A 72,089-nucleotide genomic window follows, 5' to 3' on the forward strand; every position below is an offset into this window, starting at 1 on the left:
ATTATTATTATTGTTGTTGTTGTTGTTAGTTTAGAAAACTTATTATTATTAATACAAGTATTACTATAAAGATTACCATTTATGATTATAATTACTAACATGATTATTATTACTATTATTGCTATTACTTATATTATTATCATCATTAATATTAATATTAAGATTATTATTACTACTATTATAAGTATTACGAATATGAATTGGTTACGAATATAATTAAAACTATGTGTCATGTTATAAAAGATTATAAAATGTGTAAGATTTAGAATATGAATGTAAAGTCAATAGATATGTTACGAAGATTATTTTCATAAAAAGATGATCAATAATCATAGGTTATAATTTGAACTTGAACATAAAAATAATTATGATATAAGAATAATCATGGTTATGAACTCTTAAACGAAGTATTATTATTATTATTATTATTATCATTATAACTAAAATATATAGATATATTACAATTACTATCATAATTATAATTATTATTATTATCATAACTATGAGTAACAGAAAAATTGATATTTTTACAATTATTATTATTAATATCATTGTTATTATCACTAATAGAGTTATTATTAACATAAGTATATTATTAATGTTGTTATCATTATTTTTACTAATATTAACTTAGTATAATATGAACTACTGTTTTGAAAAACAAATGAAATACATAAATCTATATATCTAACACATATAACATAACAAAATATTTTATTATATAAAAAGAATATATGAAATATAAATATATTATTAATATAAAATAATATCATTAATAGGTTATATATATAAACTTATTCGATTACGATTATGTGTATTAATATATATACACAAATGATATAGGTTCGTGAATCCGAGGCCAACCCTACACTTGTTCAATGTCGTCATATGTATTTTTACTACAAAAATACAGTATGGTGAGTTTCATTTGCTCCCTTTTTAAATGCTTTTACAATATATTTTTGGGACTGAGAATATATGCGCAACTTTTATAAATGTTTGACGAAATAGACACAAGTACTTAAAAATATTCTACGAATGAGTTATGAGTACACCGGATATCACCCCTTTATAGTCTGGGAATCTAAGAATTAGGAAACCGAGCTCCTAATTGACGCGAATCCTAAAGATAGATCTATGGGCACTAACGAACCCCAGTCAAAGAATTTGAACTGCTTTAGTACTTCGAAATAGGTATACAACCTCCAGCTTTAAAAGATATGATCTGTTTGTGAGGTGTACACAACCATCATATTTAAAAGAGTGGCCTGTTTGTATGCTTTAGCATGACCGTGCGGAATGCCGGTATGCGAGGGATATTCTATATGCATCTTGTTAAGGTCGATTACCAGATGTTTATATATCGTATGAATGATTTTACAGCAGTGAGCAGAACTGCACAGATTGTTTTCGAAATATGAGTATCTTGTGATCTATTATATTATTGGAAATGATTGTTTATGATAAACTAATGAACTTACCAACCTTTTGGTTGACACTTTAAATCATGTTTATTCTCAGGTATGAAAGAAATCTTCCGCTGTGCATATGCTCATTTTAGAGATATTACTTGGAGTCATTCATGACATATTTCAAAAGACGTTGCATTCGAGTCGTTGAGTTCATCAAGATTATTATTAAATCAATTATAGTTGGATATATTATGAAATGGTATGCATGCCGTCAACTGTCGATGAAATGAAAGATTGTCTTTTAAAAATGAATGCAATGTTTGTAAAATGTATCATATAGAGGTCAAGTACCTCGCGATGTAATCAACTATTATGAATCGTTTATAATCGGTATGAACGGGGCATTTCAGTTTGCCTCAAATAATTATCATGACTTGTATCCAAAAATGTTAGACTTACCACTTTGAACATGACAAGTCATTATCAAGGCAATACATCCAAGGTAAATGAACACTTAATGCATATAGTACTTGTATACGATGTTGGGTATCTTTTGCAAATATTAAATGAAGTAAAGAGTCCAAAGATTTAAGTTAAATACTGATTCAAACGGTTATACAACGGATAAGTGTTTTGGACTGTACCGCGTGCGGTCGACCTGAGCTGCAGCAACGACTATTTTTTTTATCTCTCCATATAAATTGTAGAACTTTGAAGACTTGACCCTCTTGCATGCTTCAACTCAAATTCACCAGAATCATAATACCATAACTCATGTACATGTGTTTGTGATTAGCAGGAGAAGTTCTATAATCTCATAGATTGTAGAAGGGGGTTGTAAACTTACTATCAAATTACTATCTTTGTGAGTTTACTTAGTGTTGTATTAATCCTTTGAATTGTCATTACTAGAAAGGGTGAGTCTTGTACATTGTAATTAGAATCATAAGCTAGCTTAGTTATCTTCTTCCTTAAAGGGAACTAGAAAGTTGATTAAATCCATTGGGGATTAATACTTGTCCAAGGTGAAGACATTTTGATCTAAGTTAGAGGTAATCTTTCGACGGGATAGAATGATTAGATTTGTTGTCTACAAAGAATTACAAGGGCTTGTAAATCGGATCCCTACCGGATTTGGAGAAAGAGGCTTAGTGAAGCAAAACTCCCGCCCTCTAGTTACTTACATTCAGAATACCACAGAATCAACTTACGGAGTTTGTGACTAATATGTAAGTTATTTTGCGCACGGTTTGTATAAAGGAGCGGCTCCTATTTCAATATTAGGCCCTACGATTTATTACCTTTTACCTATAAGAATCATGAGGGGTCATGTATTTTATTTTATTTTTTTAAACGGCGATATCGACATCGAATGCTCTCATTTGTCACCCACACACGCGTTAGGAGAAAACCCAGTTCGCGACGATGTTGACAGTACCATCGAAGGTTCCCCCAAGACCTTTTCAAATCACATTGATGTTGGCAGTACAATTGGAAATTTCCTGCATAGAGTGAGAATCGAACCTGGGCTGGCAGTACTCAAGTTATATCTCACCCCATTCATCGGATTGGAGCTAAAAATAGTGCCTTTCCATAATTTTTTTTTACTGTATATGGCTGCTCCTTTTTTTTTTCTCCGTCGTGTTAGGTGTTCCTAGCGAAGTGGTTTTACAATGTTAGTATCTATATTTTTGTTTGAATGGCGAAAAGTTTATTAAAAAACGAAGCCCTCTAGCAAGTAGCTAAAAAAGTAATTACAAAGGCTTTAGGATCATAAGATCCAATTAGAAACTATGTTACTCCTATTTTTGAGCCAAAAAAAAAAAAAAAAAATACAATTTAACAAAATCAAATATAGTACTCTTTCAAATTGACGTATCATTGAAGACAACACAATTCCGGAACCGCCAAATCATCCAAAGGATCGAAGCCACGATCACCCGAATCTTCTTCTTGTCATCCTTCGTAGTATTCCATCATTTCCATGATCCCATCCAAAGCAAGTAGCTCGACCAACTTGAGAGAATTGGAAAATCACAATCCAGCCAAAGTAGAACTAATTTCCATAATTCATTAGCCATTGAGCACCAAAAAAAATATGATCTATATCTTCAACTCCACAACCACATACCGGGAAACAAATAGTATTAATTCTCATACCTCTTAAAGAAATATTAAGTCTATGTGGAAGCTTGTCCAAACGAAACTGCCACATAAAAATGTTAATCTTACGAGGGAGATCCGTGTTCCAAAAAGTTGAAAATGAACTCGAAGGTAGTACTCGATCATCTATCTGAATACGGGCCGATGCCACTAAAAAAATACCATTAGAATTGAGATTCCAATACCATTTATCTTTTTTTTTGAACGGCAAGTTAGTTTTCATCGCACGGTTAGTGGTTAGATCGCATTGCATCGCACGTTCCAGGAGGAAACCGCCACCATCCAAACGGGCAGGTGGGGAAAACCCCCTGGTGAGACTCGAACCCGGGTCTCCTCGAAACCATGCAAGCATGGTTACCAATGAGGCAAAGCCCCATTGGCTCCAATACCATTTATCTTGATTATCAACTAACTGCAATGTACTGATTTCATTCATAGCATCGATAACCCTTCATCATTTCTACTTCCCAAATTTTCTCTACTCCAATGCCACTCCCAACGTCCATTAATCAACCGATTAGATACTTTTACATCCTTAACAGTTTCAAGATGGAAAAGATGGGGGTACCTGGATGCTAGAGTAGAATCACCACACCGAAAAACGTGTATAATTCTCATCCCCGATTTGACGTCGAAATGCGGTATCCACCCATTAACAGTGGCTGCATTACATGGTGCCACAATACTAGAGCATGCTCCATTAGTGTAGCAAACATCAAAAACAGAACCATGAATTGCTAAAACCACTTTACACCATAACGAGTCTTCATTATTTAGATACCTCCATTTCTATTTGTGAAGAAGAGCAATATTAAAAGTCTTGAGACTCCCAGCATTAAACCCCCTTTATCAAATAAATTTAAAATTAACATCCATTTGATCCAAGCAGTTTTCCTTTTGGTCTCGGTTCCTCCCAAAAAAAAAACGAGAACGTTCAATAATATTTAGAATAGGTTCCGGGCACCTATAAATGGACATTAAATAAATACCAATACTACCCATGATCGACTTTATAAAAGTCAACCTATTTGGAGAGTAAACTACTATTCCAAGACGAAAGTCTCATGCGGTATTTATCAATTAGACCTTGCTAATTACTCATCAACTTCATATTAGCACCAATCAAAATACTAAGATATAAAGTAGGAAACGTACCAATACTACATCCTGACTCCGCAACCAGTTAGTATCTATTCCAAGATTCTTCATTTAATAACAAACATTTCTTTATTAGAATGTAACATGCGTTTATTATGTTTGTAGTACATAGATAATAAAGTACTTTTTGTTAATTTTATGACTCGATATATTACAAAATTATTTTGTAGCACTAATGATATTAAACTAGCAATAGACCGGACCGCGCGCTGCTGCGGTTCCGTTCCATTTGCTTTTTATGTTCTCTTTTGATGTTCTCAATACACCGGTTATTTAGTTGTTTGTACACACCTAAATTTACTTCATTACAATACTGAAGTCGTTAGTTAAGTCACTGCATCCTCCGCCTTAAGTGTTTTGTCTATTGTTTTGCTCATAGGTATAATATTCTACTCACCACATTTTACTCCAACATATTACATGAACTAAAATTACAACATATTAACACAATATTACCAATTCGAAAGGCCATCAAATAAATTGTTGGTTATGTTGACTTGAGGGTGCGATAAAAACCTACAAACAATCAACGTAATTGAAACAATACATGAAGCCCTCACCACCATAACCAACAACAGAACAACAACCTTTATCCAAAGTTTTCTTTTGTGTTCTCTTGCTAGCCATTATTTCAAATGACAATATTGAACAAATGCTACCTGGAGAACAAATTTCAAAAGAACATAAGAAGAACACAAACAAAAATTAAAAATTAAAAATTAAAGGACCAATACCTATGTGTTCCAGCAGCAAAATATGAACAACCTAATCAAAAACCAATAAAAAAGCTCAATTTTAGTATATCAGATTGAGGAGAAAATGTTGTGATTAAGAGAGGATCGCCTGGACGTTGGTAGACACAAATTTGAGAGAAAATAACTCTATTACTCACAAGAATAGATTACACGAGTATTACAAAACTTAAAAACAAAAACTCTCAAACTAACACACTAGGAATTCTCACCACTCTCTAGAGATGTATTCACTCTTGGTTACGATTACACATATCTCACACACACTAACTAGGTTGTGATTACACTTTTTCTGAATGATTTACAAAGGAGGTTTGCACCCCTATTTATAAGGAAAATTTGAGAAGGTGGAATGGTGTAAACGCGTGTGTGAACGGACATTGGTGGCTAGCCGTAATAGTTTTCAATTTTGCTACCTCCATATCTATAGTCAAAATCGTCAACTTTGAATATCTAGTATCATCTAGATTGCGGCTAGAATGGGGACATTTAGCGGCATCTAGAAGATACTAGATTACGACTGGAAGTTATCAATTCTCCCCCTCCAGCCGTATACAGGGAAAACACATCGCGGTTATGTCTCTGCATAACTTTAGCTTCTCTCGAGTCACCACCTTTGTCAACATATCCACATGATTCTCCTTTGTATGGATCTTCACTAGTCTCAACAGTTGTCGATCAATTACCCGGCGTATCCAATGATAGCGAATATCAATATGTTTTGTACGGGAATGGTACATGGAGTTCTTGCTCAAATCTAGAGCACTCTGACTGTCACAATATACCTTGTACTCCTTTTGCTTGATTCCAAATTCTTGGAGATACCGCTTTAACCACAACATTTCTTTTCCAGCTTCTGCAGCAGCAATATACTCTGCTTCAGTTGTGGATAATGCAACACACTTCTGTAGTCTTGGTTGCCATGAAACAGCTCCCCCTGCAAAAGTGTAAATGAATCCTGAAGTAGATTTCCTACTATCAGGATCTTTAGCCATATCAGCATTTGTATAGCCTTCCAAGATTGGATCAGCTCCCTCGTAAAAAAGACATATCTTCATTGTACCTTTAAGATATCTGAGAATCCATTTTACCGCATTCCAATGTTCTTTCCCGGGGTTGTAGAGAAAACGACTCACCGTTCCCACTGCGTGAGCAATATCGGGCCTCGTACACACCATTGCATACATGAAACTTCCAATAGCTGAAGAATATGGTACTGACAACATCTCCCTGATCTCTTCCATGGATGAGGGACATGAACTCTTACTTAACTTGAAATGGTTGGCTAATGGAATGCTAACAGGTTTGGCATTGTTCATATTGAACCGTACAAGTACTCGTTCAATATACTTCTCATGAGATAGCCATAATCTTCTATTCTTCCTGTCTCGGGTAATCTGCATTCCCAAAATTTATTGAGCCTGTCCTAAGTCTTTCATGTCAAAAGACTTAGAGAGTTCCTTCTTCAGCTGGTTGATCTTCGTTGCGTCTTTCCTTACGATCAAAATATCGTCTACATATAGTAGAAGAGCAACGAAATCTCCTTTAGAAAATTTCTGAATGTAGACACACTCATCTGCTGCAGTTTTCTTGTACCCTTGACTCACCATGCACGAGACAAACTTTTTGTACCACTGCCTAGGTGCCTGCTTTAAACCGTACAAACTTTTCTTCAGCTTGCATACGAAGTTATCACCAGAAACCTCAAAACCTTCTGGCTGATCCATGTAAATTTCTTCTTATAAACCTCCATGAAGAAAAGCTGTCTTTACATCCATCTGTTCAAGCTCCAAGTTCATACTTGCGACCAATCCAAGTATGACTCTGATTGAAGTCATCTTGACTACTGGTGAAAATATCTCGTCAAAATCAATTCCTTTCTTCTGTTGGAATCCTTTGACTACAAGTCATGCTTTGTATTTCACCACTTTTCCACTGCCATTCTTTTGCAGGTTGAACACCCATTTGTTTTTCAGTGCCTTCTTCCCGCGTGGAAGTTCTACAATCTTATAAGTTTCATTTTTCTGCAGAGAATCCATCTCAACCTGCATTATGAACAACCATTTTTCTTTATCGTTATGAGTTACTGCTTCATGAAAACTCTCTGGTTCTCCATCTTCAGTAAGTAGAAGGTATTCGGATTCTGGATATCTACTGGATGGAATCTGGCTTCATTCAAATCTACGAACTTCTGGAATATTCTGAGGAGATCCACCATCATCTTGGCCTTGTGATGGTTCCAGAACATCTGGCAGATGGGGTTGTGACTCCCCCTGCTCAACACCGTCATTTTCCTCATTATCTTCTACTTCTGGTATTTCTTCTTGCACTGAAAATTCATTTCTCATGAATGATTCCGTTGTTGCCTCTGGCACCTGAGCAACAACATTTGTCTTTTGAGATATTGTGGGCTTTTCAGTATCTTCTATTATCTGGCTTTCATGGAACACCACGTCCTTACTTCTGATCACCTTTTTCTCTTTTGGATCCCATAATCTGTATCCAAATTCTTCATCTCCATAGCCTATGAATATGCATGGAGTAGTCTTTACATCCAGCTTCTGTCTGAGCTCGTTGGATACATGTGCGTACGCCAAACATCCAAATACTCTTAAGTGAGAGTATGATGGATCCTTTCCAAACCAAAGTTTCTCCCGAACTTTAAAATTTAGTGGTACTGATGGAGATCGGTTGATCAAGTAACATGCGACTCTGACTGCTTCTCCCGAGAATAGCTTTGGCAGCTTAGCCATACTGAGCATGCTCCGAACACGTTCCATGATTGTCCGGTTCATTCTTTCTGCTATACCATTGTGTTGAGGGGTACGTGGAACTGTCTTCTCATGTCGGATGTCATATGATCTGCAATAGGCATCGAACTCCCTGGAAGAGTATTCACCGCCGTTGTCAGCTCGAAGACACTTTAACTTCTTTCCTGTCTCACGTTCTACCATGACATGGAGCTGTTTGAAGTAATCGAAAACCTTGGTCCTTCGTCAGCAAGAAATATACCCACACCTTTCGAGAAGCATCATCGATAAACGTTAGAAATTATCAATTTTCGCCAATTGATTCAACCTCCAAGGGACCGCAAACATCAGAGTGCATCAGATTGAGTAACTCCGATCTTCTCGTTGAAGAGGAATTAAACGAGACTCTATGCTGCTTACCAAATAGACAATGATTGCAAGGATCTAGTGCAGCATCCTTATCTACATTGATAAGCTCCTTCTTTATTAGGGTAGACAACCCTTTCTCACTCATGTGACCGAGTCTCTAGTGCCATAAATTTTGTGAAGCCTCCTGTTCTGCAACATTAAGTCTGTCTGTGCAGATCTTCACATGAGTTTTGTATAGTGTGCCACAAATGTGTCCTCGAGCGACTATCATAGCGCATCTTGACAATTTCCATGTGCCTTTACAGAAATGACTATCATAACTAGGGATGGCACCCGCGGGTCGTGGGCGCGGATTCACTAGATCCATCACCCATGCCCGAGAATTTTTTGTCAACCCGTTAACCCGTGGATCTTCCTTGACTGATTTATTTTCAGATCCATGCCCGTACCCGCGGATATCCGCGGGTAACGGGTTTACCCACAGATCTTATATTATTCAATAACTTAATGAAATGAGATAAATTTTATGGTCAAAAAATGATAAATATATATTAAAAAGATAAAAAAAACATCAACTGAAATGTAGCAGGAAGTTACACAAATGTATGTAAAAATTAGTATTTGTTGACTTTTTGTATGAGTTCGAAACCTAGTATGCCACGGGAAGTTTCAATCCTTTAACAATTTGACTATTCAAGTTGGGAAATGAATACGGAAAGAAAGTTGGGAAATTAATGACTATTTATTCGAGTAAAAGCTCAGGTTTTAAAACTAATTTTTAGTCAAAGGAGTTTTCGATGTTGCCATTAAAGTTGTATTGCAACCTCCAAGTTCTAAGAAAAAGAAAGGGAAGGGTCAAAAGGGCTGCTCTATTTTGTAATCAAACTCGAATGAATCTAGTTCCTACTTTGCTTGTATAGGAACTCGTCAAGAATAACCAGTAAAAAGCGTCCACGTTTGGCTTATCGTGTGTCTCTTTCGTTTTTAACTGTTTAGACTTTAGCAGTCACAAATTGTTGTTTGGCCTTCCAGGTTCCCCCTCCCCGGTTTTTGGTTTGTTCTTAAACGTATTAGTTTTACAGGAGATCAACTTTGAGGAAAAAACAAAACGAGAAAAAAAAAAAAAGTCTTGGATTCTTTTTTTATATATTTATTCATTAATTTGTACTTCATTGTTAAATACTTTCCCCAGAGATTTGGTTATCACTATTGCATTAATTTCTTTAGTTGACTAAAATTTAGGAACCTGATGCAGAATTATAAGATTACTTGTATTGCTCATAATGTCACATGACAACCTCAATGTTCAGTTCTCAGTGATCTTTAGCTTTCGTCAATTGCATAGGTTATGTGTTATAAGAGTAAATTATTAGTCGCATAGAAAATATGAGTATAAAAATTTTTAATTGACGGATATATCCGCGGATTGCTCAAGCGGTTTTTATGGATTTACGGATCGGATTTTCTCCTCAACGGATCAAGTACATCCATCGCCCGCCCGTGACCCGTCAACGGGTACAAAATTTTACCCGTCACGTACCCGCGGGTGAAGTTTTCTAAAATTACCCGCCCATCACGGGCGCGGGTACCCGCGGATCACAGGTTTTTTTAGATCCATTGCCATCCCTAATCATAACCTTGTTTCTCTAGAGCTATTCCAGAAAGTAGATTCAGCCTAAGATCTGGCACATGGCGAACATCCATCAGAGTGATTGTGCTCCCGGAACTTGTCTTTATCTTAACATCACCAATTCCGACAATCTCAGCGGAACTGGAATTTTCCATCTTCACAGCTCCAAAGTCACCAGCTTTGTATGTTGTGAAGTATTCCTTGTATGGAGTCACGTGGTAGGAAGCTGCAATATCTACCATCCATTTCGTATGTCTCATCATGGGTTGAACAATAAGCTACCTCACCAGAGATAGTCACTAATGTTTCTCCACCCTTATTCTTCGGCTGTGAACTGCTCTGATCTTGTACCTCTTTCAATCTGTAGCAGTTCTTCTTCATATGTCCCTCTAATCCACAATGATAGCATATATATATTGGTTTTCTGCTTTCAGCGGACCTGCCCCTGCTCTTTCTTCTGCCTCTCCATTTGTTTTTGCTACTCATTCGTTGTCTCCCCCGATTCTCTGTGACAAAGGCATGGGTCTGATCTGTATCCATGTTCTTTCTCCTTACCTCTTCACTGAATAGGGTATCCTTGACCATTGACATGGTAAGTTTGCCATTCGGGGCTGAGTTGTTGAGTGTTACGACCAGCGTCTCCCAACTATCAGAAAGAGAACTAAGTAGCAGTAACAGCTGAACTTCATCGCCAAGAGGCATCTCTACAGACGATAACTGGTTGACCAAGCTCTGGAACTAACTGGTATGCTCGGTAACTGAAGTTCCACTTTTAAGCTTCATGTTGACTAAACGCCTCATCAACAGGGCTTTATTCCGAGCAGTCTTGGCCTGGTACATGTCCTTCAACTTTTTCTATAGGACATATGCTTCTGTCTCTTGTGCAACATGATGGAAGACACTATGATCAATCCATTGACGGATCTGACCAATATTTTTTCAGTTTAACTTCTTCCACTCTTTCTCTTTGGCAGAATCAGGATTTGTACCCTTTAATTCAATAGGGTCAAACAAATCCTTACAGCTGAGGAGATCTTCCATCCGAGGTTTCCACAGCGTGTAGTTGGTGGCAGTGAGCATAATCATGGCTCCGGAAGATGATCCTGACTCTTCAGTGGACATTATCACCTTACAAATAATTTTTCAACACAAACGGGGTTGAAAACTTCAGAAAACTCAAACACTCGACCAACGCCTCTAACCAGGCTCTGATACCACTTGCTGTGATTAAGAGAGGATCGCCTGGACGTTGGTAGACACAAATTTGAGAGAAAATAACTCTATTACTCACAAGAATAGATTACACGATTATTACAAAACTCAAAAACAAAAAATCTCAAACTAACACACTAGGAATTCTCACCACTCTCTAGAGATGTATTCACTCTTGGTTAGGATTACACATATCTCACACACACTAACTAGATTGTGATTACACTTTTTCTGAATGATTTACAAAGGAGGTTTGCACCCCTATTTATAAGGAAAATTTGAGGAGGTGGAATGGTGTGAACGCGTGTGTGAACGGACAATGGTGGCTAGCCGTAATAGTTTTCAATTTTGCTACCTCCATATCTATAGTTAAAATCGTCAACTATGAATATCTAGTACCATCTAGATTGCTGCTAGAATGGGGACATTTAGCGGCATCTAGAAGATACTAGATTACGGCTGGAAGTTATCAGAAAAAACAGACAAAGTAAATAGAAGAAGAAACATATAAACATTACCTACACAATGACCAATATAAGATAACGATGGTCGATTGTAGAGAGCGCCAAAAGTTTTTGTTATATGACTGCATCCTCCACCTTAAAGGTTGGTAGCTGCCACCACTGCTTCATGATGAGATTGTTCCTGAACCAAAGTACATCATTTGGTTACAAAATCATTTTGTGTTAATTGTGTTAAGTAGTACAACAATAAAAAGCTTTTATTTTTATAATAAAACGTGATGTTAAGTAGTACAATTAGTGATGTTTAAATAAAACGTGATGTTACCTATTTTTATTTTATTTTATTTTTATGTGTATACGGCTCTATTAAGTAAGTTAACAGCAATCGTCGATTTAGTGACGATTTGACTGCCTCTTAAAGCCAATATTGAATTCCATCCATGATCTAAAACACATGGAAATTTGATCCTACCATTTTCATGACGTTCTTTTTTTACTTATTTATCTATTTATTTATTTATTATTATTATCATTATTATTTATTTTGGCCGGAGGTCCTTTTGGAAGCAATCTCTCTATCCGTCGAATATAGAGAGGGAGGACTTTCTCTCTCTTGGAGTGTTTCACTCGGAGTGAGAAATGACCTCTCTTTAATCTAGGGTAGAGAAAGGATTATCTACGTCTCACCTTTTCATACCCCACACATGAGGGATTGAGCTATGTTGTTGTTGTTGTTGTTGTTGTTGTTGTTGTTGTTTAAATGGAACAAACTTTGATAAAGAGTACATTATCACATATCTAACAAAAAACCAATTGATATGTGTTTAAATGTAACGTTAGTTTAATCAAAGATTATAGATCGACATTATTAAACTATAATAACACCAACCTGACTCCAAAAAGTCAAATATACATACCTTGAGAGTTGAGACCACCTGATGAACGCTAAAAATATTCAGTTTTGACATGTACGATGCACACCACCTGTGATTGAAGCAACATCATGACTCCGTGATATTCCTTTATGTGTAGCGGCATGCTACAAATTTGTTTATTCTCACATTCTAAGTGAATGTGGTAAATAAAGAACTTTTTTTTTAAATATAGTTGTTGAGAAAATTTTGATATCAAGCTAATATATGATTATATTCACTCACATACATATTGGTTCAATATGCAGAGCACATGTAGAATGCCTAATTAGATACAATAGAACTTTTATGTATTTTATACCACAATCAGAGATTAAGAGGAGTGCTTTGACCTGGTTATTTGAGCTTCTTTTAATCTTGTGTTAACAATAAGCTTATAGTATTATTCAAATTTGGCATAAACTTATGAGCTTGAATAAGGCATAACCTAAGTTTAAAAGCTCATAAACCATTAAACTTGCGCTTCTTGGATTTTTCAAAGTACAATAAGCTGATATATGTAGACATAAGCTTACTTAATTGGCAACAACAACTAAATCTAGTTTACACATAAGTATAGATGATCATATCTACTAACATAAATAAAGATATAAAACCGCATATAATGAGGTCAAAATACCAATTTAATGAGAAGCTTGGTGATAAATTCTTTGGTGGAATCGAAAGCCAATTCAATGATTGAAGTGCATATTTTAAATTTGAAAGAAATCAATGAGTATGCTGCATTAGGGATGTCGTTTTTGAGGCTTTTCTTAAACATGCAATGGTTCACACTCAAAACCTCGCTCAATGTTTTTCTACTGAAGGAACATGACTTGCTAAAACTGAAATTTCATGTTTCTATCAATTTAGTCTTAGAATAACACCAACCTGAATTTTTGATAAGCATGAATTACTTCAACTTTTTTTGTACGTACAGATTTTTGTATGTGCTAAAATTTTGTCTTTGAGATTTTTTGTGCTAAAACTTCATACAAACATTTCATACACAAATTTACTCATGAATTTAGTAAATAACACCAATCTAAATTTTTGATAGAAACATGAAATTTCAGTAATGATTTGGAACATCAGATCTGTGACGATCGCTCAAAATCCATATGGACGAACACGCCATTCATCGATTTCATTGCGAGGTATTTGACCTCTATATGATACGTTTTATAAACATTGCATTCTTTTGAAAAGGCAAACCAAATATGAATATTTAAATCAAAGGTTTTCGACATCTGATGATTTTTACATATAGACAATCACTGTAAATAATAGTTTACAACAGTACTTCCGTTGACAATGCAGTCAAAATAAGATACATGGTGATGATTTGGTGAATGCAACGTTTTCTTGAAAAATATGCCATGTAAGACTCCATGCACATAGCTTGTCTATCATATAAGTAAACAGCGGAAGACTTCTAGAAACCTGAGAATAAACATGCTTAAAAGTGTCAACACAAAGGTTGGTGAGTTCATAGTTTTAATGTTGCGCATAATCTGTATATAAAGGTGAATCACAAGTTTTCAGTTGTTTCATCCAGAAACGTTTATCAAAATATTCTACGAAATTGAGCACCCTGGTAACTAAACTTAACGTATATATAATTTGTACCCTTTGTATAATCATCTTAAAAATACACGCAAACCAACGTGTACGCTTCTCAAATAGCATACATCCGTTAAAAGGCTAGTGCTCTAGCTAGGACGGGGATATCAAGCCCTATGGATCCATATACTACTACTCGCGCCCACCAGTTCTTATAACTGGCAGTTAACAGTTACCAAAGCTAAGGGATTTTCGGTTCAAACTCAGTGTAAAATTTAGTATGTACTTGTATCCATTGCGTTTAAAATAAAGTGCATGTATTCTCAGCCCAAAAATATAGATTGCAAAAGCAATTAAAAAGGGAGCAAATGAAACTCACACATATAAATATTGTAAATCAGTTAATAAAGCATTTGCATGTATTATCAGCCCAAAAATGTAGAGAGTAAAATGGATCATATGAAACTCACCTTAGCAGCATATAAAGTCGTTCACCAAAATGTGATCGAAACACGGATTACCAAATAACCGTAGATCTCAACGTATCAATATTGTGATTTAATATTATAGGAAGGTACGTAGACACAACGGAGATGATAAACACTAGGTTTGTCTTGCGAATAGTACCCATGAATATTACTCATAACCTTCATAGTTATAACTCATACTTTCCTTAGTTCTATCCCGTTCGAAAATTATTTTGAAAGTGACACGCTCATGACCTCGTCGTAGTATTTTATGTATAATACTACTAATAATAATAAGATTAATAATAATATTAATCTTAATAATACTTTAAATAATAATAATAATAATAATAATAATAATAATAATAATAATAAGATTAATAATAAATATTAATCTTAATAATAATAATAATATTAATTATAATAATAAAAATATAAATAATAATACAGAGTAAAAAGAGAGTGAAATAGATTTAGGATATAAACTGGCTAAATGATCGAGCTTTATAATGTCTCCTGGAAATCCCTGCCATGCGATCGCATGGCATATGTGAGGGGAACCCATGCGATCGCATGGCCCCTGGTGACAGCTCAAAGTTGCTTGTTTTCTTGCTTGTCGACATAATATTATATAATATATATAATATATTTAATTTAAATAATTAATTATATATTATATTAAATTCACATGCATAGTTGACTTGTAATTTTCGTTCCGATAAGTCGTACGTTGTCACTCGACTTATGTCCCAGTTCCGGTTTTTCGAATGTCCCTTCGTACGCTGAGAAAACTTGTACATTACATTTTGGGACACGTACCTTAGTCAAAATATAGCCTTAAATTATCCCTAAATTATATCACTCAAAATATAACTTATACATTTGAGTGTTTTGGTCATTTACTTCTATAAATCATCGTCTCGCTATTTGTTAAAATACATTTTAAAATAGTGTTTACTGTAGCAATTCACTGTAGCAAAGTCAATTTCACTGCAGCAAATAGTGATTTTCGAAAACACTGTAGCATTTTGGGTACTGTAGCAATTTGAAAATACTGTAGTAAATTAGTGTTTTACTGGTTCATCTTAAACGCTTTATTTAACTTATCTGAATATCAATCGAATCAATAAACGAATGTTACTATCGTTTACTAAATAACTTGAAATTATATATATGTATATATCTTTTTAATATACATAAATCAGTTTTTAAATACACATTGGAAGTTATTTATAAATAAATTTTAATAATAAATATTTCAACTTATCATATATATATATATTCAAATGGATATTTAAATCAATAAGTTTAATGTACGGTATCAAACAATTAATACATTGTTACCTTTTCAAGTTATAGTATATATGTATCTATTTACATATAATTGTTCGCGAATCGTCGAAAATAACCGAAGGGTATTTAAATATATAAAGGTAGTTCAAAAATTTTGAGATTCAGTTTTACAGACTTTGCTTATCGTGTCGAAAATGTTAATCATACAAAGATTAAGTTTAAATTTGGTCAAAAATTTCTGGGTCATCACAAGATCTGATTAGATTTCAGTAACATGTTGAGTATAATAATACACAACACCACTCTAGATTTTTTAGAAGCATACAGATCTGACAAAATTTAGTCATTAATTTACTAAATTTTAGCACCAATCTGACAAAGTTTTAGCACATACAGATCTTTAAGAAGCATGAAGCATAAAGCATGAATTTCAGTTTTAGCACATACATATTGAATTTGTCTTAGCATTATAATAGCACATACAAAGTTTCAGTTTTAGCACATACAAAAATCAATCTAGAAGCATGAAATTTCAATTTTGTCCATGATGCAAACATCAAAACAACATATACAAAATAGCAAACATGCTATTTCATGTTTCTAAAAATTTCTTGTGATTAAAAAGAAATAGATTTGTTTATAACATACCGATAACATTCAATGGCTGCTGCTTTTTTTTGCTCATCGTGCAACTCGTCCTTCAATTCCCCAATTACCATGGAGAGTGCCCTATAGGACAAATCAGACCCTAAATCTCAACATCCTTCAAAATCCCATCTCAACATTCGTGATATTTCAGGGATCCACCACCACCAGCGTCGCAGATCCGTTGCCGCAACCAACTATTTGCTCAAGGGTTGGAAAAGGATGAAATTGATGACGAAACCAATTACTCAAGAGTTAAAGAAGAAATAAAGTGATACATGAACTGTCTAGCTGACACACCTAACGAAATCAAACCTGAATTACCAATAATTCATTAAACTTATAAACACTATTGTTTCCTATCCTGTTCCTCTTCCTAGAAGACATTCTATCACTTAAATCTACCACACCACAACAAACAATAAAAAATGAGTCACCTTCATCATCATCAGAATAACACACAAAGAACTGTTTTGCATTATTATAAAAACCTCAGCACAAATCTGAAAATAAAAAACATATTAAACATTACAACATAGAACATCTATAAAACAAAACCAACAACTAGGGGAAAAAAACAACTATTATTGTCACCAGCAAACACACATCACATCTGCGAAATTTGAGATCAAAAAATCTGAAAAAATAAGAAATATAACAGACTATATAGATATATGTAAAAGCATAATTGAAAGAAAAACAAAAAATACAATCAATAATAAACTGTATTACCTTGTTTGAAACCCTAATTTTGTCGATTTAGCCACAACTAACGAAATCAAACGACGAAATAACCAATAATCCAACACCACCAAAGAAAGACGCATCAATCGTTCGAAGAATACACGAATCGCCCTAAAAAACATCCAGATACAACACTGCAACCGTCAACAAAATAGGGCCTATATACACACTCTATGAATTAAATGGAGATTGTGGTTGTAGATTGAATTTTTGAGAAGCAGGTTAGGATTGAGTTGAACCCTAATTTGATGTCGATTGTGGAGAGAACTAAATAGGGTGTGTGAGTGAATGAAGAAGAGACATTAGGTTTAATAAAGTTTAAGTGGTTAACTGATGTCGTATTAGCCTAGATAAAACGGCAATATTTGGGATCGCTTTTAGTATATAAGGATAATAATACTGACTACGCCTCTAGGAATAGCCACCGACGACAACACAAGCAAACATCTTACTTTTATAATTTATGTTAACACATCAATACAATAATAACAATACTCAATCCCACATATACATATATATAATATACATATATATAAGAGTTGCAGAGGTGAGATATAGATGTAAACAATCCTTTCGCTACTCTCACTACTCTTCGTTTTCGCTACTCTCACTACTCTACGTTGAAGGCATCAATGAATGCTCATATTATATGTTGGATTTTAAACTGACACTAATAAATCCGTTAGTTACAGCCCTACGGGTCACTGAACTATCATATACGTAAGCAACAATAAAAATCATATCAAGCAAATATCTTACTTCTAATAGCTAAGAACACACGTGCAACAAATCATATCAAGTAAACAACTCATCAAAACAACAATTTTTAATAAAAGAAAAACAATAAAAATGTAATGTTGGGAAAATGAAAATAATAATCTGATGAGTCAAAAGCATTTTGCAGATTTTAGAGTCTGGAGATTTAGAGTCTAAAGTTACAGACTCTGAAATTGCTGAAGTAAACGTTTGAAGATTTCTTGAAGCAAAATCCATAGAATATTCTGGAGATATGCTTGTTATTTAAGAAGATTTGTTTTGAAGATTTGATTTTATCTCTAGAATTTACTTCCTAGTTATTAGCAAATTTGGTTTGTTTTTAGTTTATCTTTTTCATATTTATAGCTAAGTAGTTTTGGAAACCAAATCTCCAGATTTGGTTTTTATCTGTATAAATAGGGACGTATGGTTCATTTGAAAGATGTATCTTTTTGCACGATCAATATTATAAAACATATATTTCATATCGTGTTCATGTTATTATAATTCTTATTCATTGTTCAATTGAGAGTCTGGTGTTCATAGATCAAATACTGTGAACTAATAACTGATATCAGAGCGGGAAAGGTGTAAATCCTATCTCGGTGATCTTTAAAACGATCCATATTTTTCTTATCAGTACTATTACTACTCCAGATATGGCTGTAATTGAAAGGGATGGTGGTTCTAGCAAGTTTGAGGAAGATCTGAAAGCTGTTGAGAAGATGGATAAGGACTCTACTTGCAATAAAGCTTCTGCCTAAAAGGTACAAAACTTTGTGAATTATCTTGATAATGAAAAAGTGAGAATGTTTCAGTACTTGTTGCTTGACTTTAAGTGGTGTTTAGAAGACATTGATAGGTTAAGAACACAAATTTTTGATCTTAAAAATACCATCAAAAACAAAGATGCTGAAATTAAAGAATTGCAAAAATGTGAGGCAGAACTTGACACTTATAAAATGGCATACACAGAAGAAACTAAAAGGTTAAATACAGAATTAAGAAGATCAATGAAAAGGTCAAATCACTATGAAACAATTTGTAAATCTTGGTGTGTTTCTTCCAAAAAGAATTCTGATGCTATTGCCAAACAAATTCCAAATGATGTCAAAGCTATACTAGGTGAAAACTACATATTAAATAATAATGTGGAAGTTGATCCTAGTGTATTCAAACCTGACATTTTACCAAACACTTTTGTAAAATTTGATGGTGACAAAAAGATTTTAACTAATGCTTTTGTAAGATCTTTAGATCCTGTTGAACCTTCTGAGACTATAATACTTGAAAGCAGAAATCCACTAGAGTCTGAACTTTTGAAACCTTCAGACTCTAATAGTTTAGTCTCTCAAAATAATAGTGTATGTTCTGACCTAGAGTCTGACACCCAAGAGTCAAGTTGCAAGAGCAATTCTAAATCATCATCTGTCACTGACACTTGTCCAGATCCAAAAAGGTTAACTAAAAGAAGGTCAAAGTCAAAACAAGCTAAGACTATTCAAAAACTCAAAAGGAAAATTTTAAAACTCAATGAAAAAATCAAGAGTCAAGAAAAACCTTCAGTTAATAGAACATTTTGTTTTCCTAAGAAAATTGAGAAAGAATGGAAACCCAAAGTTTGTGAAAATAAAAGTGTCTTGAAATCTGTTAAGGAAAAGTTGATCTGGATTGGGAACAAAGCTTTTGTCTGGAGAGTGAAGGGTACTCCAGTTGAATCCACTGAAAAGTGGGTTCCCCTTAAAAACTAATCATTCTCTTTTGTTTGTGTCTTGTGTGGCAGGGTAATATGTGGTATCTGGATAGTGGCTGCTCAAGACACATGACTGGATGCAAAGAGCATCTTGTAGGGTTTGTTGAAGAAAAAGGTCCTTCTGTAAGATATGGTGATAATTCAGTTGCAAAGACTATTGGTTATGGTACTGTTATAGCTGGAAGTGTTTCATTTAAGAAAGTTGCTTTAGTTGAAGGGTTAAAGCATAATCTGCTAAGTGTAAGCCAAATTGCTGATGAAAATTGTGAAATCAGAATAAGAAAGAAAGCTGGTATTATTTATGATCCCAAAGGAAGGCCAACACTTGTAGCCTGGAGATTTCAAAATGTGTATATGCTGGATCTAGATTCTGTTGATGCTGGAATTAAAACATGTCTGTACTCTCAGACTGTCCCTGAACTTAATTGGCTTTGGCACAAAAGGCTTTCTCATCTCAATTTCAAAAACATTAATGAGCTTTCCAAAAAGAAGCTTGTAAGAGGTCTGCCTCAACAGCCTTTTAAGAAAGATAAACCTTGTTCTGCCTGTATTATGGGTAAACAGACCAAAACAAAGTTTCCCTCTAAAACCCTAGCTACTATTAGTGATCCACTTCACATGCTTCACATGGATCTGTTTGGTCCAATGAACACTAGTAGTCTGGGTGGGAAAAGATATACTCTGGTGATTGTTGATGAGTATTCTAGATTTACATGGGTTATTTTCTTAGCTGCAAAAAGTGATGCTCCTGAAGAAATCATCAATTTGATCAAGAGAGAGCAGGTGAAAAAGGGTGTTCTTGTCAAACAGTTGAGAAGTGATCATTGTACTGAGTTCAAAAATGTCACTTTAATTGATTTTTGTGTGGAGTCTGGAATTGGTCAAAATTTCTCTGCTGTTAGAACTCCACAACAAAATGGAGTTGCTGAAAGAAGAAATAGAACACTTATTGAAGCAGCTAGAACCATGCTATGTCAATCAAATGTTTCCCTAAGGTTCTGGACCGAAGCTGTCAATACAGCATGTTACACTCAAAATAGATCCTTGATTGTGAAGAAACATGGCAAAACTCCTTATGAGTTATATCACAAAAAGGTGCCTACTATTCATTATTTTCATGTATTTGGGTGTAAGTGCTATATCTTGAATCAAAGGGATCAGCTTGATAAAATGAGGCCAAAGTCTGATGAAGGTATTTTTATGGGATACTCTTCTGTATCTAAAGCTTACAGAGTATTCAATTAGAGGAGAATGAAGATTGAAGAATTCATTAATGTTTCTTTTGATGAAAGTTCTATAGAAATGGATCAGTCATCCAGCACTGAGCAATCTGCACTTGGTGAATTGTCAAATTTAATTTCTAAAAACAGTGTTCAGACTCTGGACTCAGAGTCTAAGTCTGATGAACCTAATTTGTCTGGGTTGAAAAATGAAGTTGCAGATAATACTCTCACAGAAGAACCTCCTCAGGAAGATGAGTCTGTTGTTATTCAAGAGGGTGATCAGTCATCAAATATCACCTTGGATCCTGCTGTTCCTACTAGAAAATCATCTAGAAATATAGTTCCTCCAAAGCATCTTGAGGATTATGTTGTGGATCCTACTGGTTTGCCTAAACCTAGCTCTTCTTCTCAGACACCTGTTTCTGACTTTGCTATTGCAAACTACTGCTTCTTTTCTTGTTTTCTTTCACTAATTGAGCTCAAAGATGTATATGAAGCATTGGCTGACAATGATTGGGTTGAGGCTATGACTGAAGAGTTGACAGAATTTGAAAGGAATGATGTATGGGAGTTGGTTCTAAAACCTGATGGTAAAACTGCAATTGGCACTAAATGGGTTTACAGAAACAAGGTTGATAAAGATGGTATTGTGATTAGAAATAAAGCAAGGTTAGTGGCTCAAAGGTATAGACAAGAAGAAGGAATAGATTATGATGAGACTTTTGCTCCTGTTGCTAAAATTGAAGCTATTAGACTATTTCTGGCATATGCTGCACACAAAGATTTCAAGGTGTTTCAAATAGATGTGAAGAGTGCTTTCCTGAATGGTAAATTGCAAGAAGAGGTGTATGTGAAACAACCTCCTGATTTTGTAAGTAAGAAATTTCCTAAGCATGTTTACAGATTGAAGAAAGCATTGTATGGTCTGAAGCAAGCTCCCAGAGCCTGGTATGATACCTTGTCAACATTTCTTCTAGAAAAGAATTTTTTCAGAGGAGCCATTGACAAGACTTTATTTATCAAAAGGGACAAAGGTGATGTGTTACTTGTTCAAATTTATGTTGATGACATTATTTTTGGGTCTACTAATCCACACTTAAGAAAATGGTTTTCTGACATTATGTCTGAAGAGTATAGAATGAGCAATTTATGTACTTTAAACTATTTTCTGGGGTTGCAAATTAAACAGAGTTCTGAAGGCATTTTTATTAACCAAAGTAATTATATTTCTGACATGTTAACTAAGTTTGGTTTTAAAAATTGTTCTACTTAAGAACTCCAATGAGTGTTTCTGAAAAGCTTGATAAAGATGAATCTGGAAAACTCACTTGTCAATCAACCTATAGAGGTATGATTGGATCTTTGCTATATTTAACTGCTAGTAGACCTGATATAATGTTTGCTACATGTCTTTGTGCACGTTACCAGTTAGATCATAGGGAGTCTCATTTTAAAGCTGTGAAAAGAATTTTTAGGTACTTAAAAGGTACCCCTAACCTGGGTCTTTGGTATTCTAAAGACTCAGGGTTTGATCTAATTGGTTACACAGATGCAGACTATGCAGGTTGCAAGTTAGACAGAAAAAGCACTTCTGGTGGATGTCAGTTGCTAGGTGAAAAATTGGTCAGCTGGTCGAGTAAAAAGCAGAATTCTGTGGCCACTTCCACAGCAGAAGCTGAATATGTTGCTGCAGGAAGTTGTTGTGCTCAATTACTATGGATGCAACATCAACTTTTGGATTTTGGGTTAACATTGACCAAAACTCCAATAATGTGTGATAATGAGAGTGCTATTGCTATTACTGAGAATCCAGTATTTCACTCCAGAACCAAGCATATTGAAATCAGACATCATTTTATAAGGGATTGTGTTGAAAAGGGCAAAGTGTTTTTAAAGCATATTGGCACTAAGGATCAATTGGCAGATATTTTCACTAAAGCACTTCCTGAGGAAAGACATTTCTATCTTCTTGGACAACCTGGAATGTTAAATCCATCTATTGAAATGTTGTCCAGTGATGATATTTCTTGAGTCTGAATTATTTTCTTAGAGTCTGGGTGACGTAATATTGTTCAGAGTCAGGGAAAGTTTACTCAAGTGTATTTTTGTGTATAAATTTGTTTCCTTCTTTAGTCAAATAAAGTTTTTTTTTAAATTTCGTTTTTAGGTTAATTGTTTTCTCTTTATTCTATTTCCTAAAATAAAAGGGTCAAATTTGGTATTAATGAAGAGAGTTAATGGTAACTTTTTGAAAATTTTTGTCAGGAGTATTAATTTGATAATGATTGTGTCAATCTTTTTGATAACTTTCTGTTATGATGCATTGGGTCAATCTTGGCCGTGCAGACCAACCTGCAGATTCTGAGCAATCAGAGTCAAAGTTGTTACCCAAGAATTGATTTGAATTGAATTGTACAAATTGCCATTCTCGAGTATCTTTTCTGCCCTACTCCGAAACCGGGTTTAGTTGGCTCGGTAATTTTACTCGACGTGTGATTGTTTCGAAACAGGGAACAACTTTGAATACACAAGCCTGTAACCCGCGGATGAATCGCACACTAGAGCCTTATTGGGGCTAAAACCAGTAACGAGAGCCTTTTTGGTGATGTTCCACAAACAGAGCAGGCTGAAGACATGGGTGAGGAAATCCCACCTCACTCTAACCCATCTTCTCCCGCTGCTACTGAACAAAATCTCTATTTAACCAACCTTATGAACTCACCAGTTCATATTGAGAATACCACCATACTTAAAACCCTAGATGTTACAGCACTTGTGAATTCACCTCAAAAATTCACTAGGCAAGGTGCTTCTAGTACTACTTCATCACCTCTGCTAGAGGTTGGTGAAGGCAGTGCTTTGACCCAATCTAAACCTGATAGGATAGTTAACTTGGATACCCTCATTACAGTCACTGAAGAAACCCACTCAGTTGACTTATTTGAAGAAGTCCCAATCCTGGACTCTAATAACCAAATTCAACAACCTACTGAAATGACCAAGCCAACTGCTACCCCAGACTTAAGTCTGCCACTACTCACTCCAAATATTCTATCCTTACACTTACTTGCACAGGCTGCCAATATCACACTCATGTCACAGGGTGAGATACAGGCCTCAAAATCTTCTATGTCTAAGGATCAGCTTTCTTTACAACAGGAAGGCTGTGAGGACATACCAACCATACCCTTATCTTTTAGCACTACATCTTAGACTGAGGCACCAGTCACTATGGTTGGCCTACATCAGGCTTTGACCAAGTTGACTAAGGAGTTTGATGACAAGCTCTCTGGTGTGCAGTCTAAGATTAATAATCTTAACTTTAATAATAATTTTGTTTCCAAAGATGAGCTGTTGGAGGTAAGGAGGTTGGTTGGGGATATGCAGGGGTTGACTAGTACAGGTGGTTCAGGGTCTGTAACAGAAATTAATCACAGGTTGGCTGAGCTGGAGAGAAGGATGATTGGTGTTGATGAACTGAGACAATGTTTTACTGGGCTTGCTTCTGATATTTGTTCCCTCAAGAATCAACAGACTGAAATTTGAAAGGTCATATCTTCTCTGCCTTTAGATGATGTCAAAAAGGGGGGAGAAAAGAAAGAGGTCAGATGATAATTGGTACAGGTACTGCAGATGCAGGTTTTGCAAGTGTTGAGGGGGAGCAATCAAAGAGAGCTCAAATTGAAGGGGAGAATATAATTGATAGAGGTGTTGGTGATACTCAAATGGTTGGTGGTGTTGTTGATATTCAAGGAAGTTCTAGTGCTGTTGTGGTTGCTGCTACTCAAAGAGCAGATGGTGATTTAAGGGCTCAGATGAACAAGAGATTTAGATTCAGAAGATATGAAGGTGATGTTATCAAGGTTGAGGTTGATAAATCTGAATTTGAAGGTGTAACTCTACTGTTAACTATGACACACTTATCTGATAGGAGGTTAAGAGTTAAGTTGAACCAAATTGTTCGTTTAGGGTTCTGTGAATGGAAAGGGTTAGTTGTGTGCATTCAGGAGTGTGCAGATGATCAAGCTATAGTGCAAGAAGTGTTGAAGAGGGTATCTAGTTTGGTACACTTAGTATTTGAAGAAGGGTTTATAAGTCTTAAGGATTATGATGTATTTTGTGGAATGTTTGATTTAGAGATGAAGGAGAGAAGAGCTAAGGGACATGTTGAAAGGTATGCTGTTCCTGAACATTTAGAATTTGTTGATGATAAGTATGTTGAGTATTTGGATGGTTTGATGTTTAAGATAAATGGAAATCAAAGAATGTTGATTAGGGTTGATCAGTTTGAAGGAGCTAGCATTGAGATGTTGATCAGTTTATTATCCAGATGTGAGACAGAGTAGACTTTTTCTTTTAGGGTACAATTGTTGAATCACTTGTATAGCAAGCTGAGCATGTTGAAGAAAATTTCTCATATGAAGGGCAAGTGCAAGCTAATTGAAAGGGAGTATGCAAAGATGTTTGTTTAGGAGTACAGGTTGTTTTGACATCATCAGATAGGGGGAGATTGTTGGGAAAATGAAAATAATAATCTGATGAGTCAAAAGCATTTTGCAGATTTTAGAGTCTGGAGATTTAGAGTATGAAGTTACAGACTCTGAAATTGCTGAAGTAAACGTTTGAAGATTTCTTGAAGCAAAAGCCATAGAATATTCTGGAGATATGCTTGTTATTTAAGAAGATTTGTTTTGAAGATTTGATTTTATCTCCAGAATTTACTTCCTAGTTATTAGCAAATTTGGTTTGTTTTTAGTTTATCTTTTCCATATTTATAGCTAAGTAGTTTCGGAAACCAAATCTCCAGATTTGGTTTTTATCTGTATAAATAGGGACGTATGGTTCATTTGAAAGATGTATCTTTTTGCACGATCAATATTATAAAACATATATTTCATATCGTGTTCTCTCAATTCTTGTTCTTATAATTCTTATTCATTGTTCAATTGAGAGTCTGGTGTTCATAGATCAAATACTGTGAACTAATATGTAAAATACATGACTCCAATTAACTAGCTAGCTTTAGCAGCATTGGAGTCGAGATCGACTGGAGGAGTATGTCCACTCGACAATTTAATCCGATCAATGGAACCTTTAGGCTTGAGCTTCACATTCTCACAATTACAAATCTCAATCATAAATTCATCTGGATCATTAAAAAACAATTGATCAATCACACCATCTTTTTCCTCTCCCACAGTTCTCTTCATGTACTTTATGTCCCTTTCTTTAAGTTTCCTCTCCAATGCTTCCATGTCCTCACACTAAAACAAATCACAATTTACAAATTAACACTATAACAAAATAGTCTAGTTGTTTGTCCCAAATTCAACATATCGTACGTGATGTAAAAAAATTGATCAACAAAATAAACCAGTTAGCTAACCTGATACATAAAGTAAAAAAAAAAAAAAAATACTCGCACGTAATCGGGAGAAAAGCTACTTTATTCATAAAGTAGTAAACCAACAATGTAACATTTATTAGAGCAACATTTTAACTTGGTCATTGATATATCTATCATAATTTTTACTAATCTACCATAACGGAACAGAGGATTAACGGATTGTATGGTATAACGTGTTAATGCATAATTAATGGTAGATTTATATTACATCTATATAACTGTGAATTTACAGATTGTAAAACACAACATGCTACTAGTAATACATAATTAATAATTAATGATGTATGTAGTAATGATAGTAGCCAATATATCACCATCCTTTTAACTTATGTCAAAACTAAAGGATAAGTATAGGTTCATTCAATACACTAAGGGCCTGTTTATTTATGGATTAATGGGCTTAATGTTATGGTGGTCTTATTCGATCAGCAGTTTTAGGTGTTTACTTTTGACTTAATTCTGAATGGAAAGCTATATCAAAAGATTACCAGTCAGCTTGAAAACATGTGTCCTCCCCATATGGATGTAATTAATCACATTATTTTACTTATATACCCCTTTTATCATCTGCTTCTACAATAGCATTCAACCCCCAATTTGAAAACCATCCTACACTGCAACTATCAATCAATCTCGAATAATTGATCGATGTTTGTTCTATATACTTCTCCAATGATCTTTCACGTTTTTTTTTTTTTTCAATTTTGGATCGATTTTATTAAAATGAAAAAGAGAGCAATTAAAGGAAAAAAGTGAGCTGCTGGAAGTTGTAGGTTCATGAAGCAGAGAGGACCTCCGTCAGTGACGTCGGTCGTCACAAATCTTGGTTTACCTCCGTCAACGATGGAAGCGGTGTGGTGGTTAGCAACGTTTTGGCTTAAAGGGCTACAGTGAAAAGGGTCTTTGGTAACCTCCGTCACAGATCTTGCTTTTTCTCCATCATCATCATTATCTTTGGTAACACTTGAAGGATTGTGAAAAAGAATATTGAAAAAATATAAAGGATTTTGTGAAAAGGTAAAATATTCAGAGGGATTCGAAGATTTTAGATGTGCTCATGGAAACTTTGTGAAAAGGGTCTTTGCCCACAGATATCAAAGTTATATTTTCAACCTAATTATTTGGGTAAAATAATATTTAAGGGTAAAGTAGTAATTTATAGTTATTCAAGCACTTCGTTCAGTATCAAAAGTAAACAACAAATTTTATTCTCTTCTTACTGCATATAACTCTTGGTTATCAATACTGCCATCTATATCCATTAAGGAGATTAATGAAAACAAAGTAAACAGCCCCTAAATGTATATATTTACCACAAAATTCTTTTATTAAAGAAACTATATTCTAACTTCACATCTTAATTAATCCATCTTTAAATTTAAGACAATTAGATATTTGAATCTTCTAATTTCATTTATGTTTTTTGCAAAAAATAAAAATAAAAAAATAAAGCAATAATAATAATAATATAATAATAATAATAATAATAATAATAATAATAATAATAATAATAATAATAATAATTTAATAATAATAATTTATTAATAATAAATTGTTCATTAATACTAGTATTAATGAACAATCGTTTTTTTTGCCAAAAAACAAAATAAAAAATAAAAAAAATGTTCATTAGTACTACTATAAAATTATAAAAAGGTAATGAAACGTTGAAGATACTGATGTTCATTAAGAACTAGAACAAATTATGTAGTAGTTGTGATAAAATGTTGTGATAAAATGTTGACAACCAATAACGCTAAATAATTATTAAACCGAATACCTGAAATGAGATGTGATTGTCCATGGGATCTAAATCATGGTTATCAGGTAACTTATTTTCATCCTTAGCTTGAACAAGATGAATTCCGATTCCATAATTAAACAACCACGCACCATCAAAATCGAACGCTTCTGGCCGTTCAATCAACACAAACCCTAACGCTTTCGTGTAAAATTCAACCGAATCCTTGACAGATTTACATAGTCTAGACACGTGGTTTAGTGACATGAGCGGTAAGTCATCATGTTGATCGTCTTTTTTACCATTTTTCTTTTCTTGTTTTTTATTTTTATTATTATCCATTTTTTGGGTTTTAAGTTACAGTCGAGAGGTTTTTTAGCGGGGTTATATGGTGGGAAAATTGTACTAATGTTTAAGAGTTTAAGATATGGTTGTGTGGCGGTTAAGGACACATGGTGTAACTCGGGGTTTGAGAATTACTCGTGGATGATAATGGAAAAGACGCGTGTCATATGCTGGAGTATTTGTATTTTTGAATAATTTTTAATCACTACCTTTGAGGTGAAGTACTCCTTCAATGTCGGAATAAAAGAACGAATCTGAAAAGAGAAAAAACAAAGCAAGGGCTCGTTTTTTTTAATCACTACCTTTGAGGTGAAGTACTCTATGTTATATCAACTCAAATAAGATAAGATGTTTTGAAGTGATAGATATATAAATAGGATTTTTTTTTAAAATGGTTTTTTTCCAGAGTAATTACAGAAATGGTTTTTCAATGGAATATTTACAGAAATATGTAAACCGACCATTAAATCGCCGGTTTGAATGTTTTGGGGTCAAACCGGCATTTGAAACATCGGTTTGGCGACGTGTACAATTCTCAGTCAAACCGGCAAATGAAATGCCGGTTTGACTCTTTGACCGTAACATTATTTGCACCAACCGCCTCTTATTTATTCCCTCAATCCGTGACATAAATGCTGCTAACCAAAACACGCCACGTGTACAAACCGGCGATTGAAAGACCGGTTTGTATCATTATATAATCCGACCTCTGCTACATCTGTTTGCATCACTTCCAACAATCCCACACAATTCTTTTAAAACACACACACGAATTTGCAATGGATCCCGCCCAACCTCGAGCAACTCCGCTCGACGAATCACTATTATTTTTGCAATCTTAAGGAACTCACAGAGCGTACAAGGTTTTTATGGGTGCTGTTCAAGATGTTGGTGTTCCTGATAGATTCGAAAAAGTTAAACCAAGACGATCGGATCCGGGTTTATGGGATCATATGGAAGGTCTAGCAGCTGCAGAGGAGTTTATAGACCCACGGGTTTACCGTTATATTCAACAAACGGGTTTAGGGCGGGTTTTCAAAATAGGATACCAACTATTGGATCACGCTCTTATTTCAGCGTTGGTTGAACGGTGGCGTTCCGAGACGCATACCTTCCACTTCCCTATTGGTAAAATATTTTTAACCAAATAATTTATATTTAATTTGATTAAATGTAAAATGTATATAATTTGTATTTAAATTAATTTATATATATATAATTCATATATAGAGATGTATAATTTGTATTTAATATAATTAATTTGTAAAATTAATTCGTATATATATTATATATATTATATATATAAATAATTCGTATATGTATTTAATATATATGTATTTAATATAATTTGTAAAATTAATTCGTATATATATTAGTATATAAATTATTTTGTGTATTGAAATTAATTTATTCGTATATTTAAATTAATTCGAATTATATATATATATATATATATATATATATATATATATATATATACATATATATATATATATATAATTCGTATATATGTTTTGCTGTATATATTATTTAATTAGTATATATATATATATATATTCGTATATATATTATTTATATTCGTATATATGTTTTGCGTATGAGAAGCAACGATAACGTTGCAAGATGTTCAAATTTTATGGGGTTAACTCATAAATGGAGATGTTGTGTCGGGTGTATGGCACAACAAGACGCCGAATCAATGGTCTGATTTTGCTGGCTAATATTTAGAGATTGATGTTCCTCCTACTAAAATAAAATCAGGGCACATCTTAATATCTACATTATGCCTGGAGTTGAATAAGGCCGTTGGTGAGACTGATAGATCTCACCAACAACGGGCTAGAGTTTATTTGTTAGCTGCCTTGTCTTCCTTTCTATTCCCCGACGGTGATTCCACCAGTGCTCCGTTAAACTATGTGTATCTGTGACGACCCGAAAATTTCTGACCAAATTTAAACTTGATCTTTATATGTTTCCGACACGATAAACAAAGTCTATAATGTTGAGTCTCGAAAATTTTGGAACTATGTTTATGTATTCAATTACCCTTCGACTATTCCCGACGATTCACGAATAACTATTTGTAAATAGATATGTGTATATATATATATATATAAATAATAATTGAAAATATAATTTGAAATATTATATGTTGTTGATAATAAAATTTATTTATGCAAAATAAAATAAAAATATGATACTAAGATAATTATTATTTAAAGCATATCTATATACATAAATAAGGTATATTAAATATATATTTTGTGATTCAAATCTAATTAGTAAACCACAGTAACACTCAATTGCCATTCGATGGATATTAAACCAGTTTAATGCGAACTTATATGATTTTAAAATAAACGGTGATCCGAAAATGAGTTCTATAAAATTTAGGCTTACTAAAAATGTATTTAGGATCTAATTATTAAATTTTAACACTTTTCATATTTTACCTGGAATCGAGCGCTGACAGTGATGTAATTTTTATTTAATAATTAATGATCGAATTTTATACCATAATGACCAAAATAAATAAATATATTTAATATAAAAATTTGGGATTTTTCCAAAGACTTTTATTCGCCACTAAGTAACAACGGAGTACGAAATAATAGTCCGTGAAAACTGTCGGTAATTTGATTCCAAATTTAACGATGGCTTTACTATTTTCTTTTGAATTCACATGTTCTTTATTTAAGATACCTTAAATTATTATTTATTATTATTATATTATTATTAAATTGTGAATGGAAAATTACTGTTTTTATTTTGGTTTCCTTGCAACTTATATCTTACATAGTACGGAATATTATATATAAACATTACATCTACATTTTGAAATGCACACAAACTACCAATTGAACTTTGTTTTCTATTTCTTTCTTTCCTTTTCTATCACCAACCACCTTCTTCTCCGATGGCCACCCGCAAATCGTCACTATTCAAAACAACCATCGACCCATTTTTTTTTATTGTTGATCGATAAACACCTTCACGACCTTTATTCCACCAACCAACGTGAGCTATAAATCACCACCACCAAACGAGTGCTTCTACGTCTTGCTTGATGTACACGAACATGCCATAGTGTTTGTTGTTTGATGTATCACCGAGAACCATCAACCATCACCTCCTCTTATATATATATATACATACATTCAGTGAGTAATCACCTTCGATCATCATAATCTTTTTCTTTCTACCAATTAACTACCAAGAACCACCATGATTTTATGGTATATTTCAAATATGTTTAGTGTTTCTGTTTTGCAGTAGGGAAACAACGAAAACAACCATAATTTTATTCAACTCATTTAACCTTCATTGACAAACACCTTCGAACAAACTGGGTTGATAGTCGACTTATGTTAAACAGTAAACACCATGACCATCGAACACTTTTTGCAACTTGTTGATACTGCATACCTATCGTTGTTTCTGTTGGAGCAAACAAACCCCATCCATCTCTCTCTTTTTCTTTTCTTTGTCTCTTCTTCGTGAAACAAACCAAAACACCACCTTTACCATGAACACCACCAACGAGCTCCACCACCACATCGCCATAACCACCATAAACGAATCACTGCAGCTGCTTCTTCATCGTTTACTGTTTCTAATTTCCTTCTTCTTGTTTTCTTTTTCGTAAACCCAAGACTAAATCTCACCACTTATAACCACGTAAAAACTGCTGCCATCGTTAATCAAACATGACTGCTGCAATATTTATGTTTTCTATCGAAGAGACCCAAGCCAAACACCCTATTTATGCTACTGCAGCTGCTACTAATCGATTTTTGTTGGGAATTAAAACGCGAAGGTGATGAAGCGTGATGATGAATGAAGATAGATGATGATGATGATGATGATGATAACAATACATGATGAATTGATGATGTTACAATAGCGATGGAAGCAACTGTATGGTTCTGTTAATATTAACACAAGATGAAAATGCGTTGTTTCTGTTTTTCTGTTTCCCTGACGACATGAAACCCACATCAAAAGAGGTTGCTTATTGGTTCTTTTAATACCAGCATATAACAAATCATTAAATGGGTTTGTTTTAGATTTAGTAGGCTTGTTTTGTTAGTGGGTTGGGCTGTTATCGGATCATTTAAAACTAAAAGCACTTGGGCCGATTATGATTATTTATTGTTGGGCCATGATTAAATTGGGACGAGACAGAAAATAGGTTAAAAAAAATGGGTTACGAATTATAACAGAAACGTAGAAACAGCGGAATGGTTTAAGGTATTGTTGGGTTTCGAGAGGTCGCGGGTTCAAGCCTTGGCAGAGGCAGTTTTTTTTTTTTTTTAAAAAGGCTTATACATTAAGGTAGCCTTTCTAACCTTATTATTATTATTATTATTATTATTATTATTATTATTATTATTATTATTATTATTATTATTATTATTATTATTATTATTATTATTATTATTATTATTATTATTATTATTATTATTATTATTATTATTATTATTATTATTATTATTGGTGGTGGTGGTGGTGGTGGTGGTGGTGGTGGTAGTAGTAGTAGTAGTACTAATATTATTATTATTATTATTAGGATTAGTATGGTTTTGAATATTTAAGGTTTCAAAAATATTGTTAAAAAGATGATTAAAAATAATGATTACAAATACGAATATGAAAATGATTAAAGTTATAATTAAATTTTGATAAAATTATTATTATTATTATTATCATTATCATTATTATTATTATTATTATTATTATTATTATTATTATTATTATTATTATTATTATTATTATTATTATTATTATTATTATTATTATTATTATTATTATTATTATTATTATTATTATTATTATTATTAAAGCTATCATTATTATTAAAAGTTATCATTTATATCATTATTATTAAAAGTATCATTTTTTATAAATTATCATTTTTGTTATTATTATTATTATTATTATTATTATTATTATTATTATTATTATTATTATTATTATTATTATTATTATTATTATCATAAAATAAAACAACTTTTTATTTATTATTATCAATATTATTTTATCAAATAACTATTAGTATATAAAACTATATTTACTACATCTAACATAACTATATTAATATTTTATATTAATAAATATAATTAATTAGGTTATTAATGAAACACATAATTAAAATAACAATTAAATCACTAATAATATAATTTGTTCGATTACCATTATATGTGTTAATATATATATAAATGATATAGGTTCGTGAATCCGAGGCCAACCTTGCATTGTTCAGTTCCGTCGTATGCATATTTTTACTACAAAATATCGTATTGTGAGTTTTCATTTGCTCCCTTTTTAAATGCTTTTGCAATATATAGTTTTGAGACTGAGAATACATGCATTGTTTTTATAAATGTTTGACAAAATAGACACAAGTAATTGAAACTACATTCTATAGTTGGATTATCAAAATCGAATATGCCCCTTTTTAGCTTGGTAGCCTAAGAATTGGTGTTTATGATAATTGCCACCAATTGACGTGAATCCTAAAGATAAATCTATTTGGCCCAACAAGCCTCATCCGAGTTATGGATGCTTTAGTACTTCGATTTATCATGTCCGACGAGAGTCCCGGAATGATGGGGATATTCTATATGCATCCTGTTAAGGTCGGTTACCAGGTGTTCAATCCATATGAATGAATTTTAAACACTTGCGAGTGTATGATTATTGAATAAATGAAATCTTGTGGTCTATTAAAATTATAGAAATGATTGATTACGATAAACTAATGAACTCACCAACCTTTTGGTTGACACTTGAAAACATGTTTATTCTCAGGTATTAAAGAAATCTTCCGCTGTACATTTACTCATTTTAGAGATATTACTTGGAGTCATTCATGGCATATTTCAAAAGACGTTGCATTCGAGTCGTTAAGTTCAACAAGATTATTATTAAGTCATTGATAGTTTGATATAATATGAAATGCTAGGCATGTCTATTAACTTTCGATGTAATGAAAGTTTGTCTTTTAAAAACGAATGCAATGTTTGTAAAATGTATCATTTAGAGGTCAAATACCTCGCAATGTAATCATATGTTATTGTATTCGTCCTTATGGATTAGGACGGGTCGTCTCAGTATCACCTCATCAACTTTGAACGTTTGAGTTGGGGTAGTGCGGTGCTCGCACGTGTATATAGAAATTTGTGTTGTACAGTTGAAAAGACAGACCAATTAGGCATAAATGGTGCGATGCTTTTAGTGCAACATTGGTTGTATGATAGAATTCCTAGTCTTACGCCACGTCTTTTGCGTGATATAGTCTTGACATCCAATGATCCTTTGAATGGACCATATGGTGTGAGGTATAGTATTTGTAATTTATATACTTCTAGTTCTTTTGATTATTTGTAACTATATAAGTTACTTTCATTAATGTAGGTGGTGTGGACCAAAGAGCTTCGAACATACACCCACACATGTATTGAGTACTTGTCGCTCAGCATTGTCGGCGATACGCCGTAATGAGGTATATAACGAGGATATATAAATCTACATATAAAGTTTATAAATTATTATATGTAGATATTAAAATAAACTAATATTTTATTATGTTATTGAAGTTTCTTTGGCTTCCTTATGGAACGATTATCAACCGTCTACCTGCTTAGTGTAGAGCTGATGTTAACATGTGGACATACCGTGGCACTATTCTATTTTGGGCTACGATTGAGACGCATCTCCCAGATCGGGTATGCAGACAGTTCGGATGGATTCAGGATATTCCCATGTCGGACTTGTTGTTCACACCGCAACAGCATCATGCCATACATGGCACAACCCTACTGTCAAGAGCAAACGCGGATATAAGGCTAACTAACCCGCAAGTTGAATACATAGGCCAGTGGTATGAACGAGCTCAGAGGGACTATATTCCTACGGAGGGGGTGGGCACGGGCACGACTGATCGTTACTTTCTGTGGTACTACGCGCGTACAATAGTTACTATACGTGATATTAGGAGACCACAACCCGCCAACCAATATCATGATTGGGCAACCGAAGATAATTTTTATGTAAGTAAAATAATTATTTTATAGCATTTGTGTGAAATGAATTAGTTTTTAATATTTGTTTACATTTACCTATTGTGCAGGATGAGGGTTTAGCAAGGATGAGCGCGATGGCTACATCTCAAATGCAACCAAACAGTCAACCAAACCTGTAGGCTTTTGTTGACTTTCCGCATCATTTGATGGGCGTCACGCATCAAAATCAGCATGATCCGGGGTTCCAGTTCTATGGTACATAAAACTACCAATGGCCGGATTATGGTTTCCCTCAATATACAAATCAGGGTCAATCATCCAGTGTCACCCCAAACCGAAACGTGTCTATAGGGGATTATGGTTATGGCAGAATCCCTCATCAAACACCAATGAACTCTGCGTTTGATATGAGAAGTCCACCATATGGACATCAAACTCCAAGGAACTCTGCGTTTGATTTGGGATCTTAATGAACTCAATCATATGTTCGACAAAACTCTCCTTTGGCATTCCCGGATAAGAGTGGTACATCATAAGTTGATCAGAATGTACATGATGCGGCAGATGTAGGAGATGATGAGCCCGACCCATAACCACAGCAACTACGGAGCAGTTACCGGGTTTCAAATCCACTATGATGTGGTACCGGTGGACACAAACATGGGCATAGACGTGGACGTTGATTGAGCGTATTATTAACGATTGTAAGTATGGTTTTTTAATGAGAACTCGTTATTATCTTTTATTATAATGAATGTATTTTTATTATATTTTATTACAATGAATAATTTAATAATTGTACAAACTAAAAATTATTATAATTAAATAATAAAAACATAACATAATATGAAAAACAAAAAATAAACTCATTATTAATAAACTAATAAATAATTATATAAAAATCATAAATATTAAATAACACAAACATAACATAATATGGAAAAAAAAATTACAAACCGACATTTCAAATGTCGGTTTGGTTGTTTGTACGGGTCCACAACCAAAACCCTAATATTTTGTAACAATGTCGTATGAAAACACACAAACCGACAAATGAAATGCCGGTTTGGTGTTCAAACTGTCAAACCGGCGTTTGATTAACCGGTTTTTCTATTTTTATAAATTTTTATTTTTAAAAACTATTTATGTAAAACCTATAAATATATTACCATTTTCAAAAAAAATTCTAAATAAATAATCGCCTGAATAATTACTAGTAAATTTTCAAATAATGTGATTAGAATGTAATCTCACATTTATTTGATTTTTTTAATTAAGACGACACATCTTATTTAATAAGTTTAAAACAAATACTATTTTATTACTCTTTATATTAAGATTGATTATATTAAGTTCATTAAGTCCAAATCAAACATGGCCTAAAAAAAGGTTAAGATGAAAAATATATGTTGTCATAATGGGTATATTTGAAACTTTGTATGTGAAATTAGAGCTTTTAAACCATTTCTAATAGTGTCAAAAATGAAATCTGACGTCTCTAAATCTAAGTTTTCAGGTGAGGTTGCAAAACATTTGACGCCTTAATGCCCTTAACGCGGCATCAGATTTAACGCCCACTGACACCCGTGAGGCGTCAGTCCCAATCTGACGAAAAAATGTGTGCGTCAGGGTTTTTTCAGCCAATCAGAATCCACCAAATATTTTTATATAGTATTTATTTATATATTTATACTCTACTTCCAATCATATTTTACTACATAACCGAAAATCTTTTCATCCACTCAAAATTAACACTCACCACTATTTATTCTCATTGTCACATCATAGTAAAAAAATCTACTCTTTCACCTAACTGACTACACTTCACCATTTTAGAGTTAAATATGGTCTTAGGAGCTTTTAACTTTTATTAAAAAATCGTATCTAATACTGTAACAAATTTCATAAATTAAAAGAGTTTAAAGATTCCAGAAAGAGAAAAAGCTAGTATAACTAACTTCTAGTTATTATATTTTTTATTTTAACAGTTTCAGCTATTATATTAAACACCTAAATACATATAAAAATCTAACATATATCTACCATCTATCACCTACAACCTATCAGCTAACAGTAAAAACTACCAGCTAACAGTTAAAAGTTACTAGCTAACATCAAATTTTTTCTAACATACCATTATTAAAATAAGTCGCCACATTAACCTTTTCACAAGATACATTTATAAATACAGATTTATAATTTATTACTTTAAATTATTAGAATTAAGTTTGTGATGTATTTTTAGATAATTTTAACTAAGTCGTTAGAGTTATACTTAGACTATTTTCTGTTTTAGGTCCCCTTAAATGAACTTTTTTCATCTACATCAGCGTTACATCACCGCTAACTACTTTAACATTCCTTTAATTTACCCTTCATTAAACCCTGCATAACTTTCACTAAATAAATACACTCATAAAATATAATTTGTGCTACATATCAAACACATTTACAAAATTAAAAACATTTGGGTCTTACCTCTTTCCGTCAAGACACACCAAGGACTTGGCTAAAGCTTCTTTTAAGATGGTGCCTATCCACGTTAAAGCTTGGCTAGCGCCAAGTCCTTCATTGAAGAGTAGGGAGTTATCTTAGAGTAGTGAGAGTAATGATATCTTCGACAAAATATAAAACATAATCTTAAAAAGTGCCCAACTCCTCCCTTATTCATTAATTCAAAAACTATGGAAATAAATAGAGCAAAAACACTTTCCCCATTCGTGAGGTTAATCCAAAACAAAATTGAAAAAGACCTTTCACACAACATTTTTACGAAACATTGTGACGAAATTCTGATACACCTTCAGAGATACATATACTTACCATGAGACTTGAACTCTCAATCTTTTGATTGAAATGCCTCCTCGCATAGTACTAGGTTATAAGACCCTTAAGATCACAACTAAATGGATGATAAGTCAGTTCTAAATTCACCAAAAAGTAGAAATTAAAAGGGATATATAATAGTCAATTGTCTACTTGATTTATTTTTAAAAAATATTATATATACTCAATTAGAAAAAACGGAGTTATTATACAAACTGACTAAATTGGTAATTTTAAATATAAGTTTTTTAAAAATCGCATTTTTAATTATACAATAAACGTAAGGGTGGAGTAGCGGTCAGCGTGTTGGTTCGTTATCCACTAAACTTAGGTTCGAGTTCTAGCTACTGTTTTTTATTTTTTTTATTTTCGGCCATTTACCTATTTTTTAACTTTCAATAAGCCCCACACTACCTTTTTTCTCTCAAAGAATTCAGCAATTCTACTCTCCTACTCCATTAAGTTTTTCATTCTAAGCTCTCCCGTTTTTTTATTTTATAAAATTTTCCTCTATCAATTTTCACAATATTTAGTTTACAACTTTTTTTTTTCCTTTTTTTATAAAAAGTTTTTATATTTTCCTCACATTTTACCATTAATTAATAAAAGTATCTAAATTACTTAAGTTTTAATCAGTTTAATTATTGAAGATTAATTTATGTGTGATTGGTATGTTGAAACAGATTATTTTCTTTTGAGTTGTGTAATACTCATTAACATTTAAATATAATAAATGAAAACATATAGTTATGTATGTTAAAAAGTTTTACGCGCGCATTGGAGCATGTTTCTTGTTATTGTCATCATATGGACTTTATAGTTGATATTATTAGTCTATATATATTGTATTTATGTTTGCCCTATTAGTTGTATGTTTATATTAGATTGTCTTATTGTAAAGCCAATATCTTTGTATGTTTATTGATTAAACTAGTGAAATGACCCCCGTGGAATCACGGGTTTGTTTAAACGAAACAGTTTAATGATATGTTATAGATATTAATTGAACGTAAATGATAAAGTCATTTAGTTTAATGACCCGTGGAACCACATATTCCGACTAAAAAACTTATCGTTGTTTTTACAAACATATTGATATACTTAACTTAGTCAGAATACATGAATCACATTTATTCTCCCACCACTTTCTTCCAATTTTGATCACAATTATTATTATTATTATTATTATTTTTTTATCATAAAAGCTATATTACAACATTTTATTGAGACATGTATTTCGCATACATATGTAACCCAATTAATCCCGTAAAGAAAACATATATTTGAATAATAATAATATAATAATACTCCCGCCGTCCCACTACAAGTGTCCAGTTACTTTTTGCACAAAGTTTTAGGAAATTTCACTAACTTCATTTTCCACCAATCAGAAATCTTATCTCTTCAGAATAACCTTTTCTGATTGGTTGAAATATCAAGTGGATACTTGAAATATGACAGCCCAAAATGAAAATGTGGATACTTAAGATGGAACGAAGGTAGTAATAAAGTTTGCTCTAAAATTGAGTATTTATATTTTTAATAATTATTATTAGTAATAACAAATGCCTCTTTAATTTTTTTAAAAGCTAAAATACAATTATTATATGAATGTTGTATAATTTGCTTCAAAGTTTGTACATGTGTTCATGGTGTGTTTTGTAAAAGATTGTACACTTTGTTTTAAAGTTTGTACATATGATCATATGAGTGTTTTACCATAAGGTTGTACATAATACTTCTAATATTGTACATATGGTCATAGGTTATTTTATCATAAGGTTACATAATGCTTCATATATTATACAATTAACATTTTAATATTTTTATTAAAAATAATTAATTATTTTAATAAAATCATCATTAGGGGCTTAGAAAATTTTTATTTCCTTTTGGAATTTTTTTAAACTTACATAATCCTTATTTATGACATTATTATTTTAGAGAATTATATTATACTATAAAATAGATTTTATACGTACAATTGAATAAGAGTTAAATGTAATGATTCTTTAAATAATTATTAAAATCAATTTATATGTAAATGAAACTTTCACTAAACATGTCTTCAAAATCATTAGTATTATTCATGCCCTCGTGAATTCCATAAACTGATTATAGTGAGAATCATTTTATATTTTTTTAAAGCTAGTCCATATCTTTTCATGATAATATTTAGAGTGTTGCTAATTTTATAGGCATGAATCGTCAACTAACAATATAATATCAAATTAAATTATGGATAACAATAAATCTATATTATTAATTGCTACATATACAAAATATTTACAACTAAGTAAATTTCAATTAGCTTAAATAAATAAATAAAATATTTAATTAATGTTAATGACATCATCAAGATGACTTAGATTTTTTTCTTTTTATTTTTTCTTAACAAATGAATTAGCCTAATAATGACATCATCATTATAGGATTTTAATAGAAACTATAGATGGGAAAGGAAATCATCATTGGAAAATTATATGGTAATCAGAGCCTAACGATTGCTCCGGATTTCCTTTCAATATTTTTGAATCTTTTTTCCTTATCCCTTCTTCTTCTCCCATCTGCAACCCTAGATCGCCACAGCCCGTCTTCTATGGCAGGAGATAAAGAGCTCTCTGTTCCCAAAAACTTTGGTGTTACAAACTTTCGTAGCTTCGTTCGACTTAACCTCTATCTCGATGAACTTAACTACGACATGTGACATGAATTGTTTGAAACTCATTGTATGACCTTCGGTCTCATGGGTCACCATGATGGCTCGCTCAAAGCTACTGGTCTCGATGACAAAACTTGGAAAAAATGACTCTTTTATCAAGTTATGGTTATACGACACCCTCACTAAACCTTTACTTCAATATGTTGTTAAAATGAAGTACTCGACGCACCAGTTATGGATCCATATCGACCACTTGTTCTGCAACAACAAAGAGAGTCGAGAAATAGAACTCGAAAATGTGCTTTAGACCATTGTTCTCGGCGATAACTCTATAACAGAATATTACCACCATCTACAAACGATCTAAGATTTACTCTAGAACATAGACTCCCCCGTTGAAGACAAAACCTTGGTTACTTACATGGTAAATGGCCTCCCAAAGAAGTTTGACCACATGTCGAGATCATCACCTATAAGGACCCTTTCCCTACATTTTTACAGGCCCAATCCATGCTTCTACTTGTTGAGGAACGACCAGCTGTGGTAACATGATTATTTTAGTTCTACAATTCAATACACTGATGCTTCCTCAGGTAAAAATAAAAATAATCGGTCCAACAATAAGAATAAAAGTAACAATCGCAAGGAACATACAGGTAATTTTGGAAACAGTGGTGGAAAGAACAACAATTTTGGAACAAGAATTAATGACGGTTATGGAATAAATATTGGAGCATGAGGAGTAGGTCACACATAGGGTCCCAATTCTTTGAATAACCCTATGTATGGTTAGCAACCACAACCCATGTTTTGAAATAATACGGGCCCAAGTAACAGGCTCAATGGCCACTCAATGTCACGCCCACAGCCTTACCAAAATAGGCCCAGTACCTCTAATATTCTTGGACTTGGCCCGGTAACTTCCCAGCAGGCTTTTCACGTGAACAATGGAATTACAGTACGACCCCCATGGACATGGTTCTCAGGTCAGAACATTGGCGATACCACATCTCTATCGCAGGCATTCAAAGCATGTTCCCTTCAAGATTCAAGTGATGATGGATGGTACATGTATACCGGAGCCACTGCTACCTTTCCTCGAACTCATTAAACTCAGTATCGTTTTTAATAACACAATGTATCATCGGTTATTGTCGGTGAAGGTTCCACCATACATGTGTTAACTTCTGGTAACACCTCTTTACCGAACCCTTACCGACCCCTTCACCTCCATAATATTCTTATTACTCCTAATATCGTTAAAATCTTTATTTATGTCAAGCAATCCAATAAAGATAACAAAACTTCCATTGAATTTGACGCTTTTGGTTTTTCTGTGAAGGATGCCCGGACCAGACACACCCTCATCAGATGTGACAGTGACCTCTACCCTGTCACCCGTCTTCACTCTCCAAGATTGCTATTCTTTCAACGAGTCAACCCCTTTGGCATAATCGATTAGGACATCCTGGAGATCATATTTTACGCACTTTAGTGTCTTGTGGTTTTTTTAATTGTAATATGGCTCCGGCTAAAACTATTTGTCATGCGTGTCAGTTAGGAAAATATTTTCGTTTGCCTTTTTATCATTCTGATACTATTGTTTCTAAACCTTATGTTATTATACTTTTTTGATTTGTAGACTTCTCCTATTACTATCGTAGGTGCCTTTAGATATTATATGTTACTTTTAGATCATCATACGTATTTCCTATGTGTTTATCCACTCCGAAAAAATTTGGATGTTTTCCCTAAATTCCTTCATTTTCATGTTTATGTTAAAAATCTATTCAACACCACTATCAAAGCCCTCCAATGTGATAACGGAGGGGAATAAGATAATACCTCCTTCTATAATCTCTTTGCCACTCATGGCATTGAGTTTCGTTTCTCGTGCCCGCATATCTTCCAACAAAACTGTAAGGAACTAGAAGGGGGGGGGGGGTGAATAGTTCCTTAATAATTTCTTAAAACTTTTTCTAAATCTTTAACAATTAAAAATAAGTTTTAAGTGTGGAAGCGCTTGTGTTTTTTAATGTGAGTATGAAAAGAATGTAAGTGCACAAACACAAGGATTTATAGTGGTTCGGGAGGATGTTAACTAATCCTCCTTAATCCACTCCCCAATTCTACGAATTGAGACTTTTCTTCACTATGATACCCCAAACCCGGTGGAGTGTCCGAATACAACACTAGCTCTTCGATAAGCCACAACTTATGAACCCTTACATCCATTTGAAGAATTCACAATCACCAAAAGCTCTTACCACAAGATCCTAATGCTCTAACCTAGTGAAATCACAACTACCTTCTAGATCCCTTTAAGAAGATAGCTCACAAGTAAACTTATAGCTAAGCTTATGTAACGACCCGGAAATTTCCGACCAAATTTAAACCTTAATCTTTATATGTTTCCGATACGATAAGCAAAAACCTCAATGTTGAGTCTAGAGAGTCTAAAATCTACATTTGGATGACTAGTTACCCTTTGACTGTGCCTGACGATTCACGAACATTTATGTGTATATAGATATGTATATACTATTATTTATTATTATTATCAGTATAGACATATTTTATTTATTTAGTAAATTTAAATTTAAATACAATGTATATAGAGCATATAATTATGTACATCATTATCAGTGATGTTAAGAATATTATTATTATTATTTATATAATTATTAATTATTATTAGTAATGAAAATATATATATATATATATATATATATATATATATATATATATATATATATATATATATATATATTTATAAAAATTATCATTATTGTTATTATTAATGATATTATTAGTAATATAAGTATCATTAGAATTATTATTAGTATTATTATCATTTCATTAGGATTATCATTATTAATATCTTTATTATCAATCCTATCATCATTATTACTAAATTATTAATATTTTTATAACTTATTAACATATTTATGTAATATTAAAATTAAGTTCAAAATACAGGATCAAATTTAGAATTGGTATAAGTTACTCATCCACATCGATCTTTATTGGATTCCCTCAAATTGAATCATCTAAAATTTTCAAAGATTAACAATGACAGATATTTTTTTATTTTTATTTTTATCCTGGTTGTGGTTGTCTGATTAAGGAATCGGATTCTATTGTCAATACAAACAAGACTCAGTCCTATCACTTGCACACCTACAACTATTCGTTTACTCTCAATATATACGGCTTTACCATCTGTAATTCGAGAAACAAGTCAGAAAAACTAGGAAGAACCCACTACTCTCTTCATATAATGTTAACTGCTTGAGTTTCTTCCTTCTCCAAATTTTCTTTTTATTTCAACTATCGACTAAGATTATGAGCAACCTTGAAACCACTTTACCGGCCATAACTTTCACTCATCATCACCTATTAACACCCAACACTTACTATTACCGTTTCCACTACACTCTTCTATATAGATCGAAGACCCAGAAACCGCAAGCTACATCATCTTCATGGAACACCATAAGATCACTATCCTATATCCATCATCAACAAACAACCATCTAAAACCACCAAGACGGACCCAAAACCTCCACACGATGCTACTTCTTTTTCTATTTTTTTTTTTTACTACGATTACCATCACCACTTCGGAACTACCACCATGAACCCTCACCAAACACCACACCACCATACACCACTTGCAAGAGACTCACTTGAATTTTTCTGTTTACATTCGTTGCAAATAAACCGAACCCAAACAAGAATACCACTTGCTACCATTATGTTGAACCACCACATATCCATCGAACCAACCATCATCCATGTACAACCATCACCCTAACTATCACCACCACTAGACCACCTTGTTTTCTGTCTATTTCCTTACGGCTATGACCACGTAAACCACTATGGACACCTCCATCGAATTACTTCTGTTGCATCTGCATCCATATTACTGATCGAAATTATGATGAATGGGTATGAAAGAAGAAGATTATTATGTTATATAAATAATGTTGTGGCTAGGATAATGATGAAAATGATTAAGATAATTGGGTTTGTTCCCCACCATGTCTATTATAATCCCACTTGTAAACGCATGCAAATACAAATCATAAAGCATAGTGTCGGTTGGGTGAGGAACACGTATTTACAAAGAAACAGGAACCGAATTTGTAGATAGTTATAATTCTAGCCAAGCAATCAGGTGAACCCGTGAATATTAATTTGGGGTACCATGTTCGGATATATATATTTCTCTTTGGGCCGTAATTAACTGTGAGGTGGGCTGTAATTCTGGTTTGATATCGATATAGACTGTTAGATGTGGTAACAAGAAAAGGAAAACGGGTATATGTAAATATAAGTTTAATATTAATCATAGAAGCTGAAATGGTGAAACGGTTTAAGCGTGATGTGTTTAACCGAGAGGTCTCGGGTTCGAAACCTGCCCAAGACATATTTTTTTGGAGAAAAGCTTAAAGGTAGTTTATTTATTATTATTATTATTATTATTGTTGTTATTATTATTAGTATCATTAATAGTATCATTATTTTTAAAATTTACCACTTTTATCAAAAGTAATATTATTATTGGAATTAACAACTTAATAAAAATTAAAATTTTTATTACAGTTATCATTATTATTATTATCATGATTTTTTTTTTATCATAATTAATATGATTTTTATCATTAATATTATTAGTATTATTAATATATCACATACATATTTTCTATAAAGAAATATATTTATGACATAAGACATAACTATGTTAATATCAATATTATATAATAAATAATAATTTAATGAGTAATTAGTATATTAAAATTTAATGTTATAAGTATTACTTATATAAAATATATAGATTAAATATAAATTATTCTATATAACATATAATAAAACAAGTATCTTATTGATAATAATATATATAAACTTTTTTTCGATTATTATTTTGTATTAATATATATATACTTGACATAGGTTCGTGAATACGAGGCCAACCCTATACTTGATCAATGATGTTATATGTATTTTTACTACAAAATACAGTATGGTGAGTATATAGATCCCTTTTGAACTCTAAATATTTTTGGGCTGAGAATACATGCGCTGTTTTTATAAATGATTTACGTTATGGACACAAGTAACTGAAAAATATATTCTACGTTGAGTTGTACCACTGGCATACTTCCCTGTAGCTTGGTAACTAATATTTACAGCGGTATTGTAAACGCGAATCCTGTTGATAGATCTATCGGGCCTGACAACCCCAACCGGACTGGACGACCAGTATTCAACGGTTGCACAGTACTTCGTTTTGTGACTACACCTTGGTACGGTGTAGTAAGATTTCATATTAAAGGGAATATGCGACGTGATTAAATGTTAAGTATGGTTACCAAGTGCTCAACCACTTAGAATATTTTTATCGAAATGTTAATATATGAAATCTTGTGGTCCATGGATAGTTATAACGCTGCTAGCATCAAACCTATATATCTCACCAACTTTATGTTGACATTTTAAAGTATGTTATTCTCAGGTACGAATTAAGTCTTCCGCTGTGCATTTGCTCATTTTAAGGACATTACTTGGAGTCGATCAACGCAATGGAACCAGATGTTGATGATTTCGTCCAGGGGGATAAGGACGGGTTGTTACATGTGGTATCAGAGCGTTGGTCTTAGCGAACCAGGCCTTGCATTAGTGAGTCTGGACTTTGACCGTGTCTACCTGTCAAAAAGTTTTGCTTATCATTCCTAGTCGGAAACCATCTGCTTATCATCCTTAAGAAATTGCTTGCCTATCATTCTCAAGTCTAGACACGTTCTACTGCATTCAGTGCATCGACAGTGTATAGACGAAATTCATATTTTAACGTATCTAATAATTCATATCTTAGCGCATCTGTAGACCTGCCTGACAAATGCCGTAGGTTCTTCTGTAGTCTACAAAATCCTTAGTGTTATATATATATAGATATTCTATGTAGATAGAATATCATCCTATATTCGAAAATTATTTCACATCGAAGAACTATTCCATTCATCGACTTTCTTTTGGCATTGAACCTGAAGGCACTTACCGGCGAACCTGTTCGAGAAACCATTTAACCTCTCATTTCTAGAAATATCCCGTTACAATTATATATTATCCTATATTTTGAATCTTACTCACCCGCTCGTTTCAATCGTCAATCATCCCGACATGATATAAGAAGTTAACGAACTACGTGACCGAGTAATGGCTTTGGAGAATCTGGTGTGGAGACATCAGCAGCAGCACCAGCAGCATAATCCGTACCACCATCATCAACGCCGATAATACTCTTATCACCCCAACCACAATCACGTCATAAATCTCAACGTCACGATCTGTACCTCGGATATCAATATCACACGCTTCAATATCATCATCTGTACTTCAAGTGTACTCCTTGTTTTACATATCATTCTACATCGATAAATTTCGTTCTACGTATTGTTCTACCTCATTTACCTTCGTCCGACATGGCAATTATGTAATCCTTAAAGTTTTAGAGATCATATAATCAAGTGCTAACAATAAATCAAATGAGTATAAAATCTTATTGACTCATTAAATCCATAAATACATCTGAAGAAAATATATATGAAAGTATATTTTCATAAAGATCGTAATTAAAAATTCTTTCGTACAAACTGTTAATGATGAAAATATTTTAACGGGTGGGTAGTACCCAAGGAATATTTAAAATTCACATTAACAAGTTACACTGTACATTCTTCGAATCTGATTCAACGGTCATTTACTATCCTACTTACAATCACCGATATACGTATCAATTCATCACAGAATAACCATTTCCATTCAAATTTCATATTTAGATTTTTACCTATCTAAATCCAACAAGTGGCATAAAGAAGAAACATTGGACAAAATAAAATTTGTTAGAAACAGACGAATTAACTAAATTGAAATATTGTTAGGAATCCACGCTAACTGTTCCTAGCTAACTGTTCCCGGCTAACATTTAATTTATCGCAATTTACATTCTCGCAATTTTAATTTCTGCACTGTACATACTGTCGGGACACGTATGCAAGGTTTCGACTTATCATATCGACCCATCTATGTATATATTACGGAACAACCGCAGACACTCTATATGTGAAGGTGGGAGTTGGCTATACAGGGTCGGAGTTGATTCCAAAATATATATATACTTTGAGTTGTGATCGACACCGAGACCGGTACACGGGTCACGATACGTATTAATATTATATAATAAATTATATATGAATATGTTGAACTATTGGACTGTTGGACTGTTAATTTTGGACAATTAAAATGAGTTAAAATGCTGATTATATATATATGAAACTAAACAATTCTTCAAGTTTGCCACTTGATTCTATTTTAAACCTCATTCGTATCTTGACGATTACAATTCGCATTCACAACTTTTCATGATTCTTGAAAACACCTCGATCGAGAAGTTGAACCAGCCGCATCTCGTCTATGGAAGAAAGATTCATGCATACAGTTATGCACCTGAAAAACTTTCGAAATCGAAGTTATAGTTAAAACCTATCCGTGACGAATTCCTTATCATTCATTAGCAAAAATAACCATACGATTCCTTTTCAAGAAGCTAATTTTGTCACAGCTCCACTTCGACTTCTCAGTGAGACTACTCCTATTATAACCTCGATATTTATACCTTGTCCTTTCGCCGTCGTTACCGGAGAACCTTTTATATTTCACAACATCAACAGCAGATGTACCAGCAACTCGTTATCTTTTTGGCGAAATCCGCAATTGGTATTTTGAAAATCTCATAGAAATTCTCCCAGTTATACCGAAAACATCTATCCCTAAGAATTACATATTTCGAATGTGAAGTTTCTTAAAAACACCCTGAACTATGAAGTAGTTCTTGAAATGCTAATGAAGCAGCAAAAACTGTAAACGACTTTAACAGTCAAAAGTTTGACGATAAAATACAGTATGTTGGTAAAGCTCAGAAAAAGAGAAGGATGAAAACTGGAAAACGAATTAAGCAAAGTATGAAGGAGGCTGTGGACAAATCACAAAGAATAAGTTTGACTTCAAAGAATCCAAACGATTCAGTGCCTGCTGAAGCCGTTAGTAAGAACCCTACTCCTTATTCTAAACCTTTCCAGATGTTATTCTTCATCATCATCTTATCTTAGATATTATAAGATATCTTCGTATTTTCCGTTATACATGTTTTTCATATTCCTGGAGATATTTTCATAACTATTATTCGAGATCATTTATCTCTCCGTAATGTCTACAATACAACACAAAAGAAACTGTGAAACCTCCGAATTTAAAATAGGAATGTTTTGAAGTAGTGTTGGGAACTGATACATGAATTAGTATAATATAATAAAACTTGATCAACTTCATTATATTACAGTAAATCATGTTGAATTTCTAATGGAACGTGATGATTCGCAGTACCATTATCATGTACCATGTTACACGACTCTTACATTCTATTCAAGTTATAAAAATATCAAGAAAATATTTCTTGATGATTCGGTCTTTTTCAGTATATTCCGGTAATTTGACAAATCAAAACCATTCCATTACCATTTCCTTCTTAGAGCATTCGAATTTCATACCTACGAATTCTGGACCATTACTCGCTTGACTCGATGTCGGGAAGAGAAAACAAAAGCAAGGAGCTCCGAAAAATAATGAAGGATATAAAACCCAACAACCACACAGGATTAACAAACCGTGTATATCAATACGTATTGCAGCGTAAAGACACGGGAAAATTAAAAACATTATAATTCCGAGGAAATGATAGAAGTGAATAGATTCTTCTGGCGGTAGATGATAGAGAAGAATGAAAGATATGAAAGTTAGAAGTATAACAAGAATCAGAACAGGATGAAGCACACTGACGAATGTTTAAAGTATGAAGTGAGGGGAAAAGAATAGAAGGTGTGGGTTGTAAAGAAACAAAGGGAGTGGATTTATAGTGAAACATCCGATAGAGAAATCGAAACAGATTGGCGCATTAAATCAAAGAAGATCATAATTTCCTTATTCGCCGAAGAATCAGATCTTTTAGATTTCCAAGATTTTCTTTTAAATCCCTTAAATTCCGGAAATTCATTGTGACTACATCAAAAGTTAAATCTCTATCTCAATCTATTGTGACAGCTTCATTCGTACGCTTCACATAATCGAATTGTTTTACCACTATTACTAAATGGTGATAAAACCCTAGCCACCAATTCATATTCGTCATAAAAACATTTTTACTGTTAGTCATGACGATCTCAATCAAATTTCGGGGACGAAATTTCTTTAACGGGTGGGTACTGTAACGACCCGGAAATTTCCGACCAAATTTAAACCTTAATCTTTATATGTTTCCGATACGATAAGCAAAAACCTCAATGTTGAGTCTAGAGAGTCTAAAATCTACATTTGGATGACTAGTTACCCTTTGACTGTGCCTGACGATTCACGAACATTTATGTGTATATAGATATGTATATACTATTATTTATTATTATTATCAGTATAGACATATTTTATTTATTTAGTAAATTTAAATTTAAATACAATGTATATAGAGCATATAATTATGTACATCATTATCAGTGATGTTAAGAATATTATTATTATTATTTATATAATTATTAATTATTATTAGTAATGAAAATATATATATATATATATATATATATATATATATATATATATATATATATATATATATATATATATATATATATATTTATTTATAAAAATTATCATTATTGTTATTATTAATGATATTATTAGTAATATAAGTATCATTAGAATTATTATTAGTATTATTATCATTTCATTAGGATTATCATTATTAATATCTTTATTATCAATCCTATCATCATTATTACTAAATTATTAATATTTTTATAACTTATTAACATATTTATGTAATATTAAAATTAAGTTCAAAATACAGGATCAAATTTAGAATTGGTATAAGTTACTCATCCACATCGATCTTTATTGGATTCCCTCAAATTGAATCATCTAAAATTTTCAAAGATTAACAATGACAGATATTTTTTTATTTTTATTTTTATCCTGGTTGTGGTTGTCTGATTAAGGAATCGGATTCTATTGTCAATACAAACAAGACTCAGTCCTATCACTTGCACACCTACAACTATTCGTTTACTCTCAATATATACGGCTTTACCATCTGTAATTCGAGAAACAAGTCAGAAAAACTAGGAAGAACCCACTACTCTCTTCATATAATGTTAACTGCTTGAGTTTCTTCCTTCTCCAAATTTTCTTTTTATTTCAACTATCGACTAAGATTATGAGCAACCTTGAAACCACTTTACCGGCCATAACTTTCACTCATCATCACCTATTAACACCCAACACTTACTATTACCGTTTCCACTACACTCTTCTATATAGATCGAAGACCCAGAAACCGCAAGCTACATCATCTTCATGGAACACCATAAGATCACTATCCTATATCCATCATCAACAAACAACCATCTAAAACCACCAAGACGGACCCAAAACCTCCACACGATGCTACTTCTTTTTCTATTTTTTTTTTTTACTACGATTACCATCACCACTTCGGAACTACCACCATGAACCCTCACCAAACACCACACCACCATACACCACTTGCAAGAGACTCACTTGAATTTTTCTGTTTACATTCGTTGCAAATAAACCGAACCCAAACAAGAATACCACTTGCTACCATTATGTTGAACCACCACATATCCATCGAACCAACCATCATCCATGTACAACCATCACCCTAACTATCACCACCACTAGACCACCTTGTTTTCTGTCTATTTCCTTACGGCTATGACCACGTAAACCACTATGGACACCTCCATCGAATTACTTCTGTTGCATCTGCATCCATATTACTGATCGAAATTATGATGAATGGGTATGAAAGAAGAAGATTATTATGTTATATAAATAATGTTGTGGCTAGGATAATGATGAAAATGATTAAGATAATTGGGTTTGTTCCCCACCATGTCTATTATAATCCCACTTGTAAACGCATGCAAATACAAATCATAAAGCATAGTGTCGGTTGGGTGAGGAACACGTATTTACAAAGAAACAGGAACCGAATTTGTAGATAGTTATAATTCTAGCCAAGCAATCAGGTGAACCCGTGAATATTAATTTGGGGTACCATGTTCGGATATATATATTTCTCTTTGGGCCGTAATTAACTGTGAGGTGGGCTGTAATTCTGGTTTGATATCGATATAGACTGTTAGATGTGGTAACAAGAAAAGGAAAACGGGTATATGTAAATATAAGTTTAATATTAATCATAGAAGCTGAAATGGTGAAACGGTTTAAGCGTGATGTGTTTAACCGAGAGGTCTCGGGTTCGAAACCTGCCCAAGACATATTTTTTTGGAGAAAAGCTTAAAGGTAGTTTATTTATTATTATTATTATTATTATTGTTGTTATTATTATTAGTATCATTAATAGTATCATTATTTTTAAAATTTACCACTTTTATCAAAAGTAATATTATTATTGGAATTAACAACTTAATAAAAATTAAAATTTTTATTACAGTTATCATTATTATTATTATCATGATTTTTTTTTTTATCATAATTAATATGATTTTTATCATTAATATTATTAGTATTATTAATATATCACATACATATTTTCTATAAAGAAATATATTTATGACATAAGACATAACTATGTTAATATCAATATTATATAATAAATAATAATTTAATGAGTAATTAGTATATTAAAATTTAATGTTATAAGTATTACTTATATAAAATATATAGATTAAATATAAATTATTCTATATAACATATAATAAAACAAGTATCTTATTGATAATAATATATATAAACTTTTTTTCGATTATTATTTTGTATTAATATATATATACTTGACATAGGTTCGTGAATACGAGGCCAACCCTATACTTGATCAATGATGTTATATGTATTTTTACTACAAAATACAGTATGGTGAGTATATAGATCCCTTTTGAACTCTAAATATTTTTGGGCTGAGAATACATGCGCTGTTTTTATAAATGATTTACGTTATGGACACAAGTAACTGAAAAATATATTCTACGTTGAGTTGTACCACTGGCATACTTCCCTGTAGCTTGGTAACTAATATTTACAGCGGTATTGTAAACGCGAATCCTGTTGATAGATCTATCGGGCCTGGCAACCCCAACCGGACTGGACGACCAGTATTCAACGGTTGCACAGTACTTCGTTTTGTGACTACACCTTGGTACGGTGTAGTAAGATTTCATATTAAAGGGAATATGCGACGTGATTAAATGTTAAGTATGGTTACCAAGTGCTCAACCACTTAGAATATTTTTATCGAAATGTTAATATATGAAATCTTGTGGTCCATGGATAGTTATAACGCTGCTAGCATCAAACCTATATATCTCACCAACTTTATGTTGACATTTTAAAGTATGTTATTCTCAGGTACGAATTAAGTCTTCCGCTGTGCATTTTGCTCATTTTAAGGACATTACTTGGAGTCGATCAACGCAATGGAACCAGATGTTGATGATTTCGTCCAGGGGGATAAGGACGGGTTGTTACAGCTTACAATCACCCATAGTTCTTTAATAGGTCACACCAACCTTACTTAGATCAAACTTGTCTTTACATTGGACAAGTATTAATTCCCAATGAAATTAATCAACTTCCTAGATCCCTTTAAGGAAGTTGAATCATTAAGTAAGATAGATGTTTCCTATCGCAAGAACCATTTAACTTCCTTAACCCCCCAAGGAAGTATCTCACAATGTAAACTTAAAGATACAAATGTTCAGCATAAAGTTTACATTACAATTCTACTTAGTGTAAGTAGAATCTCTCTTTCTCTCTTATAATATCTCCATAGATTTGAGCTTGAGGCTTGGGAGATTAGTTGATATGACTTTGAAAGTATGTTGGAAAGAGGTAGTCTTCATATGTCTTCAAAGCTTGGCTTTTATAGGAAAGAGAAATCTACCTGGAAGCTGTACGACTCACTGCACGGTCGACCGTGATTCGACCGTGTACCCCTGACATCTGATTCTTATAGCCATTTTTGTCCTTTGAAAATTGTCATTTTCCCTTGTTGAATAGCTGTAACTAAAAGCCAATTATCTCTGAAATTATCCCCATTACCCTTTTTGTTTTGGACATAAGTGTGGAAGTTGACATGTCCATAAAAGAAGAAAGTCTTCAAGCTTTGACCATTTGTCATTGATTACTTAATAGAATAATTGCAGAATTTTGTCTCTTGACAAAGCATTATCTTCCAAAACTTCATTAACCTTTCTTAATTACTTGTCACTTTGCTAATGGAAGTATCTTGTCCTTTGGAACATTGTGACATCTCAAATGAACTAGTTTGAATCTAGTTGGAACTTACTTGGAGATTATTACATCAACAACTTACTAGTTCATAATAACACATACATAAAAATGATACATAAAAGGTATGGGAGAGCACCTCTTTTGTTGGGACTTTTAATTACCATTATTAGTATGTATTTGAATGACATATTGTAATAAGTAAAAAGTAAAACACTTTTGTATTTAATTTTATTTGAGCTTAAAATGTCATTAAGATGTCATTATGTGTGATTAGTAAAAATTAACATCTTTTGGTTCAAAACTCTTTTGAATTCAAAGAAGACAACTATTATAAGTATGTTTAAAAAGGTTTTGTAAATTATAGATGCCTCAAAGTGGTCTATCTTAAAGTGGATGAATTTGGTTACAGAGAAAATTGCGGTCGATCAACGGTCTGCCGCGAGGTTGATCGCAGATAATAGTTTTGAAAAAAGATTGCAGCCGTTGGTACAGGGCATCCATGGTCAGACCTATGGTCGACCGTGGATCAGCAGTGTTTTATTTTTGCCAATTTTATTATTGTGAATTGGTCTTTTGCTAGAGATAGTGTAGACTTGTGAACTTGTGTTGTTCTATACGTTGTTTAAGCACACAAGACTTGGTGTCATCATCAAAACAAAGTGGTTAACATTTGAATATTAATATTGGATCACTAACCAACAAAAACAACATGTCTGAACATATGTTTCGCATCATTAATTATAGTCCACTCCCTTTTATTGCATACTCGCCTCCCTCCCAAATATTGGGTCGAGGTTCTCCACATGGCGACTCACCTTATAAATATCCTTCCATCTACCTCCATCTCCAACGACATACCGTTTACACGCCTCTTCGATAAAAACCCTGAATTCTCTCACCTTCGCGTTTTTGGCTATTTTTGCTATCATCATCTTCCCACTTCTCATAAATTATCCAAACGCTCCACCTCATGTATCTTCCTTGGTTACCTAACTAACCATATTGGATATTGGTGTCTTGACCTAGAATCTAAAAAGTTTCAACCTCACCCTCTCCATCATTACGCAACTCCTACTCCCACCTCTACTTTCGCACCTCCTGATATGCCACCATCTCCACCACCTCTAGTCTCTCCTACTACTGACACCTTTATTCCATCCACTTCGACTGGTCCAGACTCCTCTTCCTCCTTCACTATCAACCAACATCCCATGCGTACCCGTGCCAAGTCTGGCATCTTCAAACCTATCTCCCGCCTAAACTTACATATTATCACACCTCCTAACATTCCTAAATCCCACATCCAAGCACTTACCAAACCATTGGAAATAGACAATGACCGATGAATTTAATACTTTAATTAAGAATGGTACATGGGTTTTGGTTCCGCGGCCTCCTGAAGTTAATATTGTTAGATCTATATGGTTGTTTAAACAAAAGTTATGCTCTGATGGCTCTTTGGACAGGTACAAAGCTCGATTGGTTGCTAATGGGAAGAGTCAACGACCTGGTATTGATTGTGGAAAGACATTTAGTTCAATTGTCAAACCAACGACTATTCAGATTGTTCTTAGTTTGTTAGTTTCTCGATGTTGGATGATTCATAATCTTGGCGTCAAGAATGCCTTTCATCATGGAGATCTTTCAGAGATTGTTTACATGTACCAGCCCATGGGTTTTCGTGATTCACAAAACCCTGATTATGGATGTCGCCTTCCCAAATCGTTATATGGACTCAAACAGGCCCCTGGGGCTTGGTTCCATGGATTTGCTCAGTATGCTCTGCAGGTTGATTTCACTCACATTCGATGTGATACATCTCTTTTTATTTACAGAAAGGGATCGAGGGTAGCTTACTTTCTACTATATGTTGACAACATCATCCTCACTGCTTCTTCGACACCCCTTGTGAGGCAGATTATCTATTCTCTTGGTAGAGAATTTGCCATGACTGATATAGTTCCACTTAATTAACTTTTTCGGGATTTTTACTACACGTACTTATCAGGGCATGTTTCTTTCTCAAAAGAAATATGCTCTTGACATTTTATACCGGGCTGACATGTTTAACTTTAAGCCCATCAACACTTCAGTTGATACTCACTCCAAAGTTGGACCTAATGTGCCTCCGTCATGAATCCCACTTTATACCGCAACTTAGCACTTGGCAGGTGCTCTTTAGTATTTAACGTTTTCCCGCCCTGACATGACTTATGCGGTTCAACATATATGTTTATTTCTGCATGTCATGTTCGTGGGACCGTTGATAATGGTCTTCTGATATATTCATCCTCCACTACCAAGCTCATTGCTTACTCATATGCTGATTAGGGAGGATGTCTCGACACCCGACACTCCACATTCGAGTATTGTGTTTTCATGGGTGATAACCTATTATTTTGGTCTTCTAAAAAAACGGTAACTGTTTCCCGCTCCAACACCGAGGTGAATACCGTGCGGTTACCAAAGCTGTTGCTAAGACATGTTGGATACGCAACTTACTTCGCGAGCTTCACTCACATCTTTCTCATGCTACTTTGGTTTACTCTTCTAATGTGAGTGCAGTCTATCTTTCTACCAACCTGGTGCAACATCAACACACCAAACACATTAAGATCGACATTCATTTTGTGCGACATAAGGTTGCCACCGGTGCCATTCGTGTGCTTCATGTCCCTACGACATCTCAGCATGCTAATATCTTTATGAAGGGACTTCCCACTCGACTTTTTACGAATTTCATATCCAACTTGAATGTTCGCTCATTACCTCTCGTTTCAATTGCGGAGGCGTATTAGATGATATATATTGTATTTATGTTTGTATTGGGCTTGCCCTATTAGTTGTATGTTTGAGTTGTCTTATTGTAAAGCCCATATCATTGTTTATTTATTGATTGAATGGGAATAAAAATCATCGTTGAAAAATAATAGATACTCCGTATTTGATTAGTGACGACTGGTGAGATTAGCAAAGATAATAACTTTTCATAAACTTCATATATTGTAACGTGCACGTACACTTACATAAGAAGTTGCATTAGATTAAATCAATTCAGTCTCATACTCTCATTGTAATCTTTCATGTAGTGTCAAGTTAAAAACATTGCAACAACCAATAACTAATACGTCTGATTATTCGAAAATAACACACAATAACCTATCATAAATCTTATCATTCTCTTAAATCTTTAATTATGAGCTTTCCCTTTCAAGAAATTTGTAACAAGCGCGAGTGAGTTCTTCGACTTATAGCTTGGCACCTGGTGACCTGCCCCAAGAACTGTGGCAAACGTTAGATCTCCTTCATCGTAAACTTCTACAAATCCGGCCACCTGCAATTTTCATAAACCGTCAAAACCTTTTAATCATGTATTACTATTACTATACAAGTTAATGCTTAATTAACTAAGACATTTAGGACGAATGAAATCGTACTTCTCCTTGATGATACCATGGACGCCATGGAGTCTTTATAGTTAGATTCATTTTTTTAAGAGACCACTTGGTTGAGGTTACTGGTACACGTCCATCGACATCACCACTGTCATTAAACAAAAAACATGATTGATTTATTGATCGATCAATCGATGCATATGTTATAATTAACGATATTGATTTCCTTTATGTCAAAATCAAATTTCTTATAATTAAAGTTACCTGAATATCCACACACGAATTTTATCTTCAATTAACTCCTTAAGAATTGGAAGCACCGTTGAAGGACTATCATTCCATTGCAACCAACTACTGTGCATATTTAGTTTTGCATTGTAGATTTAAGTCAATGTTACACTTGCTAACTGAAAATAGATTTTTCTTCTTTTTTTTTTTTTCAATAAAGACGAATATTATAACGAAAGTTTACCCGGCGCAACCTGCCCATTTATGATCAAGTTTGGTTACATTTGCATGGATGGCTTTTTGAACGTCTTCACGGTTTAAATAAGCGTGAGTGTAGTATTCACTGCACGGATCAATAACCTCCGACTGCGTACACCAAAAGCAACAGATAATAATTAATCTTGCATTCTATATTTGGATTAAATAGGCTTACATATGAACATAAATTTAGGATTTACCATTGGTTTAGGTATGGAAGTAAGATTTCCGTTAAGGCATGAAGGAGCATAGATGTTGTAGACATCAATTTTAAAAACAATACGATCTGCAGATTCAATCGCATCGTTGCACTCATCGGATTTGTGAGTTACATTTGGGGAAAAGTCACAATATTTATGAATCTGATCACTTGTTTCATCTGATATTAAAGCATGTGTAGCGAAATAATCATACATCCCGCTTTCATCAGTCTGATGATTGATCACCGCGTTTCCAATCTGTATATATATCAAGTTGATAAAAAAAAAAAAAAAAAAAAACACTAGTGAACAGTACTAAGTACGTAATTTATAATTTAATTTTTTTTAAAAAATAGATAGGTAAAAATGACTTACAAGTATCCCTTTGAGATTGATTATGGTTTTGTTAAACATCTTGTTGTAATAAAGAATAGTGTTTGCTAGCTCAGGCACATAGTGTCCGCCATAACTTTCTCCGGCGATATAAAAATCTCTACTTTTGTATTCCGGGAACCTTTCTAACCAATTTAACAAGAACACAAGATTATCTACCGCCGTTGCTTCGTCTCCACAATGTTTGTAATATGATGAACAGTTTGAGTACGAAAACCCTACACCCGCTGGTGACTCCACAAACAACACATTCGCCGCTGAAAATTTGTATTTAATCAATAATTAAAATAATAATGCAAAATAACGTAGTATTAAGGAAATAGATTAATATTTGAATTTTATCAGTGTAACTATACCATGATTCCATGCATAATAATTCCTGTGAAGAGTTTTACCATCACTGTTAACTCGAAAAGGCCCTAGCTCCTGCATTGCCCCATAACCAAGTGAAGAACAACCCGGCCCTAACGATGTTTAATTTGTTGATTACATGAAATTAGCACATTAATTATTCAATTTCAATTTAATATACATTTAAATTTAAAAGGTTTAAAGTTGAACAATATGAAGTGTTATTGCCTCCATTGAGCCAAAGAAGAAGTGGTAATGAGTCCTTTGATTTCTCAGCTTCAACGAAGTAATAGTATAAAGCGCGCTCGTTGAATTCATCTACTGTAACGTACCCACCATACTGATCGAATCCAACGGGTGGCTGACCAGGCCATTTATGAATTTTGTCGTTTTCTTTTAGACATTCTTGAGGAAGAACAAACATATCCGTATTCACATATTGAGGTGGCTTGAAATGACAAGTGTCAATGGCTGAGTTGCTGGACCTTGCGGTCTTGTAAAGATTGTTAAGAGCTTGTATCTGATTATTGATACCATAGCTTTGAGATAAAAAGGTTGAAAACCAGAGAAATGTAAAAAGAATTGTTCTCTCCATTAGATTGGGTTTATGAAATATGTTTGAAAATTTCCAACGGTGTTTGACGCATTTATTAAAGCTCTTGCATGACTTTATTAGACTATATATAATGGCCATATATATACGGTTTTTTTTTTTTTTTTTTCGAGAAAAATATAATATAAATATATGGATCTAAAAATCATTTTGGTACAAATCGTGAATCAACAAACTTGCTAGTTAACAAACCAAAAATCACTCAAAGGGTTGGTATATTGGTGATGACCTCACCCAAGGCCGGTCCCGAGAATTTGAGGGCTTAGAGTGAGGTGGATAGAAAAGGCCCTGGGCCCTAACGAATAATATAAACTATCAAATAAAGAGGCTCTTCCAGTCTTGCTAGAATGCTAGTGGACTTTGATTTCTTCTTTTTCTGGGGCATTTGATTGTTGTTTTTGAGTCTATTGTGTTTTGCTTTCGTTGCTTTAGTTGTGTTTCCCTGGTTCTCCTCTTCTCTAATATCTGATTATGTCTGTATATATAAAAAAAATTGGACCCCTGAAAATTCTGGGCCCTGAGCGGTCGATCACTTTGTTCTCCCTCCGAGCCTCCCCTGACCTCACCTCCCAATAGGGATGTATGTGGTTCGATCCCCATGAGCTTGCAAAATATTTTCCTTGATGTTACCTGCACATTTTATGAAAAACCCCAAGAGAGAATCAATGGTAGAAAAGAACTTAGAGAACTTACAGACTGAACTCAATCTGTGTGCAGATTGAACTCAATATGTGAATCTTTTGAATTCCTTTTCACTCTTAGTAGTTCTCTTTGAATTCCTTCACTATATATAAATATAAATATATATGAGCAAGGTCTAGAGATAATCTTACGTTTTGAGGAGAAACAAATATTGTCTCTATATTAAACTCAATTTTAGTATTTATTGTATAAATTTAAGGGTTTTAGGGTTAGTATGTAATATTTAGTATTATTTTTTTTGCAAAAATAATCATTTTATAATATTTTCTTGATTTTCTTTTTTACCCATAAAGTTATTATTCATTTGATGAATAATAACATAAAAGGATTAATGACTAACGAAAAAGTCTAACGACTAACGAAAAAGAACTAACAATAATATTTAAGGTTTAGGATTTAATTCAACACTCAACATTTAAAATTTTGAGATTCATGGTTTAGGATTTAAGAAACCCAACACTCCAAACCCTAGCTAAATCGGGTTTAGTTAGGAAAAATATTAGATTTAATCATCATTCATGAATGATAAATTTATTGGAAATTTTTTTTTTAAGTATAAAAATAAAAAAAATAATTATTATTTTAAAAAGTATATATATATATATATATATATATATATATATATATATATATATATATATATATATATATATATATATATATATATATATATACACTGAATCTAATTGCTATTATTAAATTCTAAAAACCCTAACTCCTAAATTGAGTTTTAGAGAAAACAATATTTGCTTATCTTTTGCTCAGTTGGTCCATCTATTATACCCCAAATCGCTAGTTTGGTCCCTCGGTTTTTAATTTGGCAATCAGAGTACCTGAGTTATTTTGATTTTGCGATTGGCGTCCTTCCGTCAACTGGACATCCAAATCGAACGTTAACTCCCATCACGTGAGTTACACATGATGGGTATTATCGGAATTAATTTTTATTTTTTGGTATTTAATAAACCCAACGGGTATGGTCCCTCACTTTCATCCACCTCTTTCCACTCTTTGGGTTTATTAAATGGGGGACCATACCCGTTTTGGTACCATACCCGTTGGGTTTATTAAATACCAAAAAATAAAAATTAATTCCGATAATACCCATCACGTGTAACTCACGTGATGGGAGCTAACGTTCGATTTGGATGTCCAGTTGACGGAAGGACGCCAATTGCAAAATCAAAATAACTCAGGGACTCTGATTGTCAAATTAATAACCGAGGGACCAAACTAGCGATTTGGGGTATAATAGAGAGACCAACTGAGCAAAAAAGTCCTTATCTATATCCAAAATAATGTTATGTCCCCATGGCACGTCAATTAACAACAAACGATTTTATATAACTGAAATTGGAAAACGTTCGTCTACAAGAAATAGACCAAATTAAGATAAAACTTTCTTCAGATGTAAGCATCTAACACTACAATTTTTATCCTTTTTCATGTGACATGTAATCCTATCTGTTATCCGTAATTATCATTTCATAACTTATATAGAAACTTGAACAAACGATTATTATTAGTAATGATGTTTCTTAACATTATCTATTTTCGTAACTAACTTAATACCCTCAACAAAATAATATACAAGTAAGTAAGCTGAAATATGTAATCTATCTATCTATATATATCTTCTATCTATCTATCTATACATTATATAAAGCGCGTAATAATAATCTTACGTATCAACTTCTGATTAATTCATGTCACGTGTCAACTCCTCCTTTATTTGTACCACGTGTCACTCTATCAATTATTTCCATATATTAATCGAATTATTAGATTTCCTAATTTAATTTGATTATACCATATTATCATATAATATTATATTATATTAATATTATAAAATTATTATATTATTATTATAAAATTGTTATAAATAATAATATATAATATTATTTGAAACGATACATTGATTTAATATAAATATTTATAATATTTATTTATATAAATGGTCATATATTGAAAAATCATTTACAATATTTTTTATGGTAATAAAAATTATAAAATAGATAATTTTTTACTAACATTATAATAAAATTTATGAATGATATTTTATATATTATAAAATTAATTTGCATTTTGTGCATAAATTTAACAAATTACTTTAATATAATATTTGTAGAATATTATATAAAACAACGGGCTCATGTTGTCAATTGAAGTTAAAATAGTTATTTGATAATCCTTATATATATTTAGATGTATGTCTGCTTTGTTTCGTTTGAATTTGTGATATAATAGAATTAGTTTGTACTGAAATCATATACAATTAGAGACGTACATAAAATATTATTCTTAATGATCGGTATTAAAACAAATTTTTAGGGACTCATGTTAGGTGTTTATAGATTATTTGTCAATTGAAGTTAAAATGATTTCAACGGGCAAGCTCATAATCTATGCGTTAGTATTCAATACTATTGTTTTCGATACAAATGTTATCAGTAATAAATGATTTTTTTTATTGTAATTGTATTATACACCTGATAAGTATCAATATTAACGTTATCGACTATTAATTTATATAAATTCCGTGCAACGCACGGGCTCATAAAACTAGTTATATATATAGCGTGATTCATATACTTATGCTAATATAATATATAATAATCGTGGTTCTTTTTTTATATATCTGAATATTCGACTTGGTTTGCGAGTTGACTAATTTTAATACAACTACTCGCTTTGTGGACAGTCCGTAGTCAACTCGAGTGAACCTACATGGCCACGAGAAAGAGGACGGAGCTAGAATTTGAGAGTACGGTTGACTTACACGGTAATTAGACATCCACAATTAAAATTATCTATATATAAAACATGTAAATCAAAGCCAAATTTGATTGCTCTATATACTCCAAAACATGTAATCTATCTTCCATAGATTCTATTAAATTCCTAAAATGATGACATCATAAATAAACTTTTCTCTTTGTAAAAAAAATCAAAAATAAAATTAGAAAAAATCTAGACAAGGTGAATGATGTCATCAAATATAATAATTAAATACATATATTAAAAAAAAAAAAAACGGCTTTCCCCTCAAATGTAAAAAAAAAACCCAAACCTAAACTACCAGTTTACGTCGTTCTTCTTCGTCTTCTTCATATAAACCCTAGTAAATTAAACAGATGCGGATGACAAAGAACATACGATTACATACAATTTATAGGTTTCTGATCCGATTATTAAAGAATCAGACATTCAATAGCAATCCAGATCCACCAGGTATAATGTCTTGCCTCTTTACTCTTCGTCTCCCATCTGATTGTTGATTATCGCTGAAGATATTGAAGAGTAGAGTTTTTAAACATTTTGCATGTCTGTAATGAGTGTTTCACTTTTTGCAGGTTTGTAATCAGGTTTGTGATTAATTTTTTTTTTTCAGTGTAAGATTCTTCGATTTTGCAGCATGAATAACATATTAGATCTGATTTTCTAGGGTATTTCTTGATTTTGCAGCAAGTGGCGTATGGATATCAAGAACAACTATGTTGTGCAGAAGTAGATTTATGGTTATAGGAACTGGTATCGCTGAACTATGTTGTGCAGACCACTCACTTTCTCAGATGACTAACCAAATAAAATCTTGATCAGTATCTTAATTGTGCAGACCACTCACTTTCTCAGATGAGGTATTTTTCTTAGTCATCAACTTGCTTATATATAGATGTTTTAATGATTACTGATCAACACAATTAGGATATTGATCAAGATTTTATTTGGTTGGCTTCTTATCGCTGCCCTTCATTCTCGCAACACGCTTCCTTTATTTCATAGCCACATGTTTTTGTTCAATTTCATTTTTGAGATATGTCTTCTTACTAACTGATATTTATATATTTTGCATGTAGATGGAAACTAGGGAGGTTAAACACTTAAAGAAGTACCCTGATGAAAAGGTAATAAGGCTTGAGATTGATCCTTCTATTTCAGCTTTCTACTGTAATACTCTGTAACAATTTAGAATTTAGATGGACATCTTCGTGAGTTTTACTCATGCCTCCTCTGCACACAGATCAACTTTTATTATGCGATTCTTTTAAATAAAACTTGTTGGATTTATCTTTTATACTTTGTACATTCTCCATTTTAATTACTTTCTTATGTTAGGGTTTTGATTTGCATTTATATAATGTATACAGGTTTTGTATAAGTTTATTGCTACCATCTACAAGGGAGTTTTCACCGTTAGAGCTAATGAACGGAATTTATCACAAAACCCTAAAATAAAACCTAAAGGGATGCAAGTAATGTTTCACATATGTGATCAATAGTGAACGTTTGATTGAGTTATTTGTTGTGTTTTTTTTTTTTTTTTTTTCATTTCCATATCCCCATTTATTAAGTATGTATGTTGAAAATGTTGTCGCAGATTATACATGAAAGTGAATATTGCATCTCTATCTTATGAGAAAACGGTTCTAATTCTTTGTGAATGGAATATTAATTATGGAACTTCTCATATCAAAGTGGATTTAAAAGGAATTGAAAGACTTGCAAAAGGATCCTCCTTTCTCTTGCTTAATAGTTATCAGCCGCGAGATTGGAATTATGATACTATGTGATAGCACATTTAAAACTCTTAACTTGCAGCAGGTGATAGATGTTTGTGTGGAGTCTTCTGAGCATTACAAGGTCGTTTAGTAACGTTTTACAGTAATTGTCACTACAAAAAAGTGTATAATTTCCAACGGCTTTTAGATCATTTTTTGGCGCTTAAAACCCATAGAAATTAAATTATTGACATTTCTTCTTGGCGTGGAAAATATGGGTGTCAGAAAACGTTTTTATTTTCTAACTCTTAATAGTGTCATGAAACACTCCCATTTTTGACGCTTGATAATGTTAAGAAACAAATACTTTTTGACACTTGAGAGTGTCAAGAAATACTTCACATTTTGACACTTCCAAGTGTTGATACAAATTCACTTTTTGACGAAAATTCAATTTTTAACACTTTCAGACCGTCAGATTCATTGGAAAAAATAAAAATTATATATTTATATTTACCATTTTATATTAGATATCTAGATATAATATATAAGGTGTTAATTACTACATTATCTAACACACAAAAATGGTGAATAGTAATCAGGGGTATTTCGTCATTTCACCTTTTTTGTATTTTACTAACTTTCATTACACCAATAAAGCCCCCTACACTTTTTCATAAATTCAAAACGACCCCCCAAATAGGGGGGTTAACTGTCAAATAGCCATTTTCATAAAAAATCTTAAATAAACTCCACCCAAATATTCAATGGGTCATATCTTCTTGCTCGCAACGAGTTAAATTTTTCCAACACCATCGTTAAACTCGAAATAATTTTAGGAACACAATGTCACTATCTACACGCAAAACGGACGCTTTTTAAAAAACGCTAAATATTTGAGGTACTTTTCATACATGTTGATTTTGCGTTAAATTTTTAAAAGTCGAAAATTTCATAGCGAAACTCGGAGATGCACATATATTGTTAATTTAAAATAACATTTAAATCTTTCGTTGGTTATACCATTTAGTTCAACTCGAGTTGCGCTTCAACGATGTGACGACCCGAAAATTTCTGACCAAATTTAAACATAATTTTATATGATTTCGACATGATAAGCAAAGTCTGTAATGTTAAGTCTCAAAAATTTTGAACTATTTCATGAATTCATTTGTCCCTTGACTACTCCCGACGATTCACGAACAATTGTGTGTAAATAAAAATGTAACTATATATATATATATATATATATATATATATATATATATATATATATATATATATATATATATATATATATATATATATATATATATATATATATATATATATATATGTATATGTAATATTTTGAATAAATAAAAATACACTTTAATCAATAGAGTTGAAAATGTAAAATAATAAACAGAATAATTAAGTATTATTAAAATAAAAATATATAAATATATAAATATATATATATATATATAAATATATAAATATATATATATATATATATATATATATATATATATATATATATATATATATATATATATATATATATATATATATATATATATATATATATATATATATATATGATACTAAGCTATCTATGTATATATATGATCCTTAAAAATAAATATTATTATATGGTAATATATATAAAATGTATAAATAATAAATATTCAATAAAGGATATTATAAAATATATGATTATTAATTGCACAATTAATAATATATAATATTAGTTACAATATAGTTGTTTTATTAATGTTATTACTTCATTATCAGTATTAAAATAAAAATTAATATTATTATTATTATTAATATTAATAATAATATATGTATTATTAATAATATTATATTTGATACATTTGAATTGTTACATTATTATTAATATTATTATTATCATTGTTAATATCATTATTATTATAACTAGTAGAAAAATTATAATTTAGTTGTTATAATTTAAAATTTTCATTAAATTATATAAAAATTTAATACTAATTTTTATATAATATATAGTTATGTTACATTACATAATCTATTATATGTAATGCTAATATATTAAATGTAATTGTTGTAATAATATTGTTATTACTTTTAATAATGATTTTAATACTAGTGTTATTAATAAATATGAAATTTGATATATATAAATATTATTATTACTAATATTAATCTAATTAGTATTATTATTATAATTATCATTAATAATATTATTATTATCATTACTTTTATTCTTATTATTATTAGTATAAATTTTGATAAAATTATTAGTAATACAATTATTATTATTATTAATTCTATTATTATTATTAGTATTCTTATTACAATTAATAATATTAATGGATTTTATTAATAAATTTATATCGGTAATTTATGTTATAGAATTTAATCTAATATATATATAAATACAGATATACTCCGTATACATATATGTAAATACAGATATGTTTCGTATTCTGTTTCCAGTTACAATCAACTGTAACTAATTTTGTTTTCCTGTCTCCTAAATTGATAAACCTAATAGTCGATCGTACCAATTAAGAATCCAATCACGAATCAAACAAAATCTGTTATATATCGATTTCAACTTTATTTTATTTTATTTTTCTTTGTGTTTAATTGACGGATTGATGACCTGCATTGATATAAAGCTCGATCAGTTCATGTGTTCATCATTCGTTCCACATTCCTTCATCCAACATAAATTATACATTACAATACGTACGCCTTAATTCGATCCAATTCAACAGAATAATTAAGAACAGGTATGATACCTCTATTCTTAAAACTTTTTACTCAATTTTTGAATTCAAATGAAATTTAAAAATCTTGTTAGAAATCCATCCTTTAAACTATCCTCAAAGTTTCAATCTCCAATTTTTCCTAACAAGTATGAATTTTGAAGTCAAACTTTTAAACTCAAAAAGTCAAACTGTGTTCTTCGATTAAATTCGAGTTCGTATGGATGTTTTAGGTTCAATTAACGTTTCCAAAGGTTTCTAAGATTGATTTGAAATATATTTCGTGTTATAAACTTTGTCTAATACGTTAGTAAAAATGAAATCAAATTTTTTTTCTTCATTTTCAACAGCGACAACAGCAACCTAGTTATTCTGTTTTTATATATATTTTTTTCTTTTTTCTTCTTTTTCGTATTTAATAAATGGAAATAACAAATAAATGATGTTTTGGTATCAATATAATTCCACTCTTAATTCTTTATCTGGTTTAAGAATCCTTGCTGTGGATAATTTCAGTCTAGGGAAGAAGATAGAATATTATACGGGGTATATTTAAATTGAGTGGGTACTAGAACAGAAAGACAACAGACAGAGTAATGGTTTAGTGAGTGTTCGGGTGAGCGGGAGGTCTCGGGTTCGATTCCAGTATGGTGCATTCTTGTAAAAACTCCTTAAAGAGGGTATACATTCTTTTTCTTTCTAATTATTATTATTATTATTATTATTATTATATTATTTGTTGTTAATATTAATTATTATTATTATGTTGATCATTAATAATGTTATTAACATTATTAGTGTTACAATTATTAATATTGTTATTACAAATACAAGTATTAATTATTATCATTATTATTATTATGATTATGATTAAAAATTATTATTATTATATATTCATTAATATTGTTATGATTAATATTTTTATTTATATCAAAATCAATAAAAGTATTTTTATTAAAATTTTAGAATTATTAGTATTATTAATATAGGAATTTCTAGTATCACTATGATTAGGAATTAATAGTATTATTAGGAAAATAACACAAATTATTTTCATTAATATTAATACCTGTATTATTTTATAATTATTAGTATTATTATTATCATTAACATATGTATTATTATTATTAGTATTATCATTATTGTTATTAATATTACAAAGTATCAATAATAGACTTATCAGTTAAACATTAATATTAGTAATACTGTATGATTACCGAAATTTCCATTAAAACTATTAAAAATTACCATTATTATTAAAAGTATTATTTTTACTAAAACTATAATTATTATCGTTATCAGTATTATCTATATCATTATTATTAATTATGATTATGAAAATAAAAGTTTTAATGACATTATTAAAGTTATAAGCATAAAAAAAATAATAAAGATTATATATATAAGTATATATTTAATACACATAACTTAATTATATTAACATATCTATATATAAAATGAAAATATATATAATGAAACTTATAAATCTACTATATATATGAATTACATCATTAATAATAATATAATTGTTCAATTACAATTATGTGTATTAATATATATACAAATGATATAGGTTCGTGAATCTAAGGCCAACCCTGCATTATTCAGTATCGTCGTATGAATATTTTTACTACAAAATATTGTATTGTGAGTTTCATTTGCTCCCTTTTTAAATGCTTTTGCAATATATATTTTTGGAACTGAGAATACATGGGCTACTTTTATAACTGTTTTACGAAATAGACACAAGTAATCAAAACTACATTATATGGTTGAATTATCGAAATCGAATATGCCTTTCTTATCATGTCCGAAGTTGTCCCGGAATGATGACGAATTTATCATGTCCGAAGTTGTCCCGGAATGATGGCGAAAGTTGTCCCGGAATGATGGCGAATTTATCATGTCCGAAGTTATCCCGGAATGATGGCGAATTTATCATGTCCGAAGTTGCCCCGGAATGATGATGAATTTATCATGTCCGAAGTTGTCCCAGAATGATGGGGATATTCTATATGCATCTTGTGAATGTCGGTTACCAGGTGTTCACCATATGAATGAATTTTAATTCGCGAGTTACGCGTGTCAATATATGAAATCTTGTGGTCTATTAAATTGATGAAAATGAATGATTATGATAAACTAATAAACTCATCAACCTTTTGGTTGACACTTGAAAGCATGTTTATTCTCAGGTATTAACGAAACTTCCGCTGTTCATTTACTCATTTTAAAGATATTAGTTGGAGTCATTCATGGCATATTTCAAAAGACGTTGCATTCAAGTCGTTGAGTTCATCAAGATTGATAATAAGTCATTCATAGTTTGGATATATTATGAGATAGCATGCATGCCTGTCAACTTTCATTGTAATGAAAGTTTGTCTTTTAAAAACGGTTGCAATGTTTGTAAAATGTATCATATAGAGGTTAGAACCTCGCGATGTAACCAAATGTAATGTATTCGTCCAGATGGATTAGGACGGGTCGTTAAAGCTGGTATCAGAGCGGTGGTCTTAGCGAACCAGGTCTTGCATTAGTGTGTCTAACTGATAGTTGTTTAGATGCATTAGTGAGTCTGGACTTCGACTGTGTCTGCATGTCAAAAGTTTTGCTTATCATTTCGTGTCGAAAATTACTTACTTATCATCCTTAAAGTCTAGACACGTCTTACTGCCTCTATTGCATAGACAGTGTATAAATAAATTCATATCTTAGCCTACTTATTATTGTTACCTTTGCCTGACAGCTTCCGTAGATTCCTCCGTAACTTATGGGATTTTAGTATTATATATGCATATGTAAATTATGTATTGCAGGGTACTAATCTATATCCTATAATCTATTTCTTATCAAAAATCTTTCATCTAATCGTACGAGATGAATCCCTCAACCAGTTCGAGTCCCTCAGATTTCGATAGCTATTCCGATAGCTATTCCGATATGGATTTCCACTCGAACTCCGAAAGCCGCGTCACCGGAATGAATCAACCAATCAGCCATCATCAATTCTGGATGAATTGGGGATGGGTACGTAGTCGACTTAATCAATGGAGACGAGAAGAAGGCGATCCTTTCCATCAACCGAATTCACCTCTTGGCGATGAACCTGAAGCACTTACCGGCGAACCTGTTTGAGACACTATTTTCTCTCTCATTTCCAGAGTATCTCGTCACGATTATATACTATCTCAATTTCTAGATCTTATCCATCCGCTCGTTCCGACCGACAATCATTCCGGAATAATGGAAGAAGTCAACGAGCTTCGCGCTCGAGTAATCAATTTAGAGAATATGGTGCAAAACTTACCAGCTTCAGCAACATCATCGGCACCAAAAGTACCATCAATAACAGCACCAGTACCATCAACAATCCATGCCTCAACATTTCATTCTGTACCTCGAGTATAATCATCATTCTACGTACCGTTCTACATCAATTATCTTCGTTCTCCCTGGCAATTATGTAATCTCTAATGTTTTAGAGATTATGTATTCTAGTGCAAATGGTAAATCAAATGAGTTTAATACTATATTGACTCATTAAATCTATGATTACATCTGAAGAAAATATATATGTATGTATATTTTCATAAAGATTGTAATTAAAAGTTCTTTTGTACAAACTGTTAATGGTGAAAATATTTTAACGGGTAGCTAATACCAGAGGACTATTTAGATTTCACATTAATAAGTTACATTGTACATTCTTCGAATCTGATTCAACAGTCATTTACTATCCTACTTACATCCACAAGATATACGAATCCGTTCACCACAAAATAACCATTTTCATTCAATTTCATATTTGGATTTTGATTTACCAGAATCCAACAAGTGGCATAATGAAGAAAACATTGGACAAATAAAATTTGTTAGAAACAAACAAATTAACTATGAGAAATGCTGTTAAGAATCCACGCTAACAAAATCCTAGCTAACTGTTCCTAGCTAACTGTTAATTTTTATTTACATTTATTTATCGCAATTTATTTATCGCAATTTTAATTCTCTCAATTTTATTTATCGTTATTTAATTTATGTTATTTACGCATTTT

At 32.3% G+C, this 72,089-nt stretch overlaps 3 protein-coding genes across 3 annotated transcripts; all 3 read right to left on the reverse strand.

The window, feature by feature from the left end:
- Nucleotides 1–3,468: 3,468 nt before the first annotated feature.
- Nucleotides 3,469–4,011, reverse strand: LOC139864146 (uncharacterized). The gene has a single exon (XM_071852733.1). It carries the CDS (start codon nucleotides 4,009–4,011, stop codon nucleotides 3,469–3,471), a length of 543 nt encoding a protein of 180 aa, XP_071708834.1.
- A 22,166-nt stretch (nucleotides 4,012–26,177) lies between these two features.
- Nucleotides 26,178–28,809, reverse strand: LOC139862964 (glyoxylase I 4). The gene is made up of 2 exons (XM_071851599.1): nucleotides 28,453–28,809; nucleotides 26,178–26,529 (listed from the first exon to the last, which is right to left on the reverse strand). Exons 1-2 carry the CDS (start codon nucleotides 28,753–28,755, stop codon nucleotides 26,278–26,280), a joined length of 555 nt encoding a protein of 184 aa, XP_071707700.1. The 5' UTR covers nucleotides 28,756–28,809; the 3' UTR covers nucleotides 26,178–26,277.
- Nucleotides 28,810–57,847: 29,038 nt separating this feature from the next.
- Nucleotides 57,848–60,077, reverse strand: LOC139864147 (serine carboxypeptidase-like 40). The gene is made up of 8 exons (XM_071852735.1): nucleotides 59,711–60,077; nucleotides 59,488–59,595; nucleotides 59,114–59,388; nucleotides 58,739–58,996; nucleotides 58,525–58,646; nucleotides 58,317–58,406; nucleotides 58,095–58,200; nucleotides 57,848–57,991 (listed from the first exon to the last, which is right to left on the reverse strand). The coding sequence occupies exons 1-8, from the start codon at nucleotides 60,075–60,077 to the stop codon at nucleotides 57,848–57,850; spliced, it is 1,470 nt and encodes a 489-aa protein (XP_071708836.1).
- Nucleotides 60,078–72,089: the final 12,012 nt, after the last annotated feature.

Source organism: Rutidosis leptorrhynchoides, chromosome 8 (assembly GCF_046630445.1).
Source record: "Rutidosis leptorrhynchoides isolate AG116_Rl617_1_P2 chromosome 8, CSIRO_AGI_Rlap_v1, whole genome shotgun sequence".
Taxonomy (NCBI): domain Eukaryota; kingdom Viridiplantae; phylum Streptophyta; class Magnoliopsida; order Asterales; family Asteraceae; genus Rutidosis; species Rutidosis leptorrhynchoides.

Bases quoted from the DNA above. Each gene is read 5' to 3' on its own strand.
- LOC139864147 (XM_071852735.1), bottom strand. From the start codon at position 60,077: ATGGAGAGAACAATTCTTTTTACATTTCTCTGGTTTTCAACCTTTTTA. The intron at 59,596-59,710 runs GCAATAACACTT...AAACATCGTTAG, and splicing joins TCTTCTTTGGCTCAATGGAG to GGCCGGGTTGTTCTTCACTT. The intron at 58,201-58,316 runs GTAACTTTAATT...GTTTAATGACAG, and splicing joins ATTCGTGTGTGGATATTCAG to TGGTGATGTCGATGGACGTG.
- LOC139862964 (XM_071851599.1), bottom strand. From the start codon at position 28,755: ATGGATAATAATAAAAATAAAAAACAAGAAAAGAAAAATGGTAAAAAA. The intron at 26,530-28,452 runs GTATTCGGTTTA...GATTTGTTTTAG, and splicing joins ACAATCACATCTCATTTCAG to TGTGAGGACATGGAAGCATT.
- LOC139864146 (XM_071852733.1), bottom strand. From the start codon at position 4,011: ATGAATGAAATCAGTACATTGCAGTTAGTTGATAATCAAGATAAATGG.